Source organism: Anoplophora glabripennis, unplaced genomic scaffold, assembly GCF_000390285.2.
Source record: "Anoplophora glabripennis isolate ALB-LARVAE unplaced genomic scaffold, Agla_2.0 scaffold72, whole genome shotgun sequence".
Classification (NCBI taxonomy): Eukaryota; Metazoa; Arthropoda; class Insecta; order Coleoptera; family Cerambycidae; genus Anoplophora; species Anoplophora glabripennis.
The window spans coordinates 935,340-1,003,788 of NW_019416536.1; the positions used below are offsets into that span (position 1 = coordinate 935,340).

A 68,449-nucleotide genomic window follows, 5' to 3' on the forward strand; every position below is an offset into this window, starting at 1 on the left:
AACTTTTTTAATTATTATCATAGGAGGAATATGCAAATAACGATGTATTATACAATCAATAACTGAACTTTTTACAAAAAACTAACCAGCAGCTACTCTTTGAAGATTCCAATTAAATTGTATAGTTAAGTTGATAACAAACGTGAAAGATCTAGGTACCTGAAAAAGGAACGAATTTAATAGGAGTATTAATTTTTTTTTCAAAACCTAGTTAGTTGCCATCTTGTGTTCGGTGAGTGAAACCTAATCAATTCAGGATTATTCAGAGATCCAATTTAGGTGGAAATTAGCGTTTCGGTAGCCAACTTCAAAGCATTATAACCACATAATTAAAATTAATTTATATTTTCCACACGGTAGTTTTTGTGAAAGGAAAATATATAAATCGTTTATTTAGTTCTGTCGGAAATACGGCTAGCTGGCGTTAACCAAAATGTATGCAATTCCATATTTAAAGTTCATATATAATTAACATTTAATTAATGCGTACTATTTTAAGCTTGCTGTGCGGTACTCGTAGCTTTAAACAGAGCGAATGAATGTTTGAAGGGGGCTGGCTCATTTGTTATATTTTTTGCTGTCCAAACTGTATAATACAATACATATATATTACTTTTTCTCTGTTTGTATGATTTATACAGTGTTTATCTGTGATAATGGACACTAATATAACAAAAAAGTCATCAATACGACTGTACAAGAAATAACAACAAATGTGACATTACCAAGGATACAAGGTGTCTCATGAAATACCACTTTATACACTATAATACTCGTATAAACAAATTGTTCAAGTAAAATGAAAGCTAGCTAAAAAGTGCATGGTATTGGAATAATAACAAAAATCCCATTGAAAGCCATGTGGAAAATTGTGAATAACACATTACTGAAAACAAAACAAGGAAATGTGAGAAGGCTTGAAACACAAGACATGAAAATTAACTGTGGTACAATATTGTGGCAGCACCTTGAAGGCCTAGGCTGTAGATTTTTAAAAAATCTATAAAAGTCGTAATGGAATCGAAATAACTTAAAGAATTTCAATTTGAATTTTCATTCAAATTGTTCCTGTCACGAATTTAGGAACAATTGCTTTAATTTTCCGTATATAATCTACATTAATTAATTCTAAGTCAGCAAACTTTGTCACAAAGACAATTATGTTAGGCAAAGTTATATTATAAAACTACTAACACAGTAATAAGAGCTGAGTTATCGTCCAAAGTGTATTATGTATTTTTATGAAAAACGTGACTTTTCGTGTTTGTGTAACAAATTATTCCAAACTGATCTGACGCTAAACTAATAACGCTTAAAGAAACAATTTATCTTGATCTCCTTATTTTTGCAAATTAAGCGATGCATAAATTTATCGGGATCCTGGAAGCTCGAAGGAAAGCAAATTACAATAGCTTATTTCTCTGGTCTGATGCAAATAAAAACCTCCGTGGATTTCGAATTGGCATTTTATTGATCATTCATCGCGTTCCAGAGATTGAAAATACGAAAAGCAAAAAATCAAATCATCTATGTAAATTTCTCAGGGTAATATCATTTAAACGATAAGTTCACGAATTGGATGGCCTGATTTTACTTTCCCCATACCGACTTTAGGATTCCAGTTCGGGGGTTTTTCGTTGATTTTCCCTTCCGATGGTTAATTTACGTTACATTAGGTCGCCTCCGAAATTTCTTATCGCCGTTATTCAGTCTCGAACTTTTTTGCGATATAGGCGAAACTTTAAAATCGATGGCGTTGTTAACGTTCCCAGATAGTTTCCAAAATTTATCGGGAACACGAAAACAGTCGCTGTTTCACATAATCTGTTGAGTCGGAAAATAATCACTTCATTTGCGACAACGAAATTTTTCTATACAATGGTGCATGCGCTAGTGTAAAGCATAGTACGACTTCTTCTTTTAATTAATTACACATCACCTTTTTGGAAGCCGCCATTTTTTCAAGATTGTTGGTACGTAACAAAGATTTAATTAGAATTCGTGATGTCTTTGCTAAGTTAAAGGAAAAAAGCAAAAAAATATTTAAAATCCCTTTGCCGAATAACATAATCAGTCGCAGAATAGGTATAGCATATGGCGTAGAATTTACAATTTCGGAGGAATTCAATGACTCATTAATTGAAAACACCGATGAAAAGGAATTTTACAATTTTTTCTGATTTTACATGTGTTATTATTTTGTACCTATGATGCTTTGACTTAAGAAAGAGCGCCATGGAAAAATTTTAGTTCATTTCGGTCGCCACTATTGTGCTAGATGCTAAAATTAAAATTGTTAACGCCTCAATAAAATATATACGAACGCTTAGTTGGATCTGTTACATTGAAGCTATTTAGAATCGCATACAAATACAGAGGAAAACTAAACCGACGTAGCCCGCGTATTCTATTTGCCACTAAGCTGCCGCTAGCCTAATCTGCAATTCAACTGGTATCTGTATTTCCCTTTGTTTTGCTGCACTTTGTGGAGCATTCCATTGCACACAATTTGGAATCAAAAAGTATTACTTAGATAAATAACACATGCAAATGTTTTGCAGTAGTTAGAACTTCCCTATATGTGTACATAGCAAAGTTAGTTTTTCTTTGTACCATTTCAAAAAGTGACCCTTCGTGATTAGGATATACAGTGTTGAAATTAATTAGACGATATACAGCGTGTTCTGCGAATCATGAACTTTCAAATTAGGAGAGATATTGTAAAAATAATGTCTCAAATGTACATTTTTTTTATAGTACCTATTAACCCTTGAAGTTAAGAAATGAAAATCGGTATTTTCTAATACCTTTTTTGTAATTTATTAAATTTGTATAATTTTTGGGTAAAAGCCATGTCATTTGCAATTAGGTCTACTAATGTATACAATTTATTTAATAAATGCTTCCATATTATTAACGTTTGGAGTGATTTTGCACTACTTTATATTTTCTTGAAATTTTAATTTAAATATCATTGTCATAAACTACTAATATAAACAGTCATGGTGGTTTCAACACAGATTTGTTTTAGAGGCAATAATTTAGGTCTCGATGGTTCACTGATCGGAGAAATAAATTACCATAACCTCTACTGTACGTTACAAATACGTAATTATACACAACAATTTAATTATCGGTTTATTTAACCAAATAATAATTATTGTAATTAAATCACTGCATTTAAATACAATTTTCACTAGAATAACCAGATAAAGCGATACTTGTCCAACTCCAAAGCACACCATACGCCATACTGCCATCCACCACGCCACAGTCACGAAATAACCTAATGGGACGATGGGGACAGACAAAAACAATGCATCTGGGAATGAAAAAGGGTGGGATCACTCAGTAATGAGTACATTTACTCTGATTTAGGTACAAGTGCACCAAATACGAGTTTACGTGAAGAATTTATTTAAATAGTACTTATATTTAAATTTGCATAAAAATCCTAGCAATTAAATAATCGATGTGAAAATTTTATCTGAAAAAAACTTTTAATATTAAAAAGGATTGATTTTCTATTTAGCCCTCGAAGAAGTCTCTATGACGTCTCAAAGATGAGGAAATTAGAATTTGCCGAGTTTTTTTTTACATAATAAATAGCTTTTAACAAAAACTTATAAATATTTCGAGTTAAAATTTTTACCAATTTACCAAGGTATAAAATGATTTAAAAAAACCGCTAAAATTGGCCGAATTTTCAGTTTTGCTAGAAAACTAATAAACGAATTTTGATTCAGCTCAGCTCATGTTGTAGGTATTTTTAATACTTACAAAAAAGTATTAAATAAATTTTTTTTTATAGTATCAACGGTTCAAAAGTTGAACACAAAAAATAGTTTTTTGAGTTTTCTTTCATATTTTCGTTCGGGTTCCATAGGGGCAATTTTTTTTCTCTTGAAATCGCGTAGTTATGGTCAAAAACGCGTTATGCCATGTATATTTAGTTAATATTAATCCAAGTATCAAGCATTATAGAGAAGTAGGTACCTACTTATAGAAATCATTATCTACCTGAAAAAAAATGATCCTATGGGAAATAAAATTTTAAATTGAGTTTCTTGTTTTTTAAACTGCAAAATTGCGAACTGCCAAAAAATTCGCAAAGTTGTAAAACACGATCTTTCTAAAATTACTAAAGACATATAACTCTTATCGACAAATTTTAAATGAGGTGTAAGTTTTAAAAAGATATATCGACTGATTTTTTGTTAGTATCGATTACTTTTACTTTTCGAAATACATATATCGAAAAAATCGTTATATATATTATTTTTTCTCTTCTTCTATAATTCGTTTACATTTACCCATAGCTATTTACCATAAGCATAGTCGGTGGTAAGCCAAAAAAGCACATTTTTGAAAAATTAAAAAATATTAATTATTTTTCGATATATAGATTTTTTGAAATAAAAGCGTTCTCGAAAATAAAAAAATGAGATTGAAAAAATCTCACTTTTTGTGTATAGATACACACTTTTTTATATTTTTTACAGTGTAAATGTGGACAATAAATGAACATGCAGAATGTCTTATTTGAAATGGATCCTTTCACGGTTCCTGTAACAGTACAAAAAATTGTTTCGGGTATGTCACACCTCAATTTCTTCATATTTTAGAATTATTTTCCATTATACAGGGGTAGTACTAGAATAGATTAATTTATATTGCTTTATTTAACTACACTTACAGCGAGATGAATGGTTTGCGTATTTTTTAAAAATATACCTAAAGGGAAAGTGATCGATCGAAAACCAGTTTAAAATATTTCAATTCCACCCCATTTTCGTATCCCCAGTTCCTCGCGTTTTACCACTTTTTGCCACGTACCTATTACATATAATGTTATCTTTTTTGCAACGAAGACGAGTGGAGTTGACGAAGTAAATGTGGGATTTCAGAATTCCTCATAATCAAACCGACTACTAGATATCCATTGTCACTGCGTTACGTGCCTCGATATCCCCTAGCAGATGGCGGCGCCTGCAATTTGGGCCCCTCAGTCCCTGACGTTCAAAGCATCGGCGGGAGAATTCACCTTTTTCTTGCCGTTTTACACGGAACCCTTCATATAAATGTGGTGTATTACCATTTTCTATGTTTTATTTTATCCATTTTATTGGGTGCCCGGCGTCCGGGGATGCCGTTAAGCGATTTTCATTATAACGGGACGGGATGGAAATGTAAATTTTGTTAACTGCAAGCTTTACGCAGTATCCGATCGTTAACCTGCTGATATGGCGGCATCGGGTTTAGTAATTAACATTAGGCAGAGATTCGTTTATGTGCACAAAAACCGTTTTGGTGATAACGGTGTAAACGACAAAATATTATTTTTTAAACACGCTCATGGCCGCCGTTCAAGGGGGCGAGGGGTGCAGTTGTCCCTCTCCCCTAGAAGTTCGATATTAGTTAACTAAGGGCATAACGATAGATACGTCGTGATCAATGTAAAATGAATTGAGTGACTTTTTACTCGTATCACTCAATAATACATCAATTTCTGTCCACACCAGATTGAGTGAAAATTTCATCCGTAAACTGAAATTTGATTAGTGAAACTTTGAGAATTTTACTAAAATGAGTGACATTTAACTCTATTCTGAGCATGTAAGATCGATTTTTTTCTCTAATATGATTTAAATTAACTAACATTGGGCCCAGACTTCTTAATTGACCAAATATTGAGTGAAAAAAAGTCGTAAATGATTAATTTGCATATACAAGGTGTTCAAATTAATTAGACGCTATACAGGTTACCCTAGAAATAGTGGTCGATCTCTTGGATTTGAAATAAAGACAAGAGATCAAAAACGATTCTTTGAGATAACATTTTTATTCCTTATTAAGAAGGGTCAGAGGTTAAATAGCCCGATGACATTCAAGATTACAATATTTTGCATAAAGCTGCATAGTTTTTTGCATTTTTCAGCCAAACAGTAAGTTTGGAGATAATTTTCATGTTAAATTTTCCGTCAAAATCAAAAGTTTTTAACCCGGTCAAAATAGCTCAAAAAATAGGGGTAAGCTTACAATAATTCGCATAAAGCTGAAAATTGGTACGAATGTTGGGAACACCATTATAAATGAAATGTGAAAAGTCCCCATCGATCCCACATCTGCAAAAAATTTATTCAAGGTAAAACGGTAAGTTTTATCATAAAAATAGGTCGGATAAAAATTGTAGATCATTGTTAAAAACTAATTGAGGTTTTTTCGACGCCAATCGATTACGACATCATTGAAAACTTTTTCTAGCTGTAGTGCAAACCCATTTTTATTACATTTTGATAAAGGCAACTCGGTCGTTTCACTAAGGGAAATTCTATCTCATCTTATCTAAAAAAAATAGGGGCGTACGCATAAAAATGCCATATTATAACAAGAAATCAAAAAGAGCACTAACCTAGCTGACCTAGCGCAATGCACACAGTCCACCGGAAACATACATGGAAAAACATTATTGAAAAGAAATGAAAACTAAAGCAGTTTTATCGTAGCTATTTCATTTTAACGAATTCATAGAATTAAACAACTGTTCAAAATTGTGACCACCAGATTCGAAACATATTTGAGTACAACTGTACCAAGACAAACATTCCTTCTCGCTAGTTTTGCTGTCGAAAATTATAATAAGCTGCTGCTAATAATAATTATTGGAAACAGTTGTACATTTCAAAACGATATGCGTACTTCATTCTTTAAAATGTAAAAACTTGAAGGGTATTTTGAGTATTTGTAAGACTGATGCAAACAATAAACCATAGTAATAAGAGTACCATGAAAACCACAGTAATACTGATTAAGTAGGTATTTGTCAAATCAAATCGAGTGAAGTTTAGATTCATTTTAATGAACATACTGAAGTCATCCAGTTGCGTAGTACTATTAACCCTCAAAGGTCACAAAGTGCTATCACGATAATTCCTTCTATAGCCCAAACAATCGAGCCGTACCACAGTTGGCCATTAAAAAAAGTAATTTTACAAAAAAATGTTTTTGTCAATCGCATTTTTTGGTAACAAATTAATTTTTCTTCAAACCTAATTCGGAAAATCGAAAAATTTTACCCCACTTTTTATATAAATACGCTATTTTTGTTAACAAATAAAAAAGACATAAAGGTTCAAAATTGACAAAAACTCAATTCGCACTAGCATTACGTCGAAGTTTTTGCATATGGTTGCTTCAGGAACATGCAAGAAATCCTCAATTTACAGCGAAAATACTTGTTACAGATTCGAGAGAACGTAGCAATGTTGCAACGCGTGCGAGCGAATTGGATACATCGCGCTGGAGCTTGTGTGCAAGCAAATGGTGAGTACACTGAATATCTTCTATGAAAATCAGCAGTTCTCAAAAGGTGGCACCTTGCAATATTGAGGTAAGTCAGACTTTAAAATTACATTTTACTCAACATAAATCCGTGTATTTACCTCATTTTGACATAACAGACATGTGACAAAAATATTTGACATAAGTTGATTAACACCCTGTATAAATAACTGTGTTAAAATTGTGGAAATTTTTAATTACATTTTTTCTCCATAAAGAGGAACTTAAAATCGCTAGAGGTAAGACTATTGTACTTTTGTATATCTGTGAATGGATGGTGTAGACCAGTAAAGCATTTTATTAACTTTGTGTAGCACAAAACGACGTAATTTAAATTAATTAGAAGCTGAACAATAAATTATTTCGTCGTGTCGAAAACATTTTAATTAAAGAAGAAGGGGTTTCGTAGGGAAAAGTGAGGAAGGATAAAAATTGGACCGGTGCAATTGCGCCTCGTTAAAGAATAGCTTACGCGGCTCCTAACAATAATTATAAAACCAATTATTCCCCGGCCGTACCGTTACGGCCCGACGAAGTCGAACCCCCGAATCGAGTGCAAGTTAAGTGGGCAATCAATAAGTAATTTAATATCTGAGAGTTGACATTCTCCGGAGGTGCCGCGGAACGGGGGAATTGGAAGTTTTAGCGATTCACGTCGCCTTCCGCCTTTTATTATAACAGTTGGGCCGAAATTCGTCACGTCGCGCCCCACCCTGATGTCGCGATTAATAAAATATGCAAAACAAACAGCGCACCGAGAAATCGCGAAAATCCAATGACATTCGGAAATCTCGACGTTAGGAGTACGTCGGGCACAATAAAACCCTCGAAAGTGGAGACATTTAGCAGGAAATTGAGCTGCTTTATTTGTGCATAGAGACGTTTATACTTATTTATTTATAGCGGCGTAATGCCTGCTCCAGGAATTACCTAAAATACTTTAGTTTTATGGCGGCTGCAGATTTCGTTTCGTATTATTGCGCCCGGTATAAAACATTTTCACGGATTCGAAACCCTCACGAGGAGAAAGAAAAAGATTTACTCAACAGAACATTAAAGATCAAAAAAGGGTAGCTAAAATGAAGCTAAATTTTTAGCTTCATTTTACGAGAATCTAGAGTTTCAACGCCAACACCTATTTCAGGATAAATCCCATCAACTTTGTAAGCCAAATATTTAAAAAACTTTTTTGGAACCCTTTCAATGTGCCACTCTTGAATACTATAAATAAGGATGCAATACCAGCGCACCATATTCAAGTCTAGAGCGAACATAAGCAAAATATAATATTTTAGCTCCAATATCTGAGAATTGCTTACAATTGCGAACTATAAAACCATAGAACCTCAATGCCTCTTTCGCCTTTTCAATAATATGGTCAATAAATGTTAATTTTCCATCAAACAATACTCCAAGATCTAAATAAGAGGTACAACGGATAGATTATTATTATTAATGCTATATACAAATTCATAGATCGACTGTTTCCTCGAAAAACTAAGAATTTTGCATTTAGAAGGATACAATTTTCTAAGCACCAAGAATTTATATATTCCAGATCAATCTGCAAATTCAAGCAATCTAAGCTATTTACAACAGAAAATAACTTTAAATCATCAGCGTAAAAAAGTCTACAAGAGCTAATTACCTCATTCAAATCGTTAATATATAGTAGAAAGAGAAGGGGTCCAAGTATGGAACCCTGGGGAACACCTGAGGTAGCAATATAATGAGTCGACTCAATACCATTATTATAACCAAATTGCATTCTCTTATCCAAATAAGATTTAAAAAATTGAGTCATGAACTTTTTACAGGGATGGAGAAAAGGAATTTCGAAAATTCTTCAGCAAAGAAGACGATACTGTACTGTACAGATGTTCATACTTTGATTAATTAATTGAAACCTAATCTTTACAAATCCGAGCACCGAGAATTGTTCATAGACTATTCGAAACAACAAACTACTACTACAAACGCAGAGATGAAAATAAATTGTAGAATTCAGTAAAATAATATTATTGAATTTTACTAGTAATAAAACATTAGTGGCAATTTTTGACATGATGTAAATAACTACAAAAATATAGCAAATTTTTACAATGCACTTCTTTCCTTTATAAGATTTGATGGATTACCTACAAATTTTGTAGACATAATCCACTATATACTTCACTTTTTAACCTTAGCTCATGGAGCTAGTCGATCCGAAATTAATCACTAAAAGCACGAAATAAGCTCCAGAAATTCTTTTCGTACTTTAACTACAAGTAGTACTTGCTTTTCTATCCAACGTATTGAAGTAAAATAGCCTCAATACATCAAATATTTCAGCAGTATTTGCTCTGATCGATTTAGCTCAATCGGTCTGAAATGTTGAACGAGACAGGTAGAGATGCTTAAGCAAAAAGGAAAAATAACTGACGTAGAACCTATTACCCGGTCAAGTAGACTGTAATTGTGTTTGACCAACTCCATTAACATGTAGAATACGCTCCGAAGCCTACATTGGAGTTGATTTAATCGGTGTTCCGACATACAGGAAATATTACTCTGTAATTAACCACACTTGAATTGAGTATGTACGCGACAAGGGTACATCATATGATTTCAAGTTCTTTACTGCTCCTTCGAATGATTATTTTCTATGAAAAATAACTAACTGCTTCTTTTGGAACAATTTCATTATTATTTTTATTTCCGCTTTCTTAATGTTGCAGACACTGACAAAATATCAATTACTTTCTAAAAGAATTGCGAGTAAAACAAGTTCATCAAGTTTGATTTCATTTTTTTACTACACCTTTGAATTTTTCTTCAATGAGACTAGCTACAAAGTAATTTATTTTGTGACATTCAAGTCAACAGAATCAACAAATTATATGGAAAAACACTTTTATATTTTCAAGATTAATGGGAAAGCCTTTATAAGGTCATGCCCTTTAACATTGACGAGTTCTATCCGTTTTCTTAATGATGCAGACATTAACAAAAAATCCACTTAGACGTGAAATAAATGAGGTAACGCAGTAGTGAGTTCTGGCACTTTACTGCAAACAGCCTGAGAAATAAGTAAACGTTTGCTCTATCCCAAATTGGCCAAACTTTATTGCTCACTTCAGAGAAGTTATCTGCCACATGGTTCAGCTTTATATTGGCTCCCTAAAACATTCGTGGAATACTAGCGAAATGATTTTTAATACCGGATATTCATTCTTTCGTACAATTTTTTATATTGTGGCACTTTTAGTGCAACGGAAAAATGCATGGATTTATTTATTTATTTTTTTATTTCATTGCACAGGGTGTTTTCTGTGACTGTGTATCAATTTTCCATATATACCATCAAGGTAGAACACCTGTAAGTCCCAAATACAAAATACGTTTAGTTTTCCCAAATAATTAATTTCCTGCTGCCTACCGTGGTGACAATCCACATTATCGTTATATTTTAGGTGAGTTTTATTCATTTTTCAGAAGCGAAGTGTGCTATATAAAAATTTTATAGGAAAGACTCCCCTTAAAATTCACCAAAGAATGCGAGATTTCATTTTACAGTAATTTTTGTAAGATATTTTTTGTGTAATGTTTATTCATTGCATGAAAATTTTTCAAGTAAACACTTGTGGAATAACTGGTATCTCGTATAGCAGAAAATAGCTACATGTCTCTTTGCAAAATGGCGAAAAATCAAATTATACGCGAAACGGACCCTGTGGACATGCATCCTTGTTTCTTTGATCATTGAAAATTGTTAAAACACATTTTTCCTTGTAATCAGATTTCTACTTTTTCTCTGATGTTTCCGATTCTCAGAGAGGGAATTCGTAATAATTTATGTCTGACAATTTAATAACAAAGTATTAAGATATATTGCTTACAAATTACATTATACTAAAATTCAAAGAACATCTGAAATTATTAAATTTCAGAGAGAATAAAGCACTCTTGTTAAGTGTTTTTCAATTAATATCCATTTGATTTAAGGAGGTATTCGTTCTGAGAGGGAACTTTTAATATATTTTATATATTTTTATTTGTTAAACGACGTATGGGACTACTCACAAACAACAAAAAAAGTTGCATGTATCGAAAACATTATATTATATCAATATTTCAATAATTTCATTGTAATGTCATTGATTTTGTTTCCGCCTTTGGAAGAATACTCTAAAAACTACCTTGTAATTTAATAGAAATAAATCTCAACGTCCGAAATCAAACGAACAAAAAGGTAATAAACATTCCTAATAGCTGTTGTTCGGGCTACACTACCCTTAATATTAAATTTATTATTAAATGAGAGTCGATGTTTACGTCGTTTATCGAGAAACTATTACACTACCAAAGGAAAATGTTGGCAAGGCAAAACGAGAAATAGATATTCTAATCAGCCCTAAATACTTGTGGGATTGGCGAACCGAAATATTTCAAATCTTGAAATATGGGCACTTGGGCACGCAGATAACGTTGTTTTCCGACTACGTGCTATCAAACGCTTTTCAGTCGTAAATTCAATGTAACAGACTTAGGGTAAGGATATCTGGCGAGGGAGTTTTCTTGAAAGGAAACACATTTGCGTGGTTTTCAAATGGGTGGTTGTTTTTTTGCATCGAAGTTATTGCAGTGATAGGTACAGTTTCAAATTCTTTATTTTACTCTGTGTAAATTCATGGAGGATAACACTGAAGATAATTAAATTTTATTTCACTTGTCAAGTAGGTGTTTTATACAACCATAAAAACCTTGATATTGAAAAAATAAAACTTGTTTATTTGGTATGGCTGGATTCGGTTTTCATGCCTTATGTTTTCATTTGAAAAAAAAAGTAGAGGGGTTAGGGGGTTGAAGAAAAATTAATTATTATATAACCGAAAGATGGGAAAAAATCAAAATCAGTTAACGTGTTTCGGTGTTTTAAAAAAAATTAACTCATTCAAAAGATATGAATTTTATTCCGTACTTCTGGCCATCCCCGTATATTTGAGTGAAAGTACTCAGTTCTAGTTTAAATATAATCACAAATGAAAATATACTCGATAATTTCACGATTTTTTTTACAGTGTACCGAGCTGTTCTATTTGCCCAGGAAAAGTGGCGCCATTCGTTTTATTTAGGGATATTTACTGCAGCCCTCGATCCTATGATACCCAGACCTCATAATCCTTCTAGGCCACCATCTGAGAATTTCTATCAATTACTCCGACTCCAGAGGGGTATTTTATTAGCCATAAGAGTCGCCCTCTGTGGAAGTTATTGCGCTGATCTTTATTAATTTTTATCCCTCTTTGCGAATACGTCCCCCGTGCATGATTAGGCCCTCCGTTTAATACTTTCGCTTGATTAAATTGAGTGTAAAGTTGCCGTGTTTTCAGAAAATTAGAATGAATTTAGGCCCTTGGCGGGCATTATTACAATCGTCCATTTCAGTAATTATTAATACGGCCCGGAAATTCAAATGGAATTGAAATGAAATATCCTGACAGTCCCACCTCGGCTTTGCCCGCTTTTCTTGCGCAGACGGGGTGTGGCAAAAGCAGATGAAGATTTTTGTTTCTACGGTGTCGATGTGAAAAATTTTACCAGTACATATTTCAATAAATCTATTATCAGTTTGCTAACATCTTTGGAAATATATTAAAAACCGAAATAATGAATGTATTGGAAGCAAAAAAAACGTTTTAACTTCAACCATTTCAGATTCAGATAACACAAAATAATTATGGATCAACTTGTGTCCCTCGCAGTGCAGGAGTACCTCAGGGACTTGCGCTTGGACCTGTACTTCTCTTAATTTATGTTAACGATTTAATCAGTTTTATAAATGGCTCTTGAATTTACAGAATATTAGTTTCTCAAAGGAAACCTGTATTATACAGGGAGATTCACAAATGGTGACCAAAAATGAAACCTTGTATTCTTTGGTGAATTTTAAGGGGAGTCTTTTCTATACAGTCGGTTTTTTAAGTTTTACTCGAAAATCAGGCTTTTTTCGAAAAATATGATCGTAATTTGTAGAAAATTGAAAAACGAATCCGAAAATATCTTGGTTGTTACCGTAAAGCAGTGGCGTACTATTTTATTTAGAAAAATATGCCACTGATACCCTGTATCTCCGCCACTGGAGCATGTAAATTTTAGAAAAAACTGTACCCAATTTCAAATTATTTCACTTACCAGTTTTTAAATTAGATATATAAATGAATAAAAAAATTTTTTTTGAAGTTTAACACCCTGTATCTTTTTAACGAAGCGTCCTAGATAAAAACTTTATAGGAAAGACTCACCTTAAAATTCACCAGACAATACGAGGTTTCATGTTTGGTCAACATTAGTGAATCACCCTGTATTTAAATTACAGTATTAGGCCGAATTGTCGCAAAATCTCGTTTTTTTGCCAAAATTTTGTTCATTAAACAAAGGCCGTGTAAAAATTTGGAAAAATTTCCTAGAATTAAATGAACCACTTTTACCCAGCTGAATGTTAGAGTTTAATTTTCAAAATGCCGTCGAAAGTTCCCAAAAAAGTTTTTTTCATTTAAAAAAAAACTAAACATTTTAGAAAAAAACGTTTTAGACAAAAATTGTAGAACTTTTTATAACAAAAATTTTTGGCCCAGCTGATAAACAAATATATTAGTTATTGCAAAAAAACTGCTAAAAATCGCATTTTTTTCAAACTTTAAAACGAAAAATAATTTTTTTACGAAACTTTCAGAGTATGCAGTCCTTGGCAAGTAGAATAAGTGCATCTTTGTAAAATTGCAATATATTTGATAGTTCTTGCAAAAATTGAGTTTTTCGAAAAAAATACATTTTTTTCAAGTTACAATAAATCATACGGTAATGCACTTACGTGACCCATTTTGGGCTTAAAGAGTTATACTTTCTCGTGCAAATTGTGCGCGTATTGCGAAATAATTGGAAATATGCGAAAAATCTACCGAAACTTTGACTTCTTTTTTCGGGTCGAAAAATGTAGATCTTTTTCTTATCGTTGAAATTTAATCGGAGTGGTATTATTGTCATTTGAGAGCTGACATTTTTTCACAAATTTTAGTAAAAAAAATGTCCTACGACCAACAGGAGCCGAGAAATAATTTTTTTCTTTTCAAAAAATCTCAATGTCCTGATTTATTAATATTAAAAGATCTGAAATTTGCACATGTTGAAGTTGAATGCTTTTGCTTTAATATAAAAAATAGTCTGCAATGATTGACCCCCTTTTTACAGTAAATTTAATTTTTTGCCGTTTTTTTTGCCATAACTAATACATTTGTTTTTCAATTGACATCGGACTGGGATCAAAATTTGTTATAAAACAAATGTTCTACAGCTTTTAACTAAAGCATTTTTTTCTAAAATGTTTAGTTTTTTTTAATGAAAAAAACTGTTTTTTGCGAACTTCGGATGCATTTTGAAAATAAAGCCATTCAGCTGGGGTAAAGAAATTCATTCAATTCTACTGAATTTTTCTTAATTTTTACAAGTAGAAATTAAATAAATATTTTATAGTTTTTATCTGTTGTAAAACATAAATATTATTTAGCTATTGAATTTTATTTTAGCAGCATCTATTTGTTAAACGACAAACTTCTTATTAGGACAATGTTTCCATTTTATAAAACTGGTTACGTTCGAAAAACCCTTACTATACCGATACACCGGAGAATATATAGATCTTCTAAAATCCTACAGCAACAAGTTTATTCCAGGATGCTTATAGTAAACTGAAAGTAAGTGCATCTGCTCGATATAGCAAGCTATTGAAATAAGTTACAACAGGAATAAAGTTTTATCAAAATGTAAACAAATCTAACATATCTCTTTTTACCTAAATCAATATAAAACGAATACAAAATCTCCAGCGCTTCTGTCTCCTATCATTATTTTATTAGTCCGCATACAGCAGTAAACTAAAAGTTCCGCTGATACACGCGCCAAATTGAATAAAACGGCGTAATTATTACGTCGACGCCTAACTAGATTTTTCATTAAACCAACTTAAAACAGTTTTCTACCGGGCCAGAGTGAACAGGCACTAAAAAAGTTCGAGTGTTAAAAACAGCATGGTAAAAGTTAAATGAGTAATACTGTTAGTTGGAGTTGTTAAATCCGCTTTTCCGCGCCAAGTGTTAGGAATAGATGAATAGAACAAACTTTTGATACGGCTAATGTAGTAAATTTATATTTCGAAAGTTGATCTGGTTTAATTTATTCGCAAATGGATGTTCCGTGAATGAGGGGATTTTCAGTCAACAGATTCAATGATAGCCGAATTAATTTCATTAATTTAACAAAGTAATTATCCTAAAGTCGAAATTTGTAGATAATACAGCGAGATAAAACTATTTTCCTCCGTGTTGTATTGTTTTAGATCCCTCGAATTTGTCCTTTATTTAATCATGCTTTCTCGTGTCTGTTAATTTAGCAGTCATAATAAGTTATAATAATAATAATTTAGGGCTATATTTAGAAGAATTAAATTATCCTAACTTTCATTATGCCATAACTTACTTGCGGCCATTTTAACATTGTTCTCTGTGCCTATTTTATCAGGATAATACATCAAATTTCAGACGTGAAATAGTTATTGATGACACAAGTGTTAAAATTGACATTTTATTTTGTGAATGCGGAACGAGCGCAGATAGTGGAGCAACCCCACGAACAAAATAAAATCACTTTTAACCAATGCATCACACAATATTTTTTGTAAAATTCTTATTAAAAAATGCCGTCTGTGGGTTCGAACTCCCGATCTATCGTTTACGTGTCGAACGCGTTTGCACTGAGCCACCCATTCGTTTCAATTATATGTGACAATAAAGTGTATATACAGGGTGTGGCGTGTATAATCTATAAAAATTAAACTACAACTTCCTGATGATATTTGTAATAGAAAAGTCTTATCCGAAAAAGTTCTATCTTCGCGTTTTTTTTTGTAAATTAAAGTTCATTTATTCAACGAAAATGAAGGCCGAGCCTGTGTTATTTATTAAAAACTTTGGAAATGTTTTTATTCGACGTGAGATGCAACCTTATAATTTAAGTCGGTATAATCTAATGCTAGTAATACTAAAAGAAGGTTAGATTCATTATTCACTTAATTATTAAATATTAAGCATCGCCCATCGACCCATCAGTGTTAAAAAGTGAAAGATTCCAAACAAAAGTTTTTATTTTGTAATTCCACGATAGTGACAGTGTAATTTTTGTAAAGAAGTAAACAAATAAGAATAGCGTGCGATTACATTAAAAACGAGATTCTTATTTCTTATTCTGTTTAATTTTTTACTTTGTGCACAAACTAGTTTTACAATGAACCGAGAAAACAATGCATTTACTATTTCCCAACGTGTCGATATGGTGTTAGTGTATGGTGCAGCCGGAGAAAATGCGCTCGCGGCAACTAGATTGTACCGGGAACGATGGCCACAATGTCATCCCCTATGTGCAAATACAGTGCATTGAGCGGCTACGGGATACGGGAAGTGTTATTCCTCGAGGAGAAGGACGTGGTCACCAAGTGAACCTTAATGTTGAAAATGCAATGTTGGAAAATCTTCACGAAGACCCCACAATTAGTACTCGACAACTCGCACAGCAAGTAGGAACCTCATCTCGTACCGTACATCGCATCTTACGGCGTCAGCTGTTGCACCCCTATCATCTGCAACCAGTTCAACAGATTTTACCCTCGAATTGTGATCAACGAATGCGTTTTTGCATATGATTTTTACGGCAATATGCCAATCAAGTAAGACTTTTGTGTAACAGATGAGGCGACATTTACCCCTGATGAAGATAATTTCCATAATATGCACATATGGGCCGATGAAAATCCTCACGCGATTAGGGAAACTCATTTTCAACATCGGTTCTCGGTAAATGTTTGGACTGGCATAATAGCCGATGTACTTGTGGGTCCCTATTTCTTTGAAGAACTAATTGGACCAACATATGCTGACTTTTTGGAGAACAGATTGCCTGAATTATTTGACGATGTAACATTACAAGTTCGGGCACGCTTGTTTTATCTTCAAGATGTACACAGTACTCGAGAAGTAACGACACTTTTGAATTAAATGCTTCCTCAGCGACGGATTGGACGCTTTGGTCCTGTGCGTCAAATTTATGTAGGGAATAAAAAGCACGGGTCCTAACACTGAACCCTGTAGTATCCACAATTAAACAATAATCAGAGTTGGCCATTTTCATAGAATCTGATGCAATACGTTGAGAATTTTATGAAAAATGGAAACTGATATAATATTTAAAAAAAGTTCAGCCTGTTCTTACAGTATATCGTGTACAAAACAATAACATACGTCTGTAAGCATTGATTTTATCTTCGTGATGACTTCTTTTTCCTTTTTTAACCCCCAGCGGCGTCAAAAATAAAATATTTACCCCGTACACTTATTACATCACGTCGCGTATAATTAACAAACACTTTCCGCGCCCAGGGAAGCATTCTCCCACAGGGGCTTCCGATCTTTCAATACATCGTCGGATGTTTCCGGCAATCAAAATATTTACGGGGCCAAGCCGTCTGGTCCTTATCCTGGCGGCGGCGGGGGTGTTTTCATCCCGCCGAGGCAGAGCTTACGAAGGGGACGAGCCGCCGTTACTCGAGGGCAAGATTTTTATGTCCTATTGGAAACTAAAATAAAAAGTTAAACGCTCTTTATGCCCTAACTTGTCGGAAGACAATTTTGAGATTTTGTGTGTTGGCCGGAACTATAATTTTGCAGTAAAACCGCCGTACGCTGTGAATCTTGTTTAAGATGGGAGATCCACGGGGATACCAGACCTGGGGTTATAAAAATTTATTTCCAAATTGGTGACATTGTAGGCGGTTTAGCGGTGGCGAGATTGAATTGTGGCCGTCTTTAGTCTTAAGATTGAAATTAATTTATTAAAATTATTAACCTAAATTTAAAAAATTATAATTTGGAAACATATTAAATGTAAAGACATAAATAATGCAGATTAAAATAGCAATCAAAATATAGAAACAAAACGCAGAAGAAGCCGAAGTACAAAACAATACAAGAAAATAAAAAAGATAAAATAAATACAAGATATACAGGGTGTAAATAAATGCCAAAAAATTAGTTTTTAATTTTTTTCTGAAATACTAAAAAAGTTACAGAAATGAAATGATTAAGTACGCGTTTTTTTCTATCGAGAAAGTACTTAGTCAACAATTTGTTGATTTTCCCTTACTGTTGTAAAATGAGAAAAAGCCACCCTTAAGACTTGTTTCATACATAACTTTTTTTCTTATAAATATCTTACCATTTAAAAATTCATTTCAGATAGCCTGAGTCATTCTAAACAAAAAAGGTCTCTTGTAATTTTTTTGTAAAATTAACGATTTCTGAACAAAAAATTTATTTAAAATCAATTACACACATCATTGCCATAGGGTAGAAATTTTGTAGAACTGTATCTAGTAGGCGGCTGTCACGTTGACATTTTGTAATGGCAACTTAATTGTTATAATTAATTCAATGATTTTATTAAATATGTGAAAGAACAAACTATTATAAATTAATAAAAACTATAATAATAGAAATAACATTAAATATTAAATGTTTGTTGCTTCACATATTTAATAAAATGATTGCATTAATTATAACAATTAAGTTGTGATTACAAAATGTCAGCCGCCTACTAGATAAACTACCCTATGCCAAAGATGCCGTGTAATTTTCAATACATTTTTTGTTCGGAAACCGTTAATTTTACAAAAAAAATACAAGAACACCTTTTTTGTTTAGAATGAATCAAGCTAACTGAAATTAATTTTTAAGTGATGAGATATTTACAAAAATGTTACATATGAAACAAGTCTTAGAAATGGCTTTTTCTACCCCTTACAACAGTAGGGGAAAATCAACAAATTGTTTACTGCGTGCCTTCTCGGTAGCAGAAAACGTCTATTTAATTTCATTTGTGTCACTTTTTTCAAAAAAAAAAAATTAAAAGCTATATTTTTGGCACCCTCTTCAAGCGGTTGTACGCTTAAAAGAGATTTTTTTGATATGAAAGACCCACCTTATTTTTCAACAGCGAATCACACCCTGATTTCTTACCCACGTATTTATTTACACCCTGTATATATAACATTCGTCAAACAAGTTCATAGAGTGAGAAATCTGTCAAGTCGATCTTCATACTTTTGCTTATTCGAATCTGCTTTTGTATCAACGACAATGATAATACACAAAATAAACTTTATTAAACCGTAATTTGTGCAGCAATCCAGTTTAAACAGTAACGCTAAAAGCTCACTTACAGCTAAGTAAGTTAAATATAATCATCAAGTTAAAAAATATAATAATCAATAATGCCTGTAGTAAATATTACGCTAAATTTGCTACATTTTATCCGTAAGAGGTAGAGAATATAAAAAGTATGTACTTACAATCCGGGTAATTCGCAGCGGTTATGATACCGTTAGAAAAGATAAATGCAAGCAGTCCCTCCATTTATTCGAATAATTAAAAACAAAAGTATAGGGCGATTATTTCAGTAATGGGTTTTTACGGAAAGTGGATAAATCCCGTTTTCGACAAGAGAAACAGCATTAACTTCGGAGCTTCTGGAAGGCTTAATACAATAAAATTGAAACAGAGGCTTCTAAACTAATTAATTGTTTTAATTCCACCTTATTTCGTCGACGCTGACGGTCGCAAAAAAAGACGGTGCTATCCGTGATATATGAAAAATAAAATTGCTTTGTAATGATAACTTGATAAATGAAAGGCTATTGGTTTTTCTTCTGGAATTAAAATTACTTTATTCAAACACAAAAGCATGGTTCGAATCAATTATATCTGAATATTTATGATCGGGCAGAAAAAAAAACGTAGTGAATAAATAATATAGATAATAAATAAATAAGAGGTTCGCAAACATATATTTCTTTTAATTGTAGGGAGCTCTATCTGAGTGGCTGATTCAGGAAGGCACACTACATTTTTCACTAAAACTTTATTTTTCCATAAAGGCATAAATCTTAACAACAACGCTTCTTTTTCGCACATAATACATAACAACCTAACCTCCTTCTTTTTCTGCCTAACCATAAACCTAAGATAAGAAGAACTAAGAACACTGAACACCTTACTCCTCTTCTTCTTCTTCTTATTCTTATTCGAATAAGTAAATCGCGCGGGATTTTTTTTGAATTTTTGAAACGGGTTACTGCAAAATTAATTTAACCTAACTTATAAGAATTATTGTTATATTTCAAAATACAAGTACAGAAGATGCAAGACAACAGTTTTCAAATTTGAATATAAAATATCTAATCTATCTATTCTAATGATGCATTTTAAAACTGATTTTCATATTTCTTTAAAAAGATATAAAATGAGAAACTGCAATGTAAAGAATTCCTTGGTCTTAGTTACATTATTATTTTCTGAAAAGAGGTAGTCATTTTCCAGAACAAAGTACCTAATCCGCCTGCAGAAAAAAAACTGTTTTTATGAGAAATGGTACCTAATTTGACCGAATAGACATTAGAATTAGAATTAGATATCAAAAAGGAATTGGGACATTAAAAAATATACATTTAAGATTTAGAAGTATGTAGTGGCGCCATCTATTTTTTATTGTGTGATAGTTCGGATTCACTTAATGGTCAACAGATGGCACTTTCATCATAATATTTCCAATTTTATAAATTTTAAATGATTTTAAGGAATATAAATCACTTAGTTTTTACTTCCGGGTACTGAGAATAATATACTGAAACCTAAACACGAAATACAAAGCACGACTGACAATTATTAGCATACACTGCGCCATCTATTGCTTGTTTTATTCATTGATTTTCCATGGTTGCTATATTCCTGTTAGTAATCTGTGGTCGCTATCGCCCGTGTTTACATTAATTCTCGATCGTGACTCCTAGATGGCAGGGATCATAAATTTTTAATATCTAATTTGAACTTGCTTCAAAGTGGCCTTTTGATACGCCGATTTTCCCGTTTATATAAAAAAATAATTATAATTTAATTATTGTACTGTTAGAAATATTGAGGTAATGCCTAATGAATTGTTCAAAATATGTGAACATTAATACCTATGTAAAAATGTAATGAATATTAAAAATTATATTTTATGTTGGTTGTAAACTTTGTCCCAAATGAAGAGTGATTATTAGATCATTTTAAGTAACGAATTAAATTGAAATAATCCGACGACTTTTATTCAAAGTACGCACTGTAATGTTTTATTAAAAACACTTCACGCTTTAAATTACTCAAAAAATAAATCTTTTTCGTACACCATGTTTTTTAAATATTTTATCATAAAAAAAATTATACAGAAATAATAATTTTTTATTACTATTCACTTTATACAAATAAAAAACCTTAAAAATTATAACTACAATTAAAATTAAAAAATGTTGCTCGTGAAAAAAATTAAAGCTGAAATCAGAATCATTGCATTGGAGAAATCAAATTTCTCTTAATAACTACAGTGGATATTTATACACAGCTATTTGAATTAATACATAATTTACTCGTTAACATATTAAAACGTTAAGCTTATTGGGTAAAATACTGTTACATGTTTATTATTGAACATTGCATGTTAAAGAGATCACTACAAAAACGATACAAGCCGTCCTGGAAAAATATACGTGACAGAGATAAAACATGATTCTTTCCAATTTAAATTTCTAAATAAAATATTTAAATACGTAACTTCCATAATAATCCAGAACCGATTTTTACTGCATCTTTCAAATCGATATAATAAATTGCATCGGATAAATGTATTTCTTACAACTCAAATTTTATTAATAATACACTGTGCTTCTTCAAAATACAGAAAAGTTAGCCACGAGCCTTATAACATGAGTATTAAAGCGTCTCAACACAAAAATCTTTTGTTCAGAAATATATATTTTTTTTCTGAAGATAAAAATAAAAATCATTAAAAATGGTTGAAATTACAACACTAATATTTAAAAAACTGTAAAGAATAATAGAAACACGCATTACTAATAAAATAAGGAAGACTCTTGTATTTAACACAGCATTAATTATACAGTGTGTCCCAATTTGTAGGTTCACATTTTTTTATGACCTATGAAAATTATTTTTATACGGACCTTCAAAAAAAATCATGGCATACATGGGACGTTACATTTGCTAAAAATGCATATATTTGATGTCTACTTAATAAAAAATGCTTGGCGTTCATTTAATTCTTACTTCTCAATGGTGTGTACATCTGTAAATCGGGACACATGAAATATAAACAACATTCGTTTTTACTTCGACTCGACAAAAACACGTTTCTCTCAAGGCATTAATTTTGTCATGGTTACACAATCACAATATTTGGAACTAATATATCTTACATTAAATTACCTAGTTTCTACTAAAATACTATTTTAAAAGCTTGTATACACGTAAAGCTGTTTTATTGTTTTTTGTATATGGAGAATTTAATTAAAAAAAAAAAAATTAGTTTTTAGTGATCCTTAGATCATCAAAAAATATATGACAACTTAGTCAATATGATCTAGGATCTCGTCTGCAATATTTTTTTATGTAGGAGTTTATATACAGGGTGGTATAGCCCAAGTTGGGCCTATTCGATAGTTCCAAAAAGAATAAAACAGACAAAAAAAATAGATATAACAGTTTAAGTTTGCATAATTCAAAATTCAAAAGGAATTTTATGAACGTTCGTTTTCAAAATAATCAATGCGTTAGAAAAAAATATATTTGAAAAACTGCCCCAGTAGCATTATTGAAACAATTAAATAAAATTTTAACATGTCAAATCTGATATTTAGTCGTCTTCTTTGAATATGTTGCTAAAAACAATGTTTTTGTATTCAAGAATGAGAAACTTCTTAAGGGGTCATATCGCTTTGAAAATATTTTTTTCTCAATCCTTTTTTATTGGCTTTAAATACGCTAAAACATTCCTAGATTCGTAATCAAAAACTTTTTTGCATGAAATATCCGTAAAATTAATTTTTCCGTAGCAATTCCGAAGCATAAAAATAGCAGATGTCGCTTCTATCCTCGATACAGCAATTCCGCTCACGTAAAAACGCCTATAACTTACGGATAATCGAAAAAATACTTCAAAGGTGAACCATAAATATCATTACAAGCAAAAAAACATTATACAAAATTTTCCAGAAGTTAGGACATTCTCAAACTTCAAATGCATTTTCCTCGAAACCATGTTTTTGAAATCGGCGAGCAGCAGAACTTAAAAAAGCTTTCATCCAATCGACTTGAAAATTGAACTGTAACTTCATAGTGTGATTATCTAGTGAAGGACATATGATTTTTACAATTGGTCAACAGGATTTTTTTTATAAACAACCAGTAGATTTTTTGTTGAAAATTCGAATTTTTTTTCAAGGTCTCGTCAGTTTGCGAAAAAAAATTCTTAAAATTATGATCGTGTGTACTTCACTAGCTAAACTCATACAGTTTATGAAAAAAATTTTTGTTTTGTTCATGCGCTTCTTCAGCCGCCATTTTGCAATAAATTTTCAATAAAAAAATTTTTCTCACTCCTGAAGAATTGCTTAATCGATTGGTGTATTGGTTGTTCCTGATTATTATAAAAGATTGCTCAAAAAAAATTCTTGAAAAGAGCCTGTCTTCGGGCTCCAAAGTGATATAACCCCGTAAGAGAGCTTTATAGCAACTAGGCAACCAGTAATACATTCTTATAGATTTTATTACACAGTTTGTCTAGACATGAATCAATGCACAAATAACGGACTTTCCTCCATTCCTCCACAGATTTTCTATAAAATGGAGTTAATTTGAAACTCAAATTACTTTTTAGTGTACAGAAATTTGTAATTTATGATGCAAATTACAAATTTCTTAACAACAAAAAGTAATTTGAATTTCAAACTAACTCTGTTTTATAGAAAATCTGCGTTCGAATGGAGGAAAGTCTGTTATTTGTGCACTGATTCATATTTGACATACAGCCCCCTTATTTACGTAACGACATTTTTTTTAAAGGTGCCTCAAAATACTATTAAACTTGACAAAAAGGGGGAAAAAGTTGTGACATTTGCAATAAATCTATTCGACGTTTATAGTAGAAATATGTATCCATCAGATTTTAGTATTTCACGTGAAAGTAACAAAAACCAAGGTATCAACAGTTTGGTTCCGGTAATTTTATTTGTTATAGCGGATGCGTGGAAAAATTCTTAAAAATTGAAAAAAATTTCTAGGAAAGACCACATAATTTTAGATTAGAATAGTAAAATGCTGTCGCAAAAGTAAATTAAAATTTAACTTTCTAAGGACAACGCGCACTTTGCGAGTTTGACAAAAAATAAAAAAATATTTGATAGATAATAGCAAATTTCATCGCTAAAAACTTACACTTACCTTTATTTTTCATTGTCCAGCAACAAATCTTAACGATCGACATAAAATAAACATTTAAAATAAAAAATATTGATATTTTTAAAACCGTTGTAAATGTTCGATAAAATTCCACAATTTATTAAAAAAAGGCCCTGATTAAAACCAGCAGTACCACCCTGCTCTCAACTAAAATAATACCGTATCACAAATAAAATCCCATAAACAATACATTACAAACTGATGTACTTTTTGTGTTTCTTATTATGGGACGACAGATCCGACGACGTGGTAAACTTCCGATCGCACATATTACACGCATACGGCTTCTCCCCCGTATGTATCCGAATGTGCACTTTCAAACTCGACGATTGAGTAAACTTCTTACTACAAATAAAACAAGTATAGGGCTTCTCCCCCGTATGCGTCCGCATGTGTTTCTCCAAGTACTGGTGCCGGGTGAACTGCCTGTCGCAGATCGTACACGTCGACAGGTTCTCCCCGGTATGCGTACGCGTGTGCTCGTGCAAATAAGCCGCCGTCGTGAACTTCTTGTCGCACGTGACGCAAGTGAACTTCTCCCCCGTGTGTTTCATCATGTGCGTTTGCAATTCCGAGGCGTAATTGCAGATCTTGTCGCACATGGTGCACTTGTAAGGCTGCTTGCCCGTGTGCTCCCTCATATGCACCGTCAGCTGGGAGGAGTGGGTGAATTTCGCGTCGCAGATCTTACAGCTGACTTTCTCTCCGGTGTGCTTGCGCATGTGAACGTTCAGGTGAGAGGACTGGGTAAACGTTTTATCACAATTCGAACACGAGTAGGGACGCTCGCCCGTGTGCGTCTTAATGTGTGAGTTCAGTATGTACGTGCTGGCGAACTTCTTGCCGCAAGTGACGCAGCTGAACGGTTTTTCTCCGGTGTGGGTGCGCATGTGGACTTTTAAATCGGCGGCCGTTAGGCACCTCCGATCGCAGCAAGTGCAAGCGTAAGGCTTTTCGCCCGTGTGCGACTTCATATGCATGGTGAGTTCGCCTTTTATCGTGAAACGTTTGTTGCATACTGCGCACTGGAAGGGTTTCTCGCCCGTGTGGCGACGAATGTGTTCCCTAAGGTGCGATGAATGATAAAACCTGTAAAATAGAAGAAAATTGTAAAAAAATTTGTTTGGCTCAATAAATTGTCAGTTTTACATGTTACAATGAATTAGACTCTATATCTGGTAGTTATTGAACGTGTAAACTGATTTTTTCCAGTAAGTCGCATCACGTGACTATAAAATTCATTATTACAAAAAAACCGATGTGTTTTAATGTTAATGTAAGAGATATTTGTTGGGTCAAAAATTGGCAAATGTAAAACAAGTTTAAAATGGTTATAAATAAATCTGAAAACGAACCTTTTCTCGCAATATTTACATTCAAAAGGCTTTTCGCCGGTGTGGGTCCTCATATGAATCCTCAAGTTTGCATTTTTTCTATACCTTTTCCCACATTCGGTACAAGTGAAAGGCTTAACATCAGAAGAATCCTGATCCCCTGTATTAGGAGTAGGGGGTCGAACTTGAATACCTAAAATCAAAATAGCACTGAAAAGTGATCGTTAACTTGTTTTTGAAGAACTTTCATTCAATACAAGCAACGGTAAATTAACATAAACAAGGAGGACCCAGAAAATTACATTTTACAAATATTTGTTTTAGAAATTAAGAAACACAAACAATTTTTATTATTGATGGCAGTCGCTTACCATAAATTAGCAAAATGACTAAAATCGTTGTCCATAAATGCCAAATTAGAACAATTTTCTTCGCTATATAATCAATGTTTGTAATTATCAGTAATTTACTTTAATTTAACTGGTAATAAACGGAACTGAATTTCTATACTCTACATTAACATACCAGTAGTGCGCTTAATAACTTGTCTGGGCTGTACAACTTGAATTTGAGGAGGAGGGGCCGCCTGAACAGGTGGCATATTTTGTAGCACTAAAGTATGCATCTCCTGGTGAGTTTGATGGTTTTGATGGTTTTGAAGATTCTGGTGAGTCTGATGATTTTGTTGCTCGTGTTGTTGGGTTTGCGTATGCAACTCAGGCAACTGTTGTTGTGGCTGCTGCTGTTGATGCTGATGCTGCTGCAGCTGTTCTGGCTGTTGCGTCGGTTGTTGATGAATCTGTTGCTGCTGCTGTTGATGATGTTGTACCGCGTGCTGGTTTTGATGAATGTGTTCCTGTGGCAGTTGTGGGTGTTGGAGTTGTTGGGTAGTGATATAACCTAAAATATTATGTTCTTTTCTTATATATAATGTGTAAGAAAACAAATTGTAAAAAAAGTGTATTTAATGTGTTTAATTTTTACCTGTTGTGGCAGCGTCAGGACTACTGCTTCTGGAAGTAGCGGTGTCCACCAAATTTTCAGCTTTTGTAAGTTCTTCATCGTTATCCAGGAAGTGTTTTAAATGGAGATATTCTGCATTCTGTGGTTCTTCTCCAATTAAAGGTATAACTTCATTGTTACTAGTTTGTAAACCAAATTCGAATTTTGTGGGCGTCATTAAAGGCCTCCCAACTATATTTACATTCTGCTTGGTGTCATCTAGATGACTAATATACCTATTTAATGTATGGTCTGACTGTAGGCAAACTATCCGAAAATCATAAGCAATTCTTAAGCGTTCTATACATGTCCCACATATTAGAGAGGGTAAACCCTCTTTTATCCAAGTCTGAAAAAAGAAATCCTATAATTTCCCATAAACGATAAAAACATGCTCAAATTTTGTTTCTTAAATGATTTTTTATTATTAAAAACAAATAAAGTAAACATAAGAGTAACAACAATACTATATGAGCTATTGTATTTAAAACCAAAGAAATGCAACACCAACCACTTCAGCAACACATGATACAAGTTTATCATGAAATTTAATTGAATCATTGTCCTGGGCACTTGTAGGAGTTAGAGTGCAATCTATTCTTAAACAAGCTCTACAACAATCGGCGACATTAATAACATCCATAACTATTTTAGATCATTAGGCACATCTACTATCTACTTATTCCAGTTGACGAAATTAACCTATTTCGATCATTACATTACTGTTTGCTGTTTACAGATAAAAATTTAAGAAAAAATAAAACAGGGTCTTTTGATTTTGATATGATCATGTTGGCCACATTGCGATTCTGGCAAATTAACATTCTTAAGTTGGCATTGCTTGGTTATGTTCAGAAAACTCTAAGAAAATCACATGGATGATAATACTACTGTACTATGAGTAGTCTTCATAGACTTCTAAGTATTATTAGATGTCTGTGGCAGTCTTAGAGCATCTTCAAGCATGTACTACTGGAGGTAGCCTGCCATTGCGAAAAGTGTGGCTGAGTATGCGACAGAGACAGACAGCTCGCCGCGATTGGTTGGAGCATTAATTTCCAAGCCAATCGCAACGTGCTAGAATGAGACAGCAAGTACTGATATACTGTCTGTCTCTCTCGCACACTCAGCCACACATTTTATGCAATGGCATGCTACCTCCAGTAAAAAAGTGTTATATGCTCGAAGTAGAGCATATACTACAGGACGACAGAGTAGAGTGATAGAAAGATAACAATAACGCCATTATTTTATCGATTTCTGGCTATTTCAAGTCGTCGTGATTAAAATAATCTTTTCTAAGCTATCTAGTGCATTTTCCTATACTTCAAAATAGTTCTTAGGTAAAATACGTAAGCAAATGAATTTAAAGCATAGCTTAAAATTAAAAATTAAATAATAGTTATGTAAATGACATAAGAAAAAGAAAAATAATTTATTTCATAAGAAAAAGAAAAATACTTTAAAACTAAAACCGACTTATTGAAATAGTGAACACACTCTATCAAACTGAAAAGATTCAAATATTTTCTATGAGAACTGAGAAGAAGAAGAAGAAGAAAACGATAACCTAAAACGCGCAAAATCGCATCTTTATTTTGTATTTGTATTTTATATTATTTTGTGGTGCGGTTTTGTCTAGAGGTGGGTGTTTAGCACAAAGAGCGAATTATAATTTTGAAAATAGTTTTTAAAGAAATAAATTAAATATATTTGTAATTGAAAGCCAAAAACGCTAGAAAGTGTAAGTACTTCTTTCAGGAAATAATTAAATTATAACCAAAAATTAACATAATCAATGATGACTATTGAAATTGAAACTGATTTTGAATTTTTCTAGAATTTTCCAATTGTCATAACTAAATAAGAAATGTCCGATACAGTAGATATTTCCCCAAATAAGGATGGAGGCGTCCTAAAACAAATAATACAAGAAGGAATTGGCAATGAATTACCACCTCAAGGGTGCAAAGTTAAAGTACATTACACCGGGACTCTTACAGATGGAACAAAATTCGATTCAAGCCGAGATAGAAACGACGCTTTTAAGTTTGATTTGGGAAAAGGTGCTCATTTTATTTGTAATTCTGTAACATCTTTTCAAACCCGGTCTTTTAGGTAACGTAATTAAAGCATGGGACATTGGAGTCGCCACAATGAAAAGAGGAGAAAGGGCAATTTTGACATGTGCTCCAGAATACGCTTACGGAAAAGCAGGCAGTCCTCCATCGATTCCACCGGATTCCACCTTAAAATTTGATGTAAGTAAATTGTTAAAAATGTGTGATATATTTTATACATTGATTTATGCAATTTCAGGTTGAAGTCTTGGATTGGCAAGGTGAAGATTTAAGCCCTAAACGAGATGGAGGTATTGAGAGATTGCAGATTACACCAGGAGAAGGATATACAACTCCTAATGATGGTGCAGTAGTCGAAGGTATTTGGCAAAATATATATTTTTTTTCATACTTTTATCTTTTGTCACGATTTAATTCTTTACAAAATTATGCCTGCTAAATTTTTTCCTTTTAAATGGTCAACAGGAAATGGGTTTTTATATTTTGTTTCATGTAGAAGAAAATAAATGTTATCAAAATAGATATGATATTCCACAAAGTCCTTGCGTAAACCACAAATTTGTTTACATATTGTTCTTTTAGTTCACGTGGTAGGCAAATATGAAGGAAATGTTTTCGAGGATCGTGACATCACTTTCACAATTGGCGAAGGTTCTGAGGCGAATATTATACCAGGCGTTGAACACGCTATAGAAAAATTTAAGAAACACGAAACATCTCGATTATTGATAAAACCGCAATATGCATTTGGCAGTACTGGAAATGCTAATTACAAAATACCTCCAAATGCCACAGTAGAATATGTAGTCACGTTAAAGAATTTTGAAAAGGCGAAGGAAAATTGGTCTTTAGGCGCCCAGGAAAAAATTGAACAGTCGAAACTTTTTAAGGAAAAGGGCACTGCGTATTTTAAAACGGGAAAATACGAACTGGCTATTAAATTGTACAAGAAAATACAGTCGTTTTTGGATTCCGAGAAAGGTAAGAGCGTTAAGAACAACATTTACGTTGAACGTTACTAATTTAATTGTATATGCCTGATATTTTTCAGATAGTGCAGTTGCCGAGGAAAGGAACTCTCTCCTTCTGGCGTCTTACCTAAATGTTGCTTTGTGCAACTTAAAGCTTCAAAACTACTTCGAAGCTAAAAACGCCGCGACGAGCGCTTTACAAATTGATCCCTTCAACGAAAAGGCGCTCTTCAGACGGGGTCAAGCATTTTTAAATCTAGGCGAGCCGACTCTAGCTAGCAATGACTTCACTGAATGTCTAAAAATCGACGCTAATAATACAGCGGCAAAAGCCCAGTTAGCGATTTGCACCAAGACGTTGAAAGAGCAGTTGCAAAAGGAAAAGAAAATATACGCAAACATGTTCGACAAGTTCGCAAAGATGGATACACAGGTGACGACAAATTAGTTTTATTACTTTTAGATTTGGTGATTTAATTGTCTTGCAATGTTTTAATTGTTTAAATAAATAGTTATCGTCTTACGTGTTTTATTTGTGGTGAATTGTAGAGAGAAGAGTTCGAAAAGACAAAGCAACCTAACGTTATGAGTTCTGTGGGTGAATGGGGGCAGGAGGATAGGGAGAGGGAGCCCAGCGAGTTTGAGAAAGAAAATCCGGATATATTGTTGCTTAACGGAACTGGAGAATTTAAAGATATGTAGATGCGATAAGAGGATTCCACTTTTTTTATGTTTTTGTTGGTCAATAAATGTAGCACTTCAATTGCGATACTTTTATTTAATACAAAACACGTATAATGAATCTGCCCCTTGCCCCATTATTTACATACATACAAATAAATTATTGATTAGGATCGAACAGCATGAATCGATTATTTTTAATCTTTATGTACAGGATTTTGCATATATCAGGTCATTAAGGTCATTCAAAAGATCCTAGTACAAAGTCCCTTCGATGTTTTTTCAAAATTTCTGCCACAGGTTACGATATTGGTCACTACGGTCTTAAGAGAACGTATTATGTTTCAGTTATTATTTAATTTTATTTAAAAATTACAGTATATATTCAAATTGTCTGCCGCCTTTCCTGATGCAGCCTCTGCACCTTATGAATGCCCTTCGGAGCTTTCATTTGTATCTTCGCTAACTAACGTAAAATTTAAGTTTAAGATTTTTTAAACAAGAACTATTTCTAGTTAAAAATTCTGACAATAACACAATTCAAGAATATTACGCAAAATAACTGAAAGATAACTTATGGCAAAACGTGTGCTAAACTTATTATTAAACAAATAGTGAAAAAATTTGTTTCCTTTTTTTCAACACAGTTCAAAAACTATTCATTTTAGAGAAAAATTGAAGAGGGAAAAATGATTCGTAATTAAATTTTACACGATATACCTATTTTCAAATAAAAAAATACAACATAATTATCGCAAATATAGCAAAAACAAAAAAAAAAATAGTGAAAAAAATTACAATACTTTTGAGATTTTTTAAAAAGTACTTACATTATTCTTGGCCAAAAAAATCTTTTTGATGTAATATAACATCACACCAATTTTCATTAAAATTGGTCTTATAGTTTTAGAGTAATAATTTTGCAATCTAGATTTTTTTAAAAAATTGAAAGTTTTGCAAATTTAACTGAGCCTAAATTAAGACTTCTAGATACTTGAAAATTTTATCACATAAAAAAGGGCACTCGAACTTTAAAATGCATCCAGAAAAATTGAAATCCGTTAATTAGGAGAGCCGTGGTAATTGTTTAAAAATATGCGTGAGTTTCATGCTCGTTCCAATAGTTTTAATCGACATTTTGTATGGGTTGCACAAGGGGACAAGGTTTGTAAAAAGTACTCGGAATGACAATGGTATTTGTTTAAAAAACAGCCCTCCAGACCTCGTAGTTACGCTACAAATGCCGGTCAACTTTGATCAACTATAACTCGAACCAATTAACAAATCGCCTCTTTTTTTTTAAAGAAGCGTCTTTCTGAATGCTTTAAAAGCATAATTTAAAAAAAATAATTATAATAAATTTATAGTTATTCCATTTGTTTATAAGCGCAAAAATTACGCATATCTTTAAACAATTACCACCGTTCTCCTAATTAACGGATTTCAATTTTTCTGGAAGCATTTTAAAGTTTGAGAGCCCATTTTTAAGTGATAAAATTTTCAAGTATGTAGAAGTCTTAATTTAGGCTGTTAAATTTGCAAAAATTACAATTTTTTTTAAAAAATCTGGATTGCAAAGTTAATGGGAAACTATAGGACCAATTTTAACGAAAATTGATGTTTTATATCAAAAATATTTTTTTTACCAAATATGAAGAGCCTACCTATAATTTTTTCACTTTTTTTTTGTCGTTTTTGCTATATTTGCAATAATTATGTTTTATTTTTTTATTTGAAAATAGGTATATCATGTGTATAATTTAATTACGAATCTTTTAGTTTCCTCTTCAATTTTTCTCTAAAATGAATAATTTTTGAACTGTTGAAAAAAGAGAAAAAATTGAATTTTTTCACTATTTGTTTAATAATAAGTTTAGCACACGTAGTGAAATTATGTTTTGTTATATCATTTTGGAGGCATTAAAGCAAAAATTAGTGATATTATATAAAACATCTACACCAAAACAGATCCCGCCTGGTCTAATAAGAGTGTTCTTTTTTTAATATCACCTCAAACAAGGCCGAAATGAAACAAAAACGGACTTCCGAAATTTGTTTTTTTCAAACATTTCGAAAACTAATCACGTTAGCCTTGATTTTTTAGAGACATATTGTTGGTCCCCATTTAAGCTACTTACCTCTTACCCTTTCCGAAATCCCTATAGTGAGAAGCGAATTTGTAACAGCCCGTATACAAGAAATCACGCTTTTATTAAAACAATGATACAAGAAAACTAAGGAAACTAAATACACATACCTACAAGCATGTGCTTGGGAACTTTTTATTTTGAGAAGTTTTATCATCTGGTAAAATTTGAGTTGTGCAATTCAGGACACCTTGTATAAAAGTTACCCAAATTTTAATACAAGTTCATGGAGAGATAGGGGTAAAATAAAGAAATAACGTTAGTAATATATATTTATTTGTTCAATATAATTTTAAACTTACAGTTATGTGTAATAAAATATTTAAAATAATACATTTAAAAAATAGTACGTGAAGTGCCAGGTGTCTATTTCTGATATAGAATTTTCAAGAGGAATATTTTTATGCGCATATCAACAAGCACGCGAAAATCGTCAGTCTGCGGCTATTAAAAAAAAAATTAACAGCCGCAGAAAGAACAAATAATTTATGTTCATTTAACATTAATATCTGTATTGCGAAGCATAAACAGCTTAATCAGTCTAGTCGATTTCACATGTTGAGACACTGTTTCACAGTAACCAAGTTCCAAAATATTTAATAAATATTCCAAAAATTTTTGAATTTTTACAAAAACTGCCTTGTCAGAGTTCTCATCAGCGGTAAGAATTAAACCAATTCTATAAAATATTGGTGTTAAATGTTGAATTGACTATAAATTTATTTTCATCGGCAAAGCCAACGATTTTTTTTAATTCGTTAATGAAACTAATTTAATTAGGACCAGCGTACACAACTTATTTTTATTAGCAACAAAACGATAATAAAAATAATCCATGCCTGCCACTTAATTTCTAATTACCTCGTACAAATAGACCAAAATCTAATGCAATAAGTTTAATATTAATTTGGTTAGAGAATCGTATAGATGCGGTTTAATTAGAAGCACCAATGTAAAAAATAATTTCTGCCCACTATTTCCGATTTTAGTAGTTTTCGACGAGTCAGATTTACTCGATCGTTAGTTAAAGTAGAGGGCGTACCGAACTGCATAGGCCAATCTTTACGCGACGATGCAACAAAATAACAAAAGGGTTCCATTGCCACAGGTTGAACGGGCCCATGGAAAAATGTTCCCCTTCTTAAACCGACATTTTTTCTTTTAAAATTTGAACTTCATTGCACGAGAATTACCTTTTACGTTTTTTTATTTAGTCACCCTCTTTCGAGCACAAATACGGAAAATAAAATTCAATTATATTATTTTGTATCAGACGATTAATGAGGTTTTTTTTGTGTAAAAAGCCTGGTCTTAAATAAGTGAAAAAATTCGTCGCGTGGAGACGGGGAAAAATTTTAGAAAGGCCACTCAATTCATCCGTTTCGTAGAGTGGAAACTAAGCATTTCCGAATTTACATCCAAGAAATCTTCTTCTTACTCTGCGAAGTTTCGTCACCAAGTAAAGTTTGGTTTGCGTGATTCGGAACACCCTGTTCGTGAAACTTTCCCGATTGGTTCAAAAGCGAAAAAAATCTGAACGTAGATGACCTGCTCATAATCGTAAACCTATAATTGCTACAAAGACACAGAATCTTCCCTAAACAGTGATCGGAGGTGGACTTGAGTCGTAAAATTGTCAAACATCGAATGCTAAACGCCGTCTGGCGGGGATTTGGAACGAAAGTGACACCTAAAACATCAATTTGGTGTTCGATCTGTGTACCGCAATAAATATATTATACTCGCCAAATCACACGTTCTTTGGCCGGCTACCATTGCACGGTTAAATGCAAGCGCTAGAAGTCAGGTCTATAATGCGACAAACCAACGAAAATACTGATAAGACTGTAAAAAGTACTGTATACGGGTCACAAGAAAAAAAAAAAAGAAAATTTCGCAGGTTTGTGTCAATAAAGCACCCGAGGAAATCAACAATAACGCAGTCGAATTTATATACAAAACGAAAACAAAAATGAAAATAATACAGTCAGTCGCAAAGAAAAACAATAAATCAATAATCAGTCAATACATCACAAATTATAATAATAATTAAATAATACACAATACTTTTCACACGTAGATAGACCGACTGTTTATAGCATTATTGAGAGAATACACTGTTAAAATGCATTGGTAGAATACAAATGAAAATGTTAGTGGTAGGTCTGGTGCTCTTATTTCTTTTTTGTTGTTGGGTTCCGCTGGGGGGTGGATGGGCGCCCTGCGTTGGTGCCCTGGTACTGGTACTTCGCTTTCTTCTCTGAGGGCTTCAGAATCTAGAACGACAAAATTGAAAACAAAAAGAAAAACATTACGTTATTCTAAATTGTAATAATACTAATACAAAATTAATTAACTAGCCTCCACTTGTCTACGCCGTCACTGGGCACTCCCAAACTCGGTTGTATGCGCATGCATTAGCGTTCTCCGTTACTGTATTAAACTAACGAAACAGCAATAAAAAATTACCTGAAAAGAGCACATGAGGGTCTCGTCGACACTCATCATTCCCCCAGCGTTGTCGAATTCTCCGCAATAATTTGGCGCCGAGAAGAGGGTGACCAGCTGCCTCTTGGCGAAAAACTCATAGCCGTCTTCTACCACCTGGTGAGCTCTACATATAAGATCTAGGTCGTGGCGATTTAAAAATTTGCTAACGACATCCGCGCCAAAAGTAAACGACACGCCACGGTCGTTCTCGCCCCAACCCTGGACGTCCTTGTCCGGGTCCGACCAGAGAAGGTCGCACAGTAGACCTACGAGAGTGAGGTAACAGTATTACATCGATACATTTGTAACAGCAATGTAGCCACCAAAAAGCCCAGATATAAACCATATTGATTTAATCAATGCAGTAATCTTGGCCGAAAAATTAAGGTTGTAAATAAAAATTAACTTTTATTAAATTATTAATTCAAGGCTTTCATTTTATTGTTGAACGATGCATGCCAGACAAAATTATTATCCGTCGATTTGCAATTTGCAAGATATATTAAACGCAGTATTCAGCTGTCTTTTACCTGTGTCTGGTACATCGGTTGGCCTCATAATGCGCCTGATTTGTTCCATGCCCTGTAAATCCGGGCTGAGACCCCCATGGCAACAAAATATCTTTTCGTCGATGATAGCGGAAATGGGCAAGCAGTTAAAGCAATCAGTGAAGGTTTTCCATAGTTTTATGTTGAACCGCCTCTTACCTACAAGTAAAATATCATGAATGTAGAGCAGAAATCGATTTTTGTTTGTACGAATCACTCACATTCATCGTAGAAGCCGTATATTCTGTTAATGGAGGCGCACTCGTGATTACCTCGAAGCAAAAAGAAGTTTTCAGGATACTTTATTTTGTAAGCAAGCAAAAGGCATATTGTTTCTAATGACTGTTTGCCACGATCCACGTAATCACCCAAAAATAGGTAATTGGCCTCTGGGGGAAAACCACCATATTCGAACAATCTCAATAGATCTGTGTACTGCCCATGAATATCACCTACAGAAAAGGATAAATCTGATTTTTATGTATTGGCCTTGTCAAGAGTGACATTAGAACAACATAAATACGAGACATTTCTTCAAAAAATTACATTATTTAAGTTTTCCTATGTCAGATATGTGTTTCAATATTTTATAATAAAATAAAAATCAGTACATTAGTTTTGACTTCAATGAGCTTTTCAACATTAATCAATATATAATTAATAGTTGGTATAAACCAAAGCTGTCGATTGTAAATTTTTCAACAGATCAAATTTAATTTTATTCTTTCTTCTAAGAAAATTTAATCACAGAATTATTTTTGATATTATTCTGAAATAATTGCAATGTTCTTTGTTAATTTTAAATGGTCAACCCACATCTGCTTAGAATTTCAACAAAGAATTTTTAAAACAATACCTAAAAGCGAACACAAGTCTATTAGTCTACGTTAAATTAAGAATAGATCATTTTAGGTAAATGATTCATCCTAAAGATTCTATTTTAGTTCTGGACTATTTTTAAATGCATATACCTAACCTTAAACTACAGTACCTATTACATTTTAATCCTGTATAAAAATAAAATTTATGAGATAATTAAGTGGTAAAGGAGTATATAATAAAGTACAAAAGTGATGATTCAATGTGCCTCAATTAAAATTAATGTTGATAGGAATCATGCCTTGGTTGGTCTATTATTAAATTAATATCTATGAATTTACAACACCGGATATTTAAGATAATCCGGGATTATATGTTATTGCATTTATACACGTTTTGATTTTTTTCTTTGAATTACAGATCAATTTGTGTTTAATATTTTCAGCTCCTCAGTTTTTAAATTCCTGTCCTGTATTAGCAAGCATGTGGGAAGTAAAGATCACATATGATCTCTCAAATTAAGGCTTGTTATATCAAAGTGTAGATACTGTCATCAATTAACCAATCTTGATGAATTATCTTGAACTATAACCAGATTCTTAAATCATTGTTATATTTATCTGATAAGCAATTTATGAGATAATAAAATGTCCTAGAGCTTCTATTTTTGAATGTAAGTATCACAATTTTATGCATAAAAAATGTTAAAAACAACAAGGAACAAAGAATTAAAGAAAACTTCAAATAGTTTACATTGATTAATTTTGTCGAGCAAATAGATTCAGATAGCACCAAATCGTTAAAATAAAAATAGTTTTGATTTCCTTTCGATATTGAATCTGATTTTATGACTGAAAGTATTGTAATGTAAGCAGCTTTATTACTTTCTTACATAAAGGAATATTACAACAAATATAAGTATGTTTTAACAGTGATTTAATGCTTCATTTATACATAAGTACTTTTATGCACACAATTTCTGTGAATTGCAATAAAAAATATAAATTATGAGGCAATAAACATTAATTTAGTAATAGTGCCATGAACAATTACAAAGAAACCAAATAAATATAAATATTAATTACTTAGTAGCTTAAAGTAATATTTTATGTCTGTCACTGAAATATGTTTTAAAATGTACCTGTTTTACGAATTTTATTTAAAACTGTTCAAATTTAACTTGTTAGAAAACAGATTTGTACCTAATTAATACCTAATCAATTCAATTTGACATTTTCTTGGCACAAATCATGGACTTTGTGTACGCAATAGATCATACTTTGCTATTTACATTACGCACTTGCGTGGGAGATTGGACACTCACCGCAAATTTTCAATGGAGCTTCCAGTTCAAGTAGTATCGGTTGTTGAAGAAATATTTCTCTGGACTTCAAACATAGCCCCCTCACTTCTGCCTCTGTCATATGTACCGATTTTCCTGGGCGACATCCTCTAACTGTAAAAACAGTTGTAGGAATTGAAGCATAGTAAAAAAAAATAACATTTAAGTATATTATTTCCAATAAGCTGACGTAATTAACGACACGCAGATTCTTCTCTGAAAATCCTTGAAGAAAATTGAAAAACGATAATAATTTTAATTTTAATGTTTTTTGTTTTGAATAGCGGCTTATATAATGTAGTACATGGAACATACAACGAAGGAAATAGTTATCCTTAGCCCAAAAGTGATTTTCCAAAGAGAATAAACATTGAATTTTTACCACATTAATATTTATTACTCCCAATACATAATTATTGGGTAACCTTGTAGTATACATCATCATTTTGCAGCAATTCAGTTAAAAAATGTATAAAAATAATATGTCTGTAATTAATAATGTTTAAATATGCTATAACAACCAATGTTTATGGATGTTTTTGACACTGATAAACTGTTAATACAAACACTTGAAATTAGTACCTACTTTTTACATAAATATTGATTTTGTAAATTACTGTACTTAATAAAATATGTATCAAATTCTACTGAAGTAAGATATGTATATACATTTCAAGTACAAAAATAAGTAATCAGCTTTAATTACTTTCTTAGTAGATACCTAAAATACTGACATAATTGAATGTACTCTACATCAGTAGTAAAACATTTCTATGTTTATTAGACAGTAGGAACGTTAAATAAAGTCTAGGTTTCAAGATGTGATGTATCTACAGAAAAAAATAATAATAACTTGTATTTCTCAACACAGTAAAAAAATATTTAAATACAGAATATTAACTACTACTAAGAAATATCGCTACGGTTATTAGCCTTACGTTCAGATGACATGAAAATGTCTTTGAATTTAGATTTCTTCCTTGCATCCTGGTTTTCTTGTAACTCCCGCTGAGTCTTATACCCTGTACCCCCAACATCACACCAAAAGCAGCACAAAAATAAACACTTAGACTATTTATTTATATATACAAAACCGAAATAAACGAAGTGTAAAAAGCTTTACTAGTGTTTAATAAAGGTGAAATAAAGACAAAATGTATAACAAATCCCTTAAAGACGTATTCTGTACTTAAAATCGCTGAAGGAGAAAGTTTTTAATTTATACCTGTAAACTATAGGATTTGACAGGTGCATAAAAATTATATATTGAACGGATACATGCAACTTTTTATAATATTATAAAGACACAAGACCAACAACACGAAGTATATTCAAATTATGCAATTATTGCTTACCTTCTAATAATCTTTGTATTAAATTGTCGACGTTTAATTCGGGCTCTGCCATTTTACTTAACTAGGAAACTAGGAAAATTAGATTAATTTGGTGCCAACGTTACAACTCCACATTGTACTATGGGACTCAGTAAAACAAACTTATGCAACACATAATACAAGAACATGTATTCGGTTTTATTAACTTGAACAATTTACATCCAAAAACGATTACAATATTTTATTCTCTTCCATGTCCATGTTTTTCTTTTTAAATCAAACAAAGAAAATGCTTATTATTAATATATGTTTTGTTGGTTATTTGCAGTGAAAACTACCTCGTTATTGATTTTATAAGCTAGGATATCCTCCATTTTGAGCACATTGTTCCCATTGGGATTGGGTATTATCATGAAACGACCTTTTCGAGGTCTACCTTGCTGCCTTGACCAAATAAAAATTATTGAATAAAGCTAACCTCAAATGTCAGAGTTTTAAATTTAAATTTTAAAATTAATATTTTCATTCTATTTTCCATTACATTAATTGTTTGTGATTTAAATGAAATACGGACATATTTCTACTTGAGAAATGTCTACACGATGGTAAGGGTTTATTTTTTGTTTCAAGGGAAATTATCTCTTAATTTTTAGGTATCCAGTTTACCAAAAAGGCGGTCCACAATTGAGGGTGTTCTTACCAAATTTTTGGTTAAAATTAGTGCGACCAACACACGAGCAACCCCCAAATGTAGTTCAGTTTGCTTGTTCAATGCAAATGACGAAACATGATGTTAAGAACTACCTAGAGAAAATTTACAACATTAAATGCATCGATGTAAGAACAAGAATACATATGACAAAAACAAGAAAAGATCCGGGGAAAGGCTATGTGGTTAAAGATGATGATATAAAATATGCATATATAGTACTAGTAAGTTATTATTCTACAGTATAAATTATTATTTAACTTCGTTATTGCAGCCAAAAGGTGAATCTTTTAAGTTTCCCGACCTGTTTAAAGAGGAAGACAAACAAGCAGAATCAGATCATGAAAAAGCCATAAAAGAAGCCAAAAAAGGGTACCAAGAATTTCTGGATAAAAATAAAAATAGACCCAGCCTACCTGGTTGGTTTACAGTGTAGTAAAATTATTTCATACTTTAGTTATTAAAATAGTGATTAATTAAATTGTCAAATTATAATTTTAATGAATAAAATTATCCATGGCAACAAATTGTTAAATCAATAGTGGAGGTTTCTTGTCGTATATTTTTGTGTTAAAATGCGTGTAACGTTTTGCACTGATTTAGATAAAAGTGTTGTGGTAGCAAATTGTGAGAAACGTGGCTGGGTACAGGTTGGTCCCGAAGATGAATGGAATATTTATTGGGCAGGAACGATGACTTGCCGCAGTCTCTTTAGCGTAGACAGTGGATATCGCATGAACGATAACCAGTAAGCATTATTTGAAATGATTCCCTTAACCTTTTATAAAAAGATGAGATAAGTATTTTTAAAATTTCAATCCAGTTTAGATATTACGAACGCTTTGCTTAGTTTGCTTTCTATATGTTACTCTCTTTATCAATTTATTTGTTTAGAATTATAAATCATTTTCCCAATCACTATGAAATATCTCGGAAAGATCTTCTAGTAAAAAATATAAAGCGCTACAGGAGAGATTTGGAAAAGGAAGGTAGCGGTTTGGCTGAAAGAGGTGATTCCAAGTACCTTCATTTAGACTTTATACCTGTAACGTTTGTCCTTCCTGCGGATTATAATATGTTTGTTGAGGAGTACAGAAAAGCGCCCCAGAGTACGTGGATTATGAAGCCTTGTGGTAGATCTCAAGGTTCGGGAATATTTTTAATAAACAAGTTATCAAAGCTGAAGAGGTGGTCGAGAGAATCCAAAACGCCTTTTCAACAGCAACTTGGTAAAGAAAGCTATGTAATATCTAAGTAAGTACTCGTTTATTAGTAAATTTTATAACTGGTTATTTTATTTGTTGTTTATAGGTACATTGACAATCCCCTGCTAATAGGTGGGAAAAAATTCGATTTGAGACTGTACGTTTTAGTAACGTCTTTTAGACCTTTGAAAGTTTATCAGTTTCGTTTAGGATTCTGCAGGTTTTGTACAGTAAAGTACGATTCAAGTGTGGCGGAGCTTGATAATATGTATGTACATTTAACAAATGTGTCTGTACAAAAACATGGGGTAAAAATGAAATATTTCACACTTATGCGAGTGTAAAACTTTGCTCTTTAGGGTGAATATAATTCATTACACGGTGGAAAGCTGAGTGTACAGAATTTGAGATTACATTTGGAAAGTACGAGAGGAAAACAAGTCACAGAAAAGTTGTTTGATCAGATTAGTTGGCTGATTATTCATTCGCTCAAAGCGATAGCTCCAGTCATCGCAACGGATCGACACTGCTTTGAATGTTATGGCTACGATATCATCATAGACAACAAACTTAAACCGTGGCTAATTGAGGTAGCTGGAATGTCTAAAATATACAGTGTTTCAAAAAATATCATTAGAAGTTTTTTTATTATTTGTTTTTTTCAACATATTTCAAAAATGACTATTATGTATACAAAACTTAATATACTTATATTTGTTTAATAGATTTAAAGCAACTTTATAATTTGAAAAGTATTTATTAAATCTAAATTATTATTTTAGAAACGAAGTAATAACAGTTCCATATTGCTAGGAACTGTTTGTATTATTTTTTAATGATCTCTCCTCAAAAAATGGCACGTTTTTTAAATATTTTGAGAACCGAATACCGAATGTAATACTACAGTTAAAAATTGAAAAGCATTTTCCTTGTCCAAATTTAAGAATATGTTCTTATATAAACTGTTGAGTGGCATAAAAGAAATATGTTTCGTCACTTTTGTAACGCAAATAATTTCTTACCTTTATTGTACAGTCTTCACAAATGATCACAAGTCACGTGACCAGTACTTAATTTTGTTTGAAACAGTAATTTTATTTCCTTGATGTTGGCAATTAAATTTAGATAAATTTAAAAATTATTAAAACAAGATCAAAATTACATTGAAACAACATTTCTGTTTCACCAACTGTGATTGGTTTTATTTTTTCACGGGAACCATTAATATTGGTGGTCGAGATTTAGAGATTTTTCGGTATAACTGTTTTACATGGACCTTATTTATTCATGAATAAATTTACGAAGTTCTTCATGAATTAATTCAGGAATTTATTGGTAAACAGTCTGTTTTTACACTTCTATACAGACAATCACGTTTTTCGACGCATGAATCAGTTCTACCAACAAATCAAAGAAGCAAATAAATTTCAAAAATGTCACCTTTCCGTTCATAATTGTAATCAGTAAAAACAATGCAAAACTAGTACACACCACACAATTATTTACATATTCCAATAACATAACCTCATTACTGATCTGAGACTGGAAATCTGTTGGATTGGTACTTCTGAACTTGATGAAGACATTGATGAAAATTAAACATATTCTAATTCGTCAAGAACTTGATGAATAAATTCATGAAGTTATTTGACAGCAGATTTGGTGCATTTACACTTGTCCAATTTCTTGATGAAGCGAATTCATCAATAAATTATAAATTGTCAGTGTAAAACAGCTATTTTACAGAAGCAGCCCTGCAACGTTGGTTGCCTAAGCTCGATGATCACATATAGCTTTTAAACATTTATGAATAAAGCTGTGTACACTACCATCTATTTTAGCACAAATTCACAATTTGTAAACAATGTAGAGTTTATCAAAATTATTTCACAAAACGTATTAAAAATGGGATCTCTGTACCGGAGTACTATGTACTTTTCAGTTCCTCTGCTCATATGCTCTCTTACTCTTTTAAAGATGATAAATTTTCTTTTACCCTTTTCTTTGATTTTAACACCTTGTTTTTCAAAAACGTGAGCATGGTCATTATATCAGAAAATGTTCTTAAATTTTGACGATTTAACACCTGTAACACCCGGTATAACTATTTTTTAATTCGTTTAGGTCAACGCTTCCCCGTCCCTAACATCCACCACAGCAAATGACAGGATATTGAAACATAAATTATTAGATAACATATTTAACATAGTCATACCGCCATCAGGAATACCAGAGTGAGTCCAATACAAAAATTAGAAATTGTATTTTTTGGTTTTTATACCACACTTTTTTCAGCGTTAGGTGGAATAAAATTCCATCACCACAAGCACTGGGTGACTTTGAATTGTTGATTGACGAGGATCTTGTTAATATACATGAAAGTTCAGAAATCGCAAATTCCAGCAGAAGCAGCTTCAGATGGAAATGAAAATCATACTACTAGTAATTAATAGAGTGTTAAATATAATTCAATATTATTTTAAAAATACAATTTTTAAGTGTATCAATTTTTATTGTAAAATTTGTCTTTTGAGTGTCTAATATAGATAAATACCCACCGTTTTTCTTACAATACAGAATCATTTAAACATCCTGTACAACTCATTATTACACAATATACGTATTTTTACATAGTAAATCTCGTTCAAAATATTTCATACATCTGTATGAAAAGTGCTATTATTGGTCATCCTATCAACTAATTGCCTTAATTTTTGGTACACTTATAACCACTGTTTCAGAAATCTTGCTTTTTGCTACTGCTTTTGAAATATAAGTCTTGTCTTCTCTCTTAAAGATGATCTTTTCCAATCCTATGATCGGAGCCTCGAAGTACATCGTTAAAATGAAACCAATAACGTATGAAACAACTATATCGCCGCAAGTGTCGTATAACTAAAAAAAAGAAAGATATCTCCGATTAAAGCGATCTTTGTATGTAATCAACTTACAATATTAAACACTCCAACATATCTAGGAACCCTCATAATAGCAGAGGTGGTTATTTGTACTGCACCGTGTGATAAAAATGCAGTATAAGTTATTCTGCTTAAGAATATTAGGGGTTTCCATGAAAGAATTGGTTCGATCCAGGCTGAAACATGAAAAATGTGTGAAAAAATCAGGAAAATAGACCGATCAAAATAACTCATTTAGAGGAAAAAAAAATGTTTCCTGGACTTTTTAAGTGGAAATGGTAAAGGGGCTTATAATAAACGAAAAAAAAAATAAATGCGTGAGCAGGGGTGGCGGAGGGTTGATTTGGGGGGTTGAAAAGTTGTGAAAAATTGTATCATTGGGATTTCTGGCGAAAGTTGACGTCAAACAAAAAAATATCCATTACAAAAGTTGTAGATCATGCAAAAATCTATAACTTTTGTAGAAGACACTTTTTAATATAACTTCAAAATTTCCGAGAAAAATGCGAAAAACAGGTTTTTTTCTTATTTATCGTTGTTTATTTCTCCTTTCCGTAAAAATAATTTAATTTTGACGAAACTTGGTGAAAGGTGAAAGTATACCTTTCTGTGTCTTAAATAACCGCACATTTTTTTAGAAAAAATCAGGAAGTGTCCGAGATATTCATGTTTTTTGGTCTGAAACTGAAATCCAAGCAAATTATGATATGGTTTATCTGCTTTATTTCCTAAAAATGGGGAGGTGCCATACGCGAATTTTTCGTCTAAGTAGCTAATATATAAACTCAAACGAGAAATATGCAGCTCTAACAGTATGGTGAAATCAAAAAGGATTTGCTGCATAGATATTTCTGTAATCTTACCTCCATTCCCTGATGAAACTGCAATGATAATCCAAGACATGCAAAGGCTGAACGTAAAGTGATGCAATGAAGCGTAGAAAGCGGAAAAAATCGTGTCGTGAGGGTAACCAGGTATGTAAAACACAAACGCAGTGTACACTGTTATGGAAACGACAACCACACACATCATCCACCCAACGTATAAAACATGTTTGGGCATTTTGTAGTTGGTAATTTTCATTTGGTATTTTATATACGCTGTTATTATCCCTAGAAGGTAAGGACTGGCTCTCAAATGCGAGGGTATGTAAATGTTCCTAAATGTTTTATTTAGAACTGGGTCCTTAAGCAACCTGGAAATGTTATAATTTTCGTTAAGTAGGTTCATAAATGGAACTTGAAAGAAATATTTTTCATTGTGGAAACAGTTATATCCATAAGAGTAACTAAATAAATTTAGTTACTCTTATGGTTATATCTATAGCTTTGTTCCTAGAGCAATCCAATATAATTTCCTGCAAGTTATACACATGTGCATTTCGATATAATGTTTGCATGGTTTCGAATCAAATGCAACTGCGTTTGGCTGTTGGAAACTGTTTGCACTGGGAACAAGGTTTAAATCTTGCTGTGAGAGAAAAGTCTAGTAATTATTATGAAGACCAGATGACTGAAACCTAAATGAATATGAACTAACTATATATCCGTGGTTAGAGTTAAATTAATTGCAGTATAGTCGACTTCCTACTTACTTTATATAGAGAAGCAGGATTCCATCTTCATTATTAACGTAAACAGTAACAAAAACGGCGAAGATAGACGAGATGATTAGGCTGGCTACGGTTAATATGCCGGCTGTTGGTTTTTTTCGTAATAGCCAAACAAGTAGAGGCACGCAAAGAAAATAATGCATGTCACATGTCAGGTACCAAGATTGAAACATACACTAAAAAACGTACAATTTTTTTATATAACAGTTGAATTAACCCCTCATGTAATACATGCAACAATGCATATATCGATTCCATTAATCAAACTTGACGTCTATTTGCTTTACACTTTGCACTAGATGTGTTTATCAGTGTGGCTGGAATCGACAGAATGTTGCATTTTCGTGTCAATGTATGCCATGATTCCGTCAGTCTTTCTCTCAAGTGACGTCATCACATTTGCGTAGGCACACCATATGTCAAAAGATTTTATAGATAAGGTTGCTTTGACAACTGACAGAATACAGAAACTGAATCGTGATTTTTATGATCTACAGCAAACTGATAAATGAACAAATGCACTCCATTTTTGTATTTTCGCTGCCCAGTCTGCTTCTAGCGACACTAATAAACATATCCACTTTAACACACTTGAAAATGCATCTTTTGGAAGACGATTTGATTTAAGGAAAAAAATTACTTACTAGTTTGTCAACCATTGCGTAATTGTTTATATGTAACAAGTTCGTCCACCAACTTTGCAGACACCTTTCTTGTTCCAATCCCACCCTTTCCTGCCAAAACGGTCCAGACCCAATCTTGACGAACAAGGTGCAGTAAAATGCCAGAACTATGACATACGCTGGCAGCATCCTACATTTATTAATTAGATAAAAAAATATATTCTGCAAGTTCTTTAGAAAATTATTGTTCCCTCAGTAACAAAAGTATCACCTACCTAATTATTCTGTGAAGATAAATCATGAGTATGTTCGCATTAAATTTGTGTTTTTCGAAAAAGTGTATAATCAGATACGTCGCTAGAAACCCAGAAATTACAAAAAACGTATCGACTATTATGGGTCCATTTAGGAATACCGTTGCTTCTACTCTGGTATACATCTGTAATAAAATAAGAGATTACGACTTTGACTCCTTTGCGTTGATTTTGGAAAGCTTACCTCTTCTATAAACTTTGGGTTCGTCATCGGAGAACCAAAAGTGAACATACATCTGTGCCCCATTATTATAAAACACATTGACAAGGTTTTCAGTCCAGATATGCAATCCAGTCCATCTTCATTCGTACTTTTAGATGCCAACTTTTTCATATTATGCGGAAACGAAAAGCACATGATTATTTTATGAAATTTACCTGAAATATGTAAGACCCTTTTAATTAAAGACGTTCCTTTTTAGAAGTAAAACTTACGAGAAACTTTGTAATGGTCCATGTTGTCCATTTCTGTTGCCAAATGATATACAGAAGCAAATATAACTATTACTACGAATATAGTAATGATAGCACTGCAATAAAGACTTAGTTTTAACAATACAAAACGTTTATTTTAATAAATCTTAGGTTCTTTGCGCAACAATACTAAACGAGGTGAAGATAAATAAATAAATATTATATGATTCACTTACATGAAAACAATATCAGCGGTAGTGAAACGCAGTTTTTCCACAACTTGACAACTTCTTTCGTCTACATCCACAGTCACCTCAAAGTCGATGATGCTGTCGTAATTAATGATTAGTCTTTCCAAAGAGTTTTCCAAATCTTTATTGGTACATGAAGATGGCAAGCAAAATGACAAATACAGATCGTTTCTTGATCCTTTTGACACGTCTTGGGAGAATACCTAAGGTAGTAGAAAATGAAATGCATACATTTCTGGTAGTGGAAATGAAGTGGAATATTTATTGCTTGTTCATTCAATTTAAACGAGTTTTACACATAATTATATCGTTAAATTTTGCTTTAAAATAATGCAGAAAGTAAAACTCTAAACACTGTATTTTAATAAGTTAATAGTAGTAATACACAGGGCTGCCTGGGATTTAAAAAAAATAGATCACTAAAAAAAATTGCAGAATTCATAGAAGCTCGTTTTACCAGGTTCCGGACGTAAAAAATTATAAAATACTATATGTAAGTTGTTCACGTAGCATTAGCAATAACATATTTAATTTAAATTTTAATTAACACAGCAAACATGAAGTTATTACTGCATATATAAAACTTTATTGGAATTTGCGATATGGAGATTAGGTCGCGTATTTTCTTCCGTATCTCGCAAGGACTTTTCGTCACTGTGAGAAGTTATAAATACTTTAATGTTTCTCCTAAAATGTATAGGAATCATTTGTGCAGTTAGTAGTCTTTGACGAAAAGTCAAAATATGGAAACTCGAATCATCATTTAAGGAACATCAGCTGGAAATTTATATACAATGTTCAATAACTTCCACGTAATTCTAAAATAGTTATAAATAACAATAGATCAGTTTATTTTAACTTACTGTGATCTTTTCCCAAGTGGAGATGTTAAAATACTCTTCATAATTATCACGGACGTAATCTATATCGTGATTGAGGCCTAAATAATCAGGAGGTTTCACCGTAAATTTGGCCAAGCAATATTTTCCGGTAAACTCTTCCCTATAAGGCACTCTCACTTCAATGCACTGGTCGAAGTTGCCCAAACTGTAAATGGAACCGTGCAGTACGCCACTGGGAAATTTTGCTGTAGCATCAAACACTGAAATGTGAGAATTCCGCATATACAAAGTGAAAAAAGAAAATTGCGAATGTCTACGTAATGTCTATATTTTTTTATTCATTTATTTGAAAAAATCCTTAACATTTCTCACTTACTTTCAGTAGCCCACAGCCTGAAATTTTTCAGCTCCCGCAAGTAATACTGGCTATGTTCCCGGCACCTTTGGTTTTCAGAATTCAACGTCGGGATAAATAATTCCATTGTGTCTTTCACACTTACATCTTTCAAGTTAAATAAATTTTGCACTTCTAGTCCGCTACAGTCTTTGAAGTAAAACACTAAAAGGCACCAACACCAAAGAGGTCCTGTCATTGTCGCACGCGTGTGAACCAAGTCAGAAATGTCTCAACGTCTTGTCCAGACACTATTTTTATACCTATAGGGCAGTGATCATTGGCCTAATGACATGGAAAGGAAAAGTACAGAAATCAATAAACAATAATACTTCTGTCCCTGTGTGTCGTATTTTCCCTCGTCTATCTGTTTTCTTTTTTTTTAGATACAGTCTGGAAATGTTTTAATGCCCATAATATTAAATTTGTGAAACATTTAAAAAACTTCCTTATAAAAAATTTACAACAATTGAGAAAATAAATTAATTATTAAGGAATGTTACATGTTTATTGTATGCAATGTAGTTGATTTTAATAAAATACAATTTTCAAAAAATATGCCATAAGTTTTTCTTGATTACGTGTGTATTAATCTTTGAAATATATACATTTGTGCATTTTTTATCAGAATTCATTTCTTAGAAAATACTTAAGTTTTAAATAATTTCTGAAATGTCTACTTACCTATATTCCCATATATTCTAATTACGTTTAAGAATAATATTGATTTCAGTTACAAGTAAATACAAAAAATATATTCCACACACTGTTAATGACTTGGTAATGTATGTCAGGTTTGCTTAACTATCAGTTAATAGCAACTAATATTTACCAACATTGTTTTTCTTGTTTTGCAATACCGATATTATAAATATACTTTAAAATCGTTTTATAATGAAAGTGAAAGTGTTGGTCCGATAATAATTCACACTAGAAAATTCGTAGAAGGAACATTTTTATATCAATCGGTTCAGTGCAATTGCATTTGAGTAAAAAAATTATGTTTACTATTATTTTAATGTTTATGTATTTCAATCCTATAATACACATTGATAAAAGTAAAAAATTGAGCATCAACAAATTTTTAATAAATATTAACAATAGGCAGTCCTAGAATACATGTTATTAAAAATTAAAAAATGGTACCTGCTTTAACAAAATTTTATTATATAAAATCCCACTGTCGTCACATTTTGCCAATAAGATTTTGTTACATTGGTAATTTTCATGTATCATAGGGTTGCCTATTGCTAAAACAGATAATCCTATCGTATAGGGTTTTGTTTAGTAAACATTATTAATGTGCTATTTTGTGTTGTATTTTATTGTAAGTATCTATTTTATATATTATCAAAAATAAAAATAGGGCTTCTGCTAAATAACGAGCGTTCAAATAAAAACGTGGTCAAGTTGGTTCTGAAAATTTGGACGTAGGGCGTAGCGTATAGCAAATGAACTTAAACGTCATCTGTCAAAGCGCTATATCGCCGCTATCAATTTGAATATTTTCGTTTTAAAAAGCGTTTAAAATGGTGTTTTCTCAAGAACAAAAAGTGTTTATCATAGAGTCCTACTTTAGAAATGGACGCAAGATTGATGGAATATGGAAGTATTCTATTGAGGAATGTTTCATAGAATTTCAAAATCAATTTCCCGGCGTTGTTGAGTACAAAATTTTTCAAAGTGCAGTTCAGCGTTGTGTTAATGTTTTTCGTGAAACGGGCAGTGTAACAAGAAAAGAAGGAAGCGGCCGACCTAAAAAGCGGACTGAAGAATTAAAAGAAAATGTCCAACAAATAATGGAAAATGCGCCAAGAACTTCTGTACGTGTTTTATCACAAATGGTGGGAGTATCAGTCGGTACCTGCCACACAGTGTTAAAAAAAGATTTGCGTTTGTTCTCCTATCGTTTAACTTGTCAGCAAGAACTTCATGAAGTTGATTTTCCGCGACGGGCTGTATTTTGTGAATGGTTTTTAAACAACTACGGTGAACTTCATAATATCACCTTTTTTTCTGATGAAGCCTGGTTTCATTTAAGTGGTTACGTAAACTCACAGAATATGAGAATGTGGTCTTCTGAAAAACCAGATAACTTTTTTGTCGAGGGCCCTCTACACGCTCAAAAAATTGGAGTTTGGTGTGCTCTCAATCGAAGGAGGATTTATGGACCTATTTTTTTTAATGGTACTCTTACTGCGCAAAGGTATAGAGAAGAAATTATCGCTCCTTTTGTTAACCAGCTGGAAGAAAACGAAATTACAAACTTTTACTTTCAACAAGATGGCGCAAGGGCACATACGGCAGGCGAGACGATGAATATGTTGAGGGAAGTTTTCCAAAATCGACTAATAAGTCTCAATGCTGAACATGAATTTCCACCGAGGTCATGTGATATTACGCCGTGTGATTTCTTTTTGTGGCCTTACCTTAAAAACACTATTTTTGAACTGCCTATTCCTGATTTAAACCATCTGCAGGCTCGACTTATAGACAAGATTCGTGAAATTAACAATACCCCGAGCATCTTAGAAAATGTCTTTAATTCTTTGAGGAACAGGTGTGAAAAGTGCTTGGAACAAGGAGGGGGACACTTTCAGCAGCTGCTTTAATTTATTGTTATAACAAGGAGGGGGACACTTTCCGCAGCTCCTTTAATTGTTTGTTATTGTTATCACGATTATTCTTTAAAATAAAGTTATATAGTCATTAACGTTATTGAAACTGACAGCTGCTATACAGCTCGTTGAGAAATGAGGTTAAGTTGGTCGCTATAAGCTACTCCCTACGTCCAATGTGTCAGAGCCAACTTCGACCACGTTTTTATTTGAATGCTCGTTATTTCTAGGGTGCACAACTCGATAGTCCCTGATTTTATCTAATAAGAATTTGTTCACATGAAAGTTCTTCTTTTTCATGTATTGAGGTTGCGTATTTATAAATTTTCCACAACCGGACAGTCTGATTTTATTTATAGAAAATTAATGACGTGTATTATTATACTGGATTACCTCTTGTCTGTCGAAATTTGTACCCTGTGTCTAAATTTTTCCCTTGTAGACATTTCGTCCTAACTGATTTTTCTCAAATAAAAATTTATGATCGTGATATTTTTTATTATATTAACATGCATTATTGGGTTTTCTTTTACGAAATTTGCGAGATGTAGGCAACACTATTGTACTGATATTAAATTAATATAAATTTATTAATATGCTATTTTTTATCTCTAATAATATGTATTATAGACTTATACATAGCTAAATTTTTCAGTTTAAACATCTTTAATATAACTAATTTTGTCTAATAAAAGTTTGTTGATGCCCAGTTTTTTATTTTTAGTAATATATACAACAGGGTTTCCCATAAAACCTGTAAACTTTTGATTTTAGTGTGTATATAAAGAGATCGTTTAATTTAACATAACAAAAAGTACAATCTTAACACATATCACTGAGTTTGTACTTAAACATAATCTGGTCTAAAAAATTTGACCAAATTGTCATAAGAGTAGCTTTCTAATATTTCTACTAGTTTAGGGGCCTTATGTCGTGAATTAATGCCCTTAAATTTATTAAAATCCATGAAGAGATCGGTAATAGTACCTAAAACGAATAAAAATATTTCAATTCCAAAGATGTTCTCTTCGCTACCGATGACTAGGAACGAGTTACTTACCATAAATCCTGTCCAAACATCCCGGTTGATTCTGGTGAGCAGTCCTTATATCCTTTTCACGTTCCAAGAGATCTTTATATTTCGAAGACAAATATTTAGTGGTTTCTTCTTCACTCACTTCCAATTCATTCAACGCGTTCAATAGTGAAACCTCCTTTGCTATCTTCTGGTACAGAAGCAACTTATTTTCCAGGAGTTTTAAAACAGAATTTATAGATTCCTCACTAATAACTAAAACAGAATGCTTAAATGAAAAATAGCCCCAGTTTCTAATTCCAATTGATCACGGAGATAATAATCTGAATTAAAAAAACAAATTGTTCTGAAAAGATCTTAACATAATTATATCATTGATAGTTAGTAAAATATGTATCGGAATAAATGATTACTTAAGGAAATACTAAATTCTATTTTATTTAAATATACTTAATGAGGTACATTCTAAAGATATCACAGTTTGACTCTTTCAGTCTTTCTTTAATGGAATGTTAATGGAGGTTTATACAAAAATGTTTAAAGTACCTCTGGAAAATTTGATGGAAATTTATAACAAAAAATTAATTAATATTCATAAAAGCATGTCATGTGTTACTTTCCATTTTAGTGTTGTGTAATTGGAGAATATCAAATAATCTGTACAGACTTACATGAGTTAATGTCAACTTTAATTTTCTTTTTCGTAGCTTCAGCTGAAATATTTTCTTTCAAAATCGATATTGTCGACACATTGTCAGATTTAAATTCTGCGTCCCCTTTTCTGTAAAAAAAAAATTGAAAACGATAATAGGCGATGTTTTGGCAACATTTACAAATAGCTGCACTCCAGAACTGTGTCCAGAAAACATGATTTAAACCACAGAATCGTCCTTTCGGATATTTGAGGTTTTTCTGGAACCTCAGGCAAACACTGACCTACCCAAGAATGGATTTCTGCCAAGCTAAAGCCGCCTTTGATTGTTAAAACGTTGAATGGTCTACAAAAGAAGTAGTTTGTTTACTGAATTTTATACGTATGTATTATAATTCTTACATAACACATCATTGCTGAAACAGTTTGTCTTATGAATAATGGAAGACGTATATGAAAAACTGAACAATTAATTATCGATTTCCACTAAGATTAAGGACAATTTACATATATACGCATTCCATAAAATTTTATGATTGTACGTGACTCTCATAGTGTAAAACTTAATTTAACCTCGCGTGAAAACATATTAAATAAAACATTCCACAAAGCAAAGAACATTTCCTAAATGTAAAAGTGTTTTAAAATGTTTCGTCCAACGTAATTGCAGTTTAATATTTCTGTGCACAGAAAACAAAAATGTTTTAAGTTTACACACAGGTACAATATTTTGGAAGAAGCTTATTTCTACCTGTTGCTGTCAAACTGATGTATCCTACAATGCAAAGACAAGGCTTTAATTTCGTAGTGGGCGACTCTGCAACATTTCGGTTGTACCATAGGCGTAACATACGCCTGGAGAAGGCCCTTCTGTCCTTCAATGGTGCGAATTTTTAGTTCAATCCTGTTGGTATTCATCTGACAACGATAGGTAGCTAAGAGATGATTACCGTCCTACAAAAAATAAATATAAAAGATTTTTATTATAATTAAAGAGACTTACTTCTATTCGGGACTCGCTATAGCTGACTACGGCAGAGTTTTTTTCTACATCAAGCAAATCCACGTTTGTATTACACTGAAGAAGAATATTATCAATCGGTGTAGGTACTTCGATCGATAAGTTGTAAGTCGACGTTGCTTTTTCAAGAACAAACTAAAAATTAAAAACTGTATCACTGCGTTTATAAGGTATATTTCAGTTATACTCACTGAATCTTTAATAGACAATAGAGGGATAGCTGAAAGTTCATCGAAAAATGACTGGGTTGACGTTTGATACTTCTCTCGTTCCTTCAGAATTTTTTCTTTTAATTCGCCTATTTCTGTTCTATCATTAAGAGAATGGGAACTTGATATAATATTTTTATTATAAACGATTGTTCTATTTTGGGTTAAACAATGAAAACATCAGTTTCAAAGTACAACTTACTTTAATTTATTTATTTTGTAGGACGTATCCGATGAAAAAATATATCCACCTTTAGTATTTTCGACATTAGCATCTATGGACTGAGACGTCAGACCAAATATACGCCCTGTATACGTAGCCACGACAATTTCGTCAAATCCTTGTGCTCCAACTATTCCGCACTGGAGTCCGTTAATACTCTCGTTGCAATTCTATAAAACGAATTTTGTTTGAAAAGGTTAAATGAATTAAAAAATTTGTCTGGACTTTTCATGCGACATGTTATCCGTAGTATTTCTGCCTCCTGATCACGAATCCGGTATCAGAATTGAGCTATTGCACCACAGGAATTTCCTAAACTCAAAAAACAGGTCAAAAATGGCGGATCCGAGGTCAATTTTGCAAAATTCAAGATGGCGGATCCAAGATGGCCTACCAAATTTCCAAAAAAATAACACATTCGCGCCAAACTTAGTATACGGGGGTTTTTGGGGTAGCTGATCACGAATTGCGAAATTCGTTTAGTAATATTTTTGTTTACTTTATAACCTGAGTACCCAATCATGTTTTAACATTCTTTTTTCGGCTATATCTTGTTCTTTTTCTGTAAAAGATCTATTCACGGGTTTTCTGCCTCAGGTAATAAAGTACATAGGTAATTGAAATTTTTAAAAGCGAATATTGTAAATTTCATCTCGAATTCGTGATCAGTGACGCCGAAAAACCCCGTATACCAAATTTGGCGCGAATCTGTTATTTTTTGAAAATTCGTGATATCTGCTTTAATTGACACATTTTTTTTGAGGTTAGAAAAAGAACTATCAATTCTGATTCACATTTGGCGGGGTCTTAACCATATAATTGAACATTTGAATATAGAAAAAACATTTTTTTTTGTAGTTTTCCTAGCACTTTTTCGAAAATTTTTGTTATTTTTGACTTGTTTTTTTGAGGTTAGGAAGTTCCTGTGATGTAATAGCTCAATTCTGACACCGGATTCGTGATCGGGAGGCAAAATTTACAAGGAAAAAAATCAAAAGTGAAAATGTACAAAATCAAGATAAAATCATCCACATTTCGTTATAAAAAATATAAAAATGAATGAATGAATTAATTAAATTATTAAATGAATGACCTCATTAATATATATGTCAGAAAAATAGTTTTTACATTTATAGTGGAAAAGTTTTCTAAGTTACATACTTATTTTAGGTAATTTCTATAAATATTTTCTCAAAATTTTTTGACAAATTCTAAATTATTAGGATAATGATCGTTTCGTAATTATTAGGTATGTAATTTTCCATTCTCTACAATGTTCAACAAATGTAAATAGCTTAATTAGGTATGGCTATTTAGAATTCTTTCTCGAATCTGCAGTAAAATATATTTCAAATTAGAAGTAATTACTGATGTAAAGGAAGTCATTTTTGGAATAACAATATTTTTATCTACAAGTATGATATCTACATAGTGTCATTTTATGAAGAATTTTGTGATTTGAATATAAAGGTTTGGAACCTAAAAGATTCTTTTAAACATCGAAAAGAATATCACACTAACATAAGAAAAAATAATCCTGGATACATCCATAGCATCGAGCACATTCACTTGAAAGACTTCTACACTTCCATCTTGTCTCCCAATTACAAGATTTTTCGTCCCATTTCCAATTAAATCATAACTATCCATACATGATATAGTGCTGGTGTTTTTGTCATTTGTAATCAACCACCTGTCAAATCCTTGCACCCTAAAAGAAGGAGTTTATCTTAAACTCTATCTACATTTATCGACAAAAAAAAATAAAGCTGTGAAACTCAAAATAAATTAATTTGGTGTTAAATATAATTCTATTATACAATATGTTCTACTTTTTTTGACTTTTGCTTATTTAAAAATCTATCTCGTTAATGGAATTTCCAGTAGTGAAAGGTGTATACGATCCCTACGATTAAATAAACACTGATTTAAAGTCGGGAACTATAGTTTTGTATTTGTCTCTGAATTTGTGGTATCTTTTTCTGAAACACCCTGTATAGATATAATGTGGTAATTTATACTTGTCTACATCCAAAATTCCAACACGGCCATCCACAGTACCAAACAAAACAGCTTTAACATCTTCGTCTTCATAAATGTGAAGCACTGTAGGTGAACTTTCAACTTCCATACTCAAAGTTACCCTGGCATGCTCTAAGGCTCTGATCATACGGCCCTCGCAAGCTATCAACGACATCAGTCTGCGGCTCTAAAATCAGAACAAGAACCTTCTATATAGTGCTATGGCAGTTCCTATCAGTTTTTTAGAAAATATGTGAAAAGCACGTTCGTTAAAAACCGGCAACTCAAATATCACTTACGTTTTGAGAATAGAATGCCACCACGTCAACAATTCTGTCTCCACATAAGTACGAACCTAAGTCCTTGCAGTCCCTGTAATGTGTATATACATGTTTCCCACATAAAAATAACTCACTCGCCAATACAAACCTAAAAGTTTGTGGGTTAATTTTTGGCATATGGAACTTTTAACAACTTACATTGTGCTAATAGTTTCAGTCATTCCAGAATCAAATGTGATGAACAATTTGCCTTTTTTTGTGAAACCTCTAACTTCATTTCCGGATGCAATAAATATTTTATCTTTAATGGTGCCTTAAAATTATATATTACATAAAATTTTTAATATTAAGACATAGAATATTCTAAAGACAATTGTTCGGTTTATATTCCATTTGGAGGTACTTTGATCTAACGCAATTCCCAGCTTTTAATACGAAAACCTTGTTTGTTTCCGTTTAAAATTTTACAATCTTTGTATAAAAAGATGATTAATATGTTCCTGAGCTAATGCTTTGGAGGCTGGATTTATCATGAGTATTTATTCCATTTACTTTATCATAAGTAGATATTTGTTCCATTTACTACTTTTATTCGAATAGTTTAGGTAACAATTTTATCTCTTTTTGAAATAAGCTTTCTTAGATGAGGGCGTTGACTGCGCTGCTCTCTAGTAGCGAATAGGCTAACTTGTCTTAAAACTGTTGTCAACAACGGACCCTGTTGTTTATGGTTAGGTTAAAACCGTGATGTGAACATGAAGATGGCATTGTGTGCTCGTCAGCCGCCGACTCAATTTCCAAAAAACCGAAAAGGTATTTACAAAATGCGCATGAGCAAATTGTTATGAAACTCATTACATTTTACATTAGTCACATAGAAAATATAGTACTATATAACACCTATCATTGTCTGCCTATCATTTATCCTTATAAATGAGCTTTCTTCTTTTCTCTTTTTTGTGACTAACACTATATTTTCTATGCATTAGTCATTAGCACAAAACGGAGAAAAGAGGTCATTAGTAACTGTCACTAACTGATAAAGTGCGAACCAAAACAAAACTTAGCGACATGAAAATGCTTTTGGAGCAGATTCTTGCACTGATGCTTTCTTGCGAAAAAATATTGCAAAATTGCAACTTTATTGTATCAACAATTCAACCTCTGATAGACTAAACTTCGTTTCATTAAACTAGTTATCTACTGTTTATAAATTCCATATACATGGTGACCCAAATTATGTAAAACATATTAATTAACTAAGGTAAATCATATTTATTGCGAATGATCTAAGCGGATGAACCGTATTTAATAATTTCTAAACTGTGCATTATTTCTGAACTAGTTTTTTGTTGTGTATTTATGCCTGTACAGATAATTAACAGAAATACCTGGGGCTCCTGCTATTTTAAGTGAAGATATGGCAGTTCCAGGGAGAGTTTTAAAATGTAATTGAACGTCTTCCTTTTTAACAGAAAATACTTGTAGAATGCCATCACTATCTGCGACAGCTACCTAAAAGTGATACGATTAAAAATCAATGTCATGTCTACTGTTGTCTTTGATTTCTTTTTGGAAATAAAAGATATTACTACTGAAGGTTTATTATTAGTGTTTGCGCCAGTATTTTGTAGTGCTCACCTTACCTTTTGCTGCTCTTTTGGATAAACGTTTGGTAACAATTGTAAGCAGTTGAGATCGGTTATTCCCACGATTGTATAATCTACCCTTGTTAGTTCCAAATCCATGTTGTTTAGGACAAATTTAAAGTCGAGTATCTAGACATACGATTTGAATTTCTAGAAAATCAATTCTCCCTTGACAACCAAGCCTCTACCCTCTACAAACATACCTACTGAATTGGTGTAGTGGAATTTTATTGATTTCTTAAATGAATATGCATATCAGAGTTAAGAATCTTATATTTCATATATATTTTTTTTGCGAAAATATTTTAACGACTCATAATACTTACTCTATAAACTTTGTAGTCAATATAAGTCACAAACACAATTTAGCATACCAGATACTATATACAAAAAAAAGAAAAAAAACTGCTTAAGATTTTTGAAGTATTTAGTCTCCATTACACAAATATCGTTAGCTTAAATATCATTGATTACTGAAAAATATATTGGCATAGAATATCTCTACCCCTCATTGTAATTGCAAGGATTAGCTCAGAAGTCAGAATTGTGTGGGAGAGGAGGCGGCATATTATTATTAAGTAGGCCGCATGTGCAGGATTATTTAAAACAAAATGCTCAGTCTTGTCGATTCTTATTATAAAATAAAAAATCACTGATGCTATATATCGTAGTTGGGCCACACTGTATATTCTTTCGATAAAGAAATGCGCAACTATAAAATTTTAATTGAGTATTTATAATTTATACTTACCCTGTATAATTATTTATTTGTGTAAAACTGGAAGGTAATACATAATTTATTTATTATCCGCGAAATAAAATCCTCGAAAGTTCGAAATAACCCTTTATTTGCAATTTTATATACAAAAATATTTAATAGTATCTCAAGACAACATAAAAAGTAACGTATATGTACAAAACATAGTAGAAAACAGAGTAGAAAACTACTTTGGTTAAAAAATTCACCAGTCCTAAAGGAAACTGAAAAAATAATGGCAAACTCTAAAATTTGTACTTTAAATATATAGTCTCTATATAAACCTTACCGGCTTTCATAATGTTTAGTATTTTATCACAAGAACTGGTAACAGTATATTTATAAACAGACATTATAAAAGCTCGCTACAATTACAAAAAATATATATCGACTCCAATAAATAGAGGGAAACTATGGTACACTAAGATTTAAAGGAAAAAAAAACTGGCTCTATAGAAGATAAAGTTAGATGACACTGTTAGTTTATTTCACTTGAGTAAATGTTTATAAATGCACTCGGGATCCCGGCAATTGCCATCCACATCGTACGGACATACGATGGAAAACGGGTCGTCCGTAACTACCCTATGACAAACAGATGAAACAATTAGTAATTTATCTGCCAATGGTAAATCGAAGCAATACAACACCTTTTTACTTTGTCTAACGGTGATATGTATTTCGGAAACGTATTTTTCTGTTTGCTACAGATTATATCGATATCGTTGGAGTCCCCTGGGTTTAGAGGTGCATCCACGACATCCTCTTCCTTTCGGTTTCCCACACGGGGCTCTGCAATTTTTTCAGATAACGGAAGTGTGTTATTGGGAGTGATAGTGGGAAGAGAACTCGTTTCGAATGAAACTACGGACGGTTTGTCTTTTATTGGTGTCGATGATGTGAAACGTGCCTTTTTGTCTTCGGCGAGTTCAGTTTTTTTCGTAGGCATACTGAAAGAGATAGGTGCCTTGTCACAGAAGAAAACGGTACATATGAAGAATGCAATTAACAATTTAAAAAGTGAAATAAGCATTATATAAGCGATTAGCTTTTTATAAATGGTTTATTCATTTTCAGCTACAATTCTAAAATGCAAAACCCTTTGAAACTAGATAAAAACAATATTTTTTTATTACTTATATCACCATAACAAATATAAAAAATATGAATGTGTACATCTCATATTTAAAAGGTAAATAAATACAATATACAACATTAATTACTCTTTTTCAACTAAAAGACGAACACCCTCATGTTTTTTTGAAGAAAAAATTGTTATTTATATCAATGGTCATGGATTCACTTGGGTATTTATCTTGTCAAGTACAACTCTTAAACATGTTCTACATTTAACAATTTTTTACCCAATACATTAAGAAATTATCACAATTTGTAACACATCACGATAATTTGGCCAAGATATTTGAAGAAAAAGAGTCAAAATTATAAAATATAAACAAATTAGAAAAATTGGCCAATTTATTTGTCAAATTTAAGGCTTCCGATGCTAACATGACCTTAATTAATTTATTGGATCAAAAATTGGTGAATGTAAAACAGGTTTTATATTTAAAAAATATCAACTTATGTTTAGATTTAAATTTTCTGAAAAAAAAAGGTCTTGTTACTGATATTACTACAAAAATTTTATTTAATCAAAAAAAAAATATAGTTGATATGAAACCAAGTGCAACAGTATAAAAATATTAGATAAAATTTTAATGGTATCCTAACTAACCTCTTATCAATTCGTTCTTTTTCTCGAACCAGATTGCTAACTTGATTATTGAAGTCCTGTTGCGACTTTGTCAGTTTCTTCTTCATGTCCGCTATCTCCTGAAGTAGACGTTTGACTTCATCCTCACACTTTCTTCTTTCTAAACTTGCTTCGTTAATTTTCTTAATTACAGGCATAAGTACTTTATATTTTTCTTGGATCTGTAATCTTTTTTCCACATTTCTCATTACACAAGATACAGGACTTTTTCAGTTTCAATAAATTATTTTAATATTATTTTATATATTTAAAAAATTAAATCATGCACGTTGTAATAATATATGTACATATAAAAAAACAAAATTAAATTATTATTAATTTTTAAAAGTACTAAAAACTATCCAATACCTTCCATTCTTTTGAACTTGAATTTCCTTCAGAATTTTGTGTAGTGTTCGGACTTCACTCTTATCGTTCTGGGCGGGATCCACTTTTGACACAGTTACTTGTTTACCAGCTGGCAATTTAGGTCGGACAATTTTTTTGGACGTACATGCAACGGGTTTTCCCTCGCTACTCAGTTTGTGAGACAGTCTTCTTACCCTCGGTTTCTTTTCGGCATTTTTTAATCTCTGTAATAATTTTTGGTATTCTACTTGTTTTACTTTAGGCAACAATTTAACACATGATTTTTCTAGAATAAGTGAGGAGTTTTTAGGTTTCGCTGGACACTTTGGTATAGGAGACAGTTGTGCTTCAACTTTCGCTCTTTGTTCCTTTAAAAATTTATCTACGCTTTGCTCAATTTCCATATCAATCTGTTTCTGTTGAACTATCTGAGTACCTGTATTTTTAATTGCTTTATTAAAGAGATCATCCTCTGAATCTGAATCTTTATTTATATTAATTATCAGAGGTTTAACTACTGGCAACTGTAGATTTTTCATTGCAATATTAATTTTAGTTACACGGTTTTTAAAATTAACTACATTGTTTATAGGTAAATTTGCTGTTTCTCTCTTTTCATCTACATTTCGTAATGTATGCTTGATCCCATTATTTGTTAGCGGTAAAACAGTTCTCTTCGTTTCTTTTTCACTAGTAATTTTTCTCGACATTGAAGCTAACAACAAAGCCCTTAAGACATCTTCATCTTCCTCGGGTGGAGTATTATTTTCTATAACATTATTTGTAATTTCTACTTTATTTTCTTTATTTTGTATAACTGAATTCTCTATACAGATTTTTTTTGGACAGTTCTCTATCGTATTATGATTATTTTCTTTATTAGTTTCAGAATTATCTGTTTTGACAGAGGCATCTGATAAAACATCATGATCATTACTTTCCTTTACTTTTCTCTTTTTTCGATGCATAAATTTATTTAAAACGGCCGTACGTAAAGCTTCCAATCTCAACTCAGCCAATTCACTATCCCCTTCATCTGAAGTGTCTTTTTCCTCAATCTTTTTATTATCATTTTTTTCCATACAACTGTCTGATTCATCTAATTTTGTCATAGCTTTTAGCCTTGACTGTAAGCTATTTTTGTGTTTCTCTTCAGTGTCATCCACCCGAATAGCAGCTTTCAACTGTTTTTGCAATTTTCTATCTAATTCCAAGTATTCATCACTATCAGAATCACTGCAAGTTGACTTTCGGTGACTATTTCTTCTTTTCTTGGATTTGGAAATTTTTTTTCTTGTAACTTTGTGACGGTGCCGTGGTTTATTCTCACTTTTCGGTTCATCCGCATCGGTAACGCTACTTAAAGAAATAGCAGGTAAATGTTCTTTAGTTGATACAGACTTACCAGAGAAAATTGGAACAATGATGGAATTATCCGAAATATCCTCAAAATCATCGTCCACGATTTCACCTTCTTCACGATCTTCCAAATTCACGCCCGAAAAGTCAGATTCCATTATTATAGATAATACGCAACAATATGAAACTTTAATGTAAAACACAGTAACCCTTCCCAGCTGCTATGAATTTTGGCACCTTTTGACACTACAAGAAAAAAAGAAAAGAAAAAAAAAAACAGTACCACTAATACCAACATATCACATTTCGCCAACCTAGCCTATCGTCAATACGCCATGACACAGATCATCCTAGCCATAGTGGTTATTTTCTAGTAAGTTTTCAATGGCTCATACTCACACAAATGCAGTGCTTGTACACGATGAATACGCGTTTGGCGTTAAACGTTGCCTCAATAATTTGGGACCAAGGGGGACTATCCCTCTTTGTCCTGCTTTACCTCTATAGGCCTGGGCAGCCCCGTGAAGGTGGGCCCCGTTCATCGTCTACCCCGACCACAAGCATGGCCGGTGTAGGCGCTTTGCGGGACCTCCTTTTGCTTTTGTGGAGATTTAGACAGAGAGAGGTAAAGGAGGGTATTTGCTATCTCTCTCTAGCAGCACGCGATTGCATGTTGTTAGAGAGAGATAGCAGTAACAGTCCTATACCACTCCCTTTCTCTCTATAAACCTCCCCTACACTCTCGGCCTCTGGCACGCTGCCTCCAGTATAGTATTACATGCTCTAAGAGCTAATAGCAACTTAGAGTTGCTCAGGTTACTCTGAACTGAACTGATATTAGTTGCTGATAGGTACTTTGTTTGCCAAAACGAAAGCCCCCAAGATCGGTAAGCTGTCAATTTGTGTTGTCTTATCAACTAAGTTAGGTTAGTAAAGTACATTTCATTTAAGTAAATGTTATTTTTGTATTTAATACAATATTTTATTTATAGTTTATGTAGGAAATATAAAATAATCATTGCATAATGCAAAATCTTAAAATGTGCCGACTGTGTATGACACAGCCGATAGTCTCGCATTCATTATTAGAATCAAATGGAGCGAATATATTGGAATCCTTGACTTCTATAAAGGTTTTTTTTTAATTATTTATATTATCGATCGCAGTCACTTATTCACGTAATTTTTTAGATATGTAAAGAGGATACTCTTCCGAAGCGAGCTTGTGTCAAATGTTGGTTAAATTTAAAATTAGCTTTTCAGATTCAGCAGAGTATTATAGAATGTGATAAGAAACTAAGGTTATTTGATGTCGAGCAAGAACCAGATAATGTAGACCCACTTCCTGAAGTTGACGACATGATTCAAAACATTAAGGAAGAAAAACTTGAACTAGTATACAAAATGGAACCTGAAGATGATTCGGATTATGTCGATTCAGAAATTGATAATCCCGAGATTAACAGTATCAAAGTAGAGAATCACACAAGAACAGAACTATTGATAATATGTCCAGTAGGAGCAGGTAATAGTAATGAAAATATTGTACCGTTTGAAAATGAAAAAACTGAGAAAACTTTTACAACTTGTCACATATGTGGAGCCCATACAGAAGAAGACTTGCTGTTAGATCATTTAAAAACCCACTATTCTACTAGACTGAAATGTGACGAGTGCAATACTTATTGTGAAAATATACCGTCTTATAGAAAACATGTCTTGTCCAACCACAAAGACATGCAAGAATCATGGACTTGTGGAGTGTGTGCTGCACGTTTTCAATATAAACCATTGTATATAATTCACGCCGAACAAGCTCATCCCAAGGAAACAACCGCTCCTCGTAGCAGAAAAGCACTGTTTTCTAAATCCATATTACAAGATTATAAGTACGACTGTCCTTACTGCAATAGGAAGTTTAAAACAGAGCAAGCGAGTTTATCACATATAAAAACGCACAACAAAAAGGAATGTCCAGTGTGCGGTGTCAAAATTACACCCTCGAATTTCAAAGTGCACGTGGATTCGCATACGTCACCTCCGATGGTATGCCACTTGTGTGGAATCACCTACAAGAATCTTACCTCCTTAAGAAGTCATATTTATTACACACACTCGACGAGGAAGTATGCCTGTAAATATTGTGATAAAGTGTTTAAGAAAGCTTATGATCTACCCTTGCACGTTAAGAAAGAACATACAGGTAATAAATTAGAGTTTATGTCATCTTACATCAAATAAAAGTTTCATATCACGAACAATTGAGAAAATAGTGATTTGGGATTTTGAATCATGGAACCATTATTTTATTGTAATTACTATTGCGGTTTTTAATTAATAATGATCGTTATTTTGTTATAGGACAAAGGGATCATACGTGTGATATCTGCGGCAAGAGTTTCTATGCGTTCCACAATTTGAATAAACACAAAAAAACGACGCATATGAAGTTACGGCCTTTCTTGTGCCAGTACTGCAAGAAATCGTTTTCGTCAAAACACGCTCTGAGAACTCACGAGCGTCAGCATACAAACATCACCCCCTACACCTGCACAATATGCGGTGAAGGCTTCAGACAAAACGTTTCCTTGAGATCTCATAAAAAATCCAAGCACAACATAGTCGAGGTAAAGACGTTCCCATGCTCGGTGTGTGGGAAGAAGTTCGGGTCCAAATGGGCAGTGCTGAGTCATATGCGAGTCCATTAAAATACGAGTTTATTTTTATATTTCTAATAATAAATATGTATTGTTTTATAATTGATTTTGTTATTCCGTTAATAAATGAAATAGATAAGTTAAATGATATTATACAGTGTGCTCAGTTTAAAACTACCCAGCCGTAAGTCCTGAAAGATAGAGATGTTTTTTTTTAAACAATGCATATAAAAGACTTCTGTTCTAAGTGCAAATGGTGTTAAAGAGTAGTATACGATAATATCTTTTTATCCTTCTTTCTGACTGCAAGGATTAGCCCAGAAGATTAGATTTGTGTGGGGAGGGGACAGCATATTATTATTGAGAAAACCGCATGTGCGCCCAGGAATGACTTACGTTGGTAAGCCCTAATGATGATTCAGTGCAGGAAAGAGCCTGTAAAACCTCATTAATTAGGGGGATGGTCAAATGTCGACTGGAATCAATTTCTCACATTGAAAAAAATGATAATTTTTGAAAAAAACTAAATTGCAAATTGATAAATGTAATCGAATTGTTTAAAAATAAAAAAAAGTGTTAACTTTAAAAATTTACTGTGGCCCTCCTAATCAACCGATTTCAATTTTTCAAAAACCATTTGAAAGGTCGAGCGGTCTTTTCTATGTGTAAAAATTTTCATGTGCCTAGATGCCTTATTTGGGGCTACGCAACATTTTGAAAATTCAAAAATATTTTTTCAACAAATTATTTTGCGAAAAGTATCAAACCAATTTTAGTGAAATTTGGTGTGTTGTTTTATTATACTTTAAAGTTTTTTTACCAAAATTAGAATGCCCTCAGAGCAATTTAAACATTTTTAAAAAATCCAAAAAATATTGTTTTTTTGCCTTTTTTTTCATTAATTATTGCTATTTTGCAACAACGGCAATTAATTTAAAAATTTTTAACTTACAGTATATTGTGCAAAATTCAATTCTAAAACTTTTCCACCTCAAAACAGATCCGCCCTGATCTATTTTTATAAACTAGGAACTTATTAAAGGAAATAATTCTCTTTAAAAATATTTAATATTCATTCAAATCTATGTAATCATATTCACAAAACAGAGACGTGTACAAATTAATAATCACTTTTGAAGCTGTAGTATTTGTGATCCTCGAACATTGACAATGGACACACCCTTTGATTTTTGTTGCAAGAATCGAGGTACGCTACGTCTTCGGGAGCCAAGGTAAAATCGAAAACGTTTATATTCTCTATAATCCTGGATTTAGTGACTGACTTAGGAATCACCGATATCCTTAAAGATATCTGACAAAAGAGATAAAAGCTGATTTTTATTAAAACATTGTGTGCATAATTAACTCACCAGATAATTTAAAACAACTTGAGCGGGTGTCTTATTGTACTTCTTGGCAATTTCAGCCACTTTCGGATCGAAGATTGTTGGATCCGGAAAGCCAGGTGTACCAGCATATTCACTGCGTCCCAACGGACAATATCCGACGATAACAATATCACGCTGTCCGCAAAACTCAATAAGCTTCTTTTGGTTTAAATTTGGGTTCACTTCTACCTGGTTGCAAACTGGCTTGATTTTGCAATTCTTCAAAAGACGATCGATCTGTTCTGCGTTAAAATTAGATACACCAATACTTTTGGCGAGGCCTTGATTTACACATTCCTCCATTCCTTCCCATGTTTCCAAATAATCAACATCACTATAAGCTTTTACACCTTCTCCAACTGGCCATAGACTTGCCTTTTCCTAAAAAATTATCTCAATGATTGTAAACGTAAGAATATGCATTACTTACCTTGAATCCAAAAGGCCAATGTATAAGGTACAGATCAACATAATCCAATTTCAAATTATCCAGCGTTTCTTTGAGCATGGGCACTACTTTATCTTTTGCGTGAAAATTATTCCACAGCTGAAAATAAAACGAACCTCTATATATTGTAAAAAGCTATTTATTAGCATCCATACTTTGCTGGTAATAAAAATATCCTCTCTTTTAACCTTCCCTTCATCAATTTTTTCTTTCAAACCTACACCAACCTCGGCTTCGTTGCCATAAAACCAAGCGCAATCAAAATGTCTATAACCTGCATCGATGGCATCCTTAACTGCTCTTATAACTTCACCAGGACCAGACTAAAAATACCATAGTATTATTTTAAATGTTTTTAGGCGCTTTTTAAGCAAATCCATGATTTATTTTCGATTAACAAAATAATTTACAACACAACTAATAATTATTTACCTTGTACGTTCCTAATCCAACAATTGGTAATTCCTTGCCATTATTGAGTTTCAGTGTTTTGGACATGGCTCTTTCAAAAAATTTTTCGACGCTTGAAATAATAAACAAAACTTTTCCTAGCTTCAGTTTTGTAATCTTTATAGGCCCTTTTGCGCTACAAAAATGTAGATATTAAAATTGGGATTTGAAGATTTAAAAATACCCTTACACTTCAGCAATAGCCAAATGGCATAAAGTAGAAGTTTTTCACAAATATAAATAGGATTGAATGTCAAAGTCAAACTTTATTTTTTAATTCTAAAGGTAAAAGCACATCATTTCTATAACTTCTTTATTTTTTAGGCAGGCCTGATTGGTCAATCTAAAAATAATTCTTTCGCGGTTATTTCGGCGATAAGATTTTTATAGCTATTCAGCTTCTATGTATTAGAGGCTGCCTTTATTCAGTTTTTTGAGTCTTTGTTTATTCACATCAAATTTTGGATTTAGGTATCTGGTATTTCTAACCTTAATAATCACAAATTATACCTCAAAATTTGAACATGATTGTGCGGCTACATTAGAGCATATTATTCTACATGGTTGAGTAGACGCTGTAGAGAGAAAGAGCGATAGTTTGGGTACTCACTCTATCTCTCTAATTGTTGAGGAAGGAGTTGCGTTAGCCAATTACGTGTCTGTGCGAGAGAGAAAGATGGTACGCAAACTATCTCTTTCTCTCTCTATCACTAGTATACAGTTACACTGTTGTTGTAAGCTTGCCCT

The 68,449-nt window shown here is 32.4% G+C and overlaps 10 protein-coding genes across 14 annotated transcripts; 4 read left to right on the top strand and 6 right to left on the bottom strand.

Moving 5' to 3' along the window:
* Window positions 1–24,328: 24,328 nt before the first annotated feature.
* On the bottom strand, window positions 24,329–27,845 carry LOC108908999 (zinc finger protein 883). Of its 2 annotated transcripts, none has more exons than XM_018713204.1 (5): window positions 27,624–27,845; window positions 27,095–27,461; window positions 26,636–27,010; window positions 26,132–26,303; window positions 24,329–25,865 (listed from the first exon to the last, which is right to left on the bottom strand). In XM_018713204.1, the coding sequence occupies exons 1-5, from the start codon at window positions 27,753–27,755 to the stop codon at window positions 24,968–24,970; spliced, it is 1,944 nt and encodes a 647-aa protein (XP_018568720.1). In that variant the 5' UTR covers window positions 27,756–27,845; the 3' UTR covers window positions 24,329–24,967. The 2 variants fall into 2 exon arrangements, with proteins under 2 accessions (XP_018568720.1, XP_018568719.1); XM_018713203.1 differs by having other exon boundaries at window positions 26,636–27,025.
* Window positions 27,846–28,662: 817 nt separating this feature from the next.
* LOC108908989 (FK506-binding protein 59) lies at window positions 28,663–30,927 on the top strand. Of its 2 annotated transcripts, none has more exons than XM_018713193.1 (7): window positions 28,663–28,756; window positions 28,953–29,178; window positions 29,231–29,373; window positions 29,432–29,552; window positions 29,776–30,174; window positions 30,245–30,597; window positions 30,714–30,927. In XM_018713193.1, the coding sequence occupies exons 2-7, from the start codon at window positions 28,983–28,985 to the stop codon at window positions 30,864–30,866; spliced, it is 1,365 nt and encodes a 454-aa protein (XP_018568709.1). In that variant the 5' UTR covers window positions 28,663–28,756; window positions 28,953–28,982; the 3' UTR covers window positions 30,867–30,927. The 2 variants fall into 2 exon arrangements, with proteins under 2 accessions (XP_018568709.1, XP_018568710.1); XM_018713194.1 differs by lacking the exon at window positions 28,663–28,756 and adding an exon at window positions 28,763–28,856.
* Window positions 30,928–35,010: 4,083 nt separating this feature from the next.
* LOC108909028 (serine/threonine-protein phosphatase PP1-beta catalytic subunit) lies at window positions 35,011–39,598 on the bottom strand. The gene is made up of 6 exons (XM_018713243.1): window positions 39,547–39,598; window positions 38,174–38,305; window positions 36,252–36,482; window positions 36,013–36,189; window positions 35,462–35,748; window positions 35,011–35,268 (listed from the first exon to the last, which is right to left on the bottom strand). Exons 1-6 carry the CDS (start codon window positions 39,596–39,598, stop codon window positions 35,167–35,169), a joined length of 981 nt encoding a protein of 326 aa, XP_018568759.1. The 3' UTR covers window positions 35,011–35,166.
* A 332-nt stretch (window positions 39,599–39,930) lies between these two features.
* LOC108909007 (probable 39S ribosomal protein L23, mitochondrial) lies at window positions 39,931–40,749 on the top strand. Its single transcript, XM_018713212.2, has 3 exons — window positions 39,931–40,130; window positions 40,179–40,458; window positions 40,509–40,749. Exons 1-3 carry the CDS (start codon window positions 40,117–40,119, stop codon window positions 40,668–40,670), a joined length of 456 nt encoding a protein of 151 aa, XP_018568728.1. The 5' UTR covers window positions 39,931–40,116; the 3' UTR covers window positions 40,671–40,749.
* Window positions 40,750–40,809: 60 nt separating this feature from the next.
* Window positions 40,810–43,867, top strand: LOC108908976 (probable tubulin polyglutamylase TTLL1). Its single transcript, XM_018713180.1, has 6 exons — window positions 40,810–40,982; window positions 41,129–41,488; window positions 41,546–41,747; window positions 41,799–42,029; window positions 43,564–43,673; window positions 43,735–43,867. The coding sequence occupies exons 1-6, from the start codon at window positions 40,810–40,812 to the stop codon at window positions 43,865–43,867; spliced, it is 1,209 nt and encodes a 402-aa protein (XP_018568696.1).
* Window positions 43,868–44,084: 217 nt separating this feature from the next.
* On the bottom strand, window positions 44,085–48,895 carry LOC108908977 (nose resistant to fluoxetine protein 6-like). The gene is made up of 11 exons (XM_018713181.2): window positions 48,790–48,895; window positions 48,435–48,673; window positions 47,557–47,774; window positions 47,342–47,436; window positions 47,091–47,284; window positions 46,868–47,031; window positions 46,614–46,782; window positions 45,952–46,145; window positions 45,221–45,552; window positions 44,391–44,533; window positions 44,085–44,334 (listed from the first exon to the last, which is right to left on the bottom strand). The coding sequence occupies exons 1-11, from the start codon at window positions 48,893–48,895 to the stop codon at window positions 44,134–44,136; spliced, it is 2,055 nt and encodes a 684-aa protein (XP_018568697.2). The 3' UTR covers window positions 44,085–44,133.
* A 3,377-nt stretch (window positions 48,896–52,272) lies between these two features.
* On the bottom strand, window positions 52,273–58,617 carry LOC108909012 (Bardet-Biedl syndrome 7 protein homolog). The gene is made up of 14 exons (XM_018713219.1): window positions 58,516–58,617; window positions 58,261–58,384; window positions 57,068–57,182; window positions 56,888–57,017; window positions 56,588–56,775; window positions 56,088–56,277; window positions 54,546–54,736; window positions 54,326–54,443; window positions 54,117–54,269; window positions 53,865–54,067; window positions 53,295–53,459; window positions 53,133–53,242; window positions 52,486–52,716; window positions 52,273–52,412 (listed from the first exon to the last, which is right to left on the bottom strand). The coding sequence occupies exons 1-14, from the start codon at window positions 58,615–58,617 to the stop codon at window positions 52,273–52,275; spliced, it is 2,160 nt and encodes a 719-aa protein (XP_018568735.1).
* A 749-nt stretch (window positions 58,618–59,366) lies between these two features.
* Window positions 59,367–63,248, bottom strand: LOC108909038 (calponin homology domain-containing protein DDB_G0272472). 3 transcript variants are annotated; one of them, XM_018713260.2, is made up of 5 exons: window positions 63,159–63,248; window positions 61,401–63,005; window positions 61,014–61,220; window positions 59,926–60,225; window positions 59,367–59,860 (listed from the first exon to the last, which is right to left on the bottom strand). In XM_018713260.2, the coding sequence occupies exons 2-5, from the start codon at window positions 62,915–62,917 to the stop codon at window positions 59,764–59,766; spliced, it is 2,121 nt and encodes a 706-aa protein (XP_018568776.1). In that variant the 5' UTR covers window positions 62,918–63,005; window positions 63,159–63,248; the 3' UTR covers window positions 59,367–59,763. The 3 variants fall into 3 exon arrangements, with proteins under 3 accessions (XP_018568776.1, XP_018568777.1, XP_018568775.1); XM_018713261.2 differs by having other exon boundaries at window positions 59,367–59,855; window positions 61,401–63,217; XM_018713259.2 differs by having other exon boundaries at window positions 61,401–63,212.
* Window positions 63,249–63,659: 411 nt separating this feature from the next.
* Window positions 63,660–65,542, top strand: LOC108908996 (zinc finger protein 567-like). Its single transcript, XM_018713201.1, has 4 exons — window positions 63,660–63,685; window positions 63,752–63,892; window positions 63,951–64,962; window positions 65,121–65,542. The coding sequence occupies exons 2-4, from the start codon at window positions 63,785–63,787 to the stop codon at window positions 65,465–65,467; spliced, it is 1,467 nt and encodes a 488-aa protein (XP_018568717.1). The 5' UTR covers window positions 63,660–63,685; window positions 63,752–63,784; the 3' UTR covers window positions 65,468–65,542.
* A 923-nt stretch (window positions 65,543–66,465) lies between these two features.
* LOC108909030 (1,5-anhydro-D-fructose reductase) lies at window positions 66,466–68,004 on the bottom strand. The gene is made up of 6 exons (XM_018713247.1): window positions 67,893–68,004; window positions 67,685–67,838; window positions 67,408–67,575; window positions 67,235–67,351; window positions 66,787–67,185; window positions 66,466–66,728 (listed from the first exon to the last, which is right to left on the bottom strand). The coding sequence occupies exons 2-6, from the start codon at window positions 67,748–67,750 to the stop codon at window positions 66,537–66,539; spliced, it is 942 nt and encodes a 313-aa protein (XP_018568763.1). The 5' UTR covers window positions 67,751–67,838; window positions 67,893–68,004; the 3' UTR covers window positions 66,466–66,536.
* Between the last annotated feature and the right edge of the window lie 445 nt (window positions 68,005–68,449).

What these genes read in the sequence shown, in the direction of transcription:
- LOC108908976 (XM_018713180.1), top strand. Translation starts at nt 40,810, where the DNA reads ATGCGTGTAACGTTTTGCACTGATTTAGATAAAAGTGTTGTGGTAGCA. An exon ending in GAAAGCTATGTAATATCTAA is followed by an intron (nt 41,489 to 41,545) that starts GTAAGTACTCGT and finishes TGTTGTTTATAG; the next exon opens with GTACATTGACAATCCCCTGC. An exon ending in TGTCTGTACAAAAACATGGG is followed by an intron (nt 41,748 to 41,798) that starts GTAAAAATGAAA and finishes TTTGCTCTTTAG; the next exon opens with GGTGAATATAATTCATTACA.
- LOC108909038 (XM_018713260.2), bottom strand. Translation starts at nt 62,917, where the DNA reads ATGGAATCTGACTTTTCGGGCGTGAATTTGGAAGATCGTGAAGAAGGT. An exon ending in AAAGAACGAATTGATAAGAG is followed by an intron (nt 60,226 to 61,013) that starts GTTAGTTAGGAT and finishes TATCTCTTTCAG; the next exon opens with TATGCCTACGAAAAAAACTG. An exon ending in CCGTTAGACAAAGTAAAAAG is followed by an intron (nt 59,861 to 59,925) that starts GTGTTGTATTGC and finishes TGTTTGTCATAG; the next exon opens with GGTAGTTACGGACGACCCGT.
- LOC108908999 (XM_018713203.1), bottom strand. Translation starts at nt 27,755, where the DNA reads ATGGATGTTATTAATGTCGCCGATTGTTGTAGAGCTTGTTTAAGAATA. An exon ending in TCCTGACGCTGCCACAACAG is followed by an intron (nt 27,026 to 27,094) that starts GTAAAAATTAAA and finishes ATATAAGAAAAG; the next exon opens with AACATAATATTTTAGGTTAT. An exon ending in TGTAAATATTGCGAGAAAAG is followed by an intron (nt 25,866 to 26,131) that starts GTTCGTTTTCAG and finishes TCTATTTTACAG; the next exon opens with GTTTTATCATTCATCGCACC.
- LOC108909007 (XM_018713212.2), top strand. An exon ending in AATATGCATATATAGTACTA is followed by an intron (nt 40,459 to 40,508) that starts GTAAGTTATTAT and finishes TCGTTATTGCAG; the next exon opens with CCAAAAGGTGAATCTTTTAA.
- LOC108908996 (XM_018713201.1), top strand. Translation starts at nt 63,785, where the DNA reads ATGCAAAATCTTAAAATGTGCCGACTGTGTATGACACAGCCGATAGTC. An exon ending in AATCCTTGACTTCTATAAAG is followed by an intron (nt 63,893 to 63,950) that starts GTTTTTTTTTAA and finishes GTAATTTTTTAG; the next exon opens with ATATGTAAAGAGGATACTCT. An exon ending in CGTTAAGAAAGAACATACAG is followed by an intron (nt 64,963 to 65,120) that starts GTAATAAATTAG and finishes ATTTTGTTATAG; the next exon opens with GACAAAGGGATCATACGTGT.
- LOC108909012 (XM_018713219.1), bottom strand. Translation starts at nt 58,617, where the DNA reads ATGGATTTGGAACTAACAAGGGTAGATTATACAATCGTGGGAATAACC. An exon ending in TAAAATAGCAGGAGCCCCAG is followed by an intron (nt 57,183 to 58,260) that starts GTATTTCTGTTA and finishes TATAATTTTAAG; the next exon opens with GCACCATTAAAGATAAAATA. An exon ending in TATTGTCTATTAAAGATTCA is followed by an intron (nt 54,270 to 54,325) that starts GTGAGTATAACT and finishes TTTAATTTTTAG; the next exon opens with TTTGTTCTTGAAAAAGCAAC.
- LOC108909030 (XM_018713247.1), bottom strand. Translation starts at nt 67,750, where the DNA reads ATGTCCAAAACACTGAAACTCAATAATGGCAAGGAATTACCAATTGTT. An exon ending in TTGGATTAGGAACGTACAAG is followed by an intron (nt 67,576 to 67,684) that starts GTAAATAATTAT and finishes TGGTATTTTTAG; the next exon opens with TCTGGTCCTGGTGAAGTTAT. An exon ending in ATATTTTTATTACCAGCAAA is followed by an intron (nt 67,352 to 67,407) that starts GTATGGATGCTA and finishes TTTTATTTTCAG; the next exon opens with CTGTGGAATAATTTTCACGC.
- LOC108908989 (XM_018713193.1), top strand. Translation starts at nt 28,983, where the DNA reads ATGTCCGATACAGTAGATATTTCCCCAAATAAGGATGGAGGCGTCCTA. An exon ending in TGATGGTGCAGTAGTCGAAG is followed by an intron (nt 29,553 to 29,775) that starts GTATTTGGCAAA and finishes TTGTTCTTTTAG; the next exon opens with TTCACGTGGTAGGCAAATAT. An exon ending in GTTTTTGGATTCCGAGAAAG is followed by an intron (nt 30,175 to 30,244) that starts GTAAGAGCGTTA and finishes GATATTTTTCAG; the next exon opens with ATAGTGCAGTTGCCGAGGAA.
- LOC108909028 (XM_018713243.1), bottom strand. Translation starts at nt 39,598, where the DNA reads ATGGCAGAGCCCGAATTAAACGTCGACAATTTAATACAAAGATTATTA. An exon ending in AATACAAAGATTATTAGAAG is followed by an intron (nt 38,306 to 39,546) that starts GTAAGCAATAAT and finishes CTGTTTTTACAG; the next exon opens with TTAGAGGATGTCGCCCAGGA. An exon ending in AGCTCCATTGAAAATTTGCG is followed by an intron (nt 36,483 to 38,173) that starts GTGAGTGTCCAA and finishes CCTTTTCTGTAG; the next exon opens with GTGATATTCATGGGCAGTAC.
- LOC108908977 (XM_018713181.2), bottom strand. Translation starts at nt 48,895, where the DNA reads ATGGAATTATTTATCCCGACGTTGAATTCTGAAAACCAAAGGTGCCGG. An exon ending in ACCGCTGATATTGTTTTCAT is followed by an intron (nt 47,437 to 47,556) that starts GTAAGTGAATCA and finishes TCTTTATTGCAG; the next exon opens with TGCTATCATTACTATATTCG. An exon ending in AGTTTCATCAGGGAATGGAG is followed by an intron (nt 44,534 to 45,220) that starts GTAAGATTACAG and finishes TTCATGTTTCAG; the next exon opens with CCTGGATCGAACCAATTCTT.